Genomic DNA, 58,867 nt, shown 5'->3' on the forward strand with positions numbered 1-58,867 from the left:
GGATGAAAAATTTTGTCCTGCATTATTTTTTATTTGTTATCTCTGTCCTGCCTTTTTTTTTTTTTTTTTTATCCTGACTTTTTTTTTACATAAATTGTCATCCTGCCTTTTTTTTTGCAAAGTGTCTCATCCTGCCTTTTTTTTGCAAAGTGTCTCATCCTGCCTTTTTTTTTACTCAAAACTCCTGTCCTGCCTATTTTTTCAAATTTCATCCTAGCCCCCCATAAAAATCAAATGGTAGCTCCCTTAGCGTTAAACCCTCTCCTGAAAGCTCTGAATAGTTCTTTGATTTAACTATCTTTTAAAATTATTTCTGTAGTTCAGTTAATTGTTGTACGCTTTTTAGACATAAACATAGTACGTCAATACATTTCATATCGATTTTATCATGTAAATAACCCTTAATTAGAAACTGATGTGACGGGAACCTTTCGATCTAAAAGACGTAGTTCACGGGTGTCATTCGGTTTATCGAGAGAAATGATCGTGAAAGAATACCTAACGGTGGTCAAGTATTGCGATCGGATCGTGAAAACTCTTGTATATGATCGTGAATTCAATCTGATCGAGAAGACATATACATTTGTACAAGGTCAATTATCAGGGCCGTAACTAGGTCTCCAAAACAGACGAGGCAGGGGTATGGGGGCCGCCGACTGAGGCCCTCTAGGTAGTGGGGGCCCAGGGGGCAAAGCTCCCGGTCAAAACTTATAGTATTAGGGTTCGAAATATATCTTGTAACATCCATTTTTGTATCATATTTATCGTTTGTGTCTCATACTTACTGTATGAATAAATGCGTTAGGCAATCGGAGCCGGCTGATAGATACTTGCCTCGAATTTTGTTCCATCAAAACATATATCCATTTACAGTAGGGTACATGTTTAATAGTAGAAAAAGCGGGACAATTGTGTGTGTTGTTAACGCTGCAATAAAAATAAAACACATGTTGACAAAATTTAATAAAGACCAAAGAATGGAAGCCATCACGGGTAGTAACCTCGTCATATCGAGAAGCGTTTAGTACAGTGATTTTGTCATAGTTTTGTTAAGATGAACATGGTTGTGTTAAATGGTTTTGATGACAAACAGTGTCAAAATATAAACATTCGAATAGTTTGTTAAAGGAACTAATGACAACAAATTCAAGCTGGTAAGTATCTTTGTTTATAGCTAATATGTTAGTACATCAACATTTGTATCATATAGTTATTAATTTGACACAGAATAATGCGTGCGTATGTCAAAATTTAAAAGTTGTGATTCGTTTCTAATGCACAAAGAAAAGTGGTGTGCTTACTGTCTGCTACATCACATATTTTGTTATGATATAAAACTACCGTCAATTTTCCCGAAAAACAGCCCCTAGTGCACACAATTTGAGATTACAGAATATTCGGTGTCATGGTTTGGTTCATTCGTGTCATGGTTTATTTCATGTTGAACATGGTTCAGTTATGTGATTCTATTCGTGAATGAAGGAAGAGTAAAGATCAAAATAAACATACATTATATATATTGAAATACTCTTTTTTAAATAGTTTTATTTGGAATACAAAAGGACATATATACGCATATTCAATGTAGTATTGTATATATTAAGTACATGCGGTCTGATTGCCAATGAGATAACTATCCACCCGAGACCAAAATGACGTAGATGCAAGCAACTATATGTCGTCGTACGGCCTTCAACAATAAAACAAAATCCATACCTTTTAGCAAGCTTTAAAGGCTCCGACAAAATTTAATGTAAAAAAAAAAATTAAATGAGAAAACCAATGTATTATACAATATTACAAAAACATAATCATTTTTATTCGTTCGTTATATTAATTGATAAAAGTGGACATTAAATCGGCTTCATTCTAATTCGGAATTGTGATTTTTCATATATTTAAATTCTAAACTTTTGTGTATTTTTTTTTTTTCATTTTAATTTTACTAATAGTTTATAAAACAAATAAGTTTTAACTGTTAACTATTTGTTTCGGGGATGTTTGAAGACTTATTGTGTCCTCTTGATATCGTTTGGTTAGTTAAGTAGACGTTTTTACAAATTTTACAAGTGATGCCGCTCACGATATCATCGACAGAGTCAATCATGGACATACGGAGAAAATAATCTATGTGAAACAGAAGCAGCGCTTTTTGTTTTTGTAATTATTGTCTCGAAAGATAGTTTAAAAGAGCAGTGACTATTTAAATTATAAAAGCAAAATAGCAAAAATACGGGACTTCGAGGAAAATTCTAAACGGAAAGTCCCTAATCAAATGGCAAAATCAAAAACTGAAACACATCAAACGAATGGATAACAACTGTCATATTCCTGACTTGGTACAGATATTTTTTTCTGTAGAAAATGGTGGATTAAACCTGGTTTTATAGCCAGCTTAACCTCTCACATGTATGACAGTCGCATAAAATTCCATTATATTGACAACGATATGTGAACAAATCAAACAGACATAATAGGTAAAAATGACAAAAAATAAGGTTATAATCTTAGTCACTATAAAAACAAAACAAATATTTTAACAAAGAAAAACAAAAAGGCATATAGACAAAGCACATAAACAAAAACGAAAGACAAGAATACAAAAATTTACCATAGCACAATAACACAATGACGGGATGTATAAGTACCGAGCCACGTCAAATGGATTGGGCCAAAAATAGACTAAACAGTTAAAGTAATAATTTACAAAGACTAATAAAAGAGTACCATAACACGTCATTAAGGTGACAAACAACGTCAGTACTTAGAATCTATACTTAAAGATCATCGTTTATCATTTGTGAAGTTGAAAAGGAATATTTACCCACAAGGTCTTCCGATGAACTTTTTAGGGAAAAGGACGAGACGTTCTTTGACATACCACTGGTTCATCAACTTTCTGCTCAGACACTGGTGACGGTTTACAAAGTCTGAGTAGCATCTGTATAAGCTCTTGAATATCGAATGAGTTGGGAAATATATATCCCATATGCAGGAGAAGTTGGTATTTTGCTACTAAGGTTGGAGAAACTGATAATTTTAAAATTAAAATCGTCTCGTTTGTCATAGATTCTGGTACTAAGATGACCGCTCATGTCAAATTCGAGGTATAAGTCTAAAAATGAGGCAGAGGAAGCCGTGTCTGTTTTTCCTTTAATTTCTAGTTCTGGGGGATATATTAATGGAATTCAATCAGAAAAGTCTGGATTGTTAATGGAAAGAACAATATATATGAATGTGAAATTAAATGATCTGGCTTCTTTGATCTTCTTGTTTTTGACAAATGTCTGAAGGAACTCCGACTAATATGAAGATAAGAAGAGGTCGCTGCCGCACAGTTCGCTCCCACAGAAAAACCGACAATTTGGTGACAAAGTCTACCTCCAAATTCAACAAATATTTTGTCAATAAGAAACTCCAGCATACTGGTCACTTGTTCCTCTATGTAGCATGTTTAATTTTTTTGTTCACTATTAACAAAATATGCCGTATGGTATCCAAAAGTAATAAATGTATAGCGTGCGCTACATTTTTATGTTGAAAAGCATTGTAGGTTTAAATTATTTCTTTTAGACGATTTTTCAATTACACATAGGGAATTGTGGTACACAGGGTTGAAATTTTTAAACGTTTTGATAGAACTAATTTCAGATAAAGATCGAGATTTATATTTATTCAGAAGTTCTTTAAGAGTTTTTTAAAATCCATATATGGTTAATACCACTACGCGAGTAAACAGTTTCACGGTATTTCTGAAAACCCTCTTTCATTGCGGAAAGAATCTTTGCCAATCTAATGGACAATTCTTTCGTCGAACATGCAGATGAGCTGCTGTTTGTATGGAATTTTGTGAATCTTAGGTATCCAATACAAACAAGGTAAGTCCTCCGATTATCTGCTCAAAGTAATGTTCATTGAAGCTATTAAGGACTTATGAATCACCAAACTCTCATCCTTGTCAAATGATGTTTTTGTATGTGGGATAACATGAGTGTTCATTTATTCCTAATTCTTTTACAAGACACTCGTAGTAGTACGATTTGCATACAAAGACAAGTCACGAACAGTTAAATTGTTTAATATACGCTTTGCCAATTACAGCATCTAATTTTGGTTTAAAAGGCTTTTTTTCTTCGCAGACAGTTGGTAAATTGTGTAACTTCGTTTAATTACATGCGTTTTTAAACAAACTATCAATATTGAGCTGAAACACATATATATTAATTTGGATCTAAACCATGACAAACTTTATCAAAACCATGACGAATTTCTAGACACTTAACCGAACCATGTCATAACTTAACCAAACCATAGCAATTTCGATAGTTTGCTTATTCTGCGTTTGTTTCTTGAAAACAACAATTCCAATGTAGATCGTTTGACTGACAATGCAAATTAAAACATCTTATTTGCTTTTTATTCGCTCGTTTGAATAGAACTGAGGCAATCGTTAGAGAAAGTAGCTTAACACAACCATGTTCATCTTAACCAAACTATGACAAAATCACTGTACTAAACGCTTCTCGATATGACAAGGTTACTACCCGTGGTCATTGTCTGTGAACGCTAGTTCGACCTTTCTTGTGCCACTAAGATCCCATTGTTTGAGAACAGCTTCTGCGTTTACTTGCCCGACATTGTCCGTACGATGAACGTGAAACATGGTCAATCAGCATAATCTGTCCTCGGTCGAACTTGATCAGAATTTTTTCGCGGGAAATAAATAATTGTTGAACCAAATGCCGGTTTTCTGGCGATAGTCATCAGAAAGACAGTTCAATTAACGTAGTTGAAATAAAAGTACACAAGCTTAACGTCAACATTAATTTCTATTCAAAGTATGGATTACTTAATTGTTGATTGAAGTGAAAATGTAAGGTTGTTTTCTACCCCTGCATGCCCAACCTTTTTCCATATTTTTTTTTTCTCCTATTATTTTTTTTTGCTAAAAATTCATCAGTAGTTACGGCCCTGATTATTAATGTTGTTTAGTTAATTACACGGACAAATTTAGTATACAACAAAATAAAACTGTCTGTCAAAATGGTTCAACATTATGATCAGTATGTGAGAAAATCCAGGTTTAAAAGTACATCGTGTTTACAAAACTACAAAAGGCAGATTGCTCCTCAACATTTCAATGAGTTTAAAAATGTAAACAGACATGATTTTTTTCATAATTCGAATGACTAAACTACTTTTCTACAAAAAAGGTCATTTCATTTGAATGAATCAAATGGTTCTCAAAGTTAATTTGCGAAAGCATAATCAGAAAATTTGTAAAAAAAGAAATATTTACACAAAATTGATATTTCGGATCGTGAAAGATCACGTACCGCTTTTTGAAGATCGTGAAAAGGATTGTGAAAGATCTGATGCTACGAAGACGTTCAAATCATTCTTCAATTATATGATAATTTATATTTGTTATCGGTATAGAAAAAACTAGATTTGCATGACTAACCCGGGTCTCTTTTGTTGGTGAATAGGGCTATAATCGTGCAATGCCATTTGATCCAATTATCTTATAATACCACACAGACTAGGTGAATTATAGCAATATCATATATTATGTCCGACCTTCATAAGTTTTATTTTCTTATACAAATTCAATAATTTTCATTTCTCATTTTTATGCCCATTATATTTATAAAGCGAAGATCCTCAATAAATTTAAGCATTTCAAAGTATTAATATATTCAGACCTCGACTGTGCCTTATTTCAAAGATCAAGGTTTAGTTTTTTGGTCAATTCTGTATCGCGGATTCGTTTATCTATTATAGGGTAACTGTATTTGATGTAAGTTATGATTTTAAGGTGTACATTTTCGACCAGAAAGGTTTCAACTAACCTTGACCTCATTATCATGCATCACTGGGCAATGTTTATTTTGTGGGCTTTGGTCTTTTGATTATATACCTGCCTGTATGCTAAAATGCCAATGTATTTGGTGTATGGTGTACATGTCTGTCTGCATGTTTCATATATGACGTTGACCCCATTTTCATTGTTCATTGGTCTTTGTTAAGTTTTCATGGTTTTGTCAGTTTATCAGATACTAAAAGCAATAGTTCAATTGTATTTGATATATTGAATGATAGTAAGATGTCTATATCTGACTGTCGGTCAGGGTTCATATACTTTCGACCGTATGTTCCGAATTCATTGACCAAACATAACTTTTAGATTTGTCAGTTTTTAGGGTACTGTAAGCATCAGAACCACTATATTTGGTGTACGGGATGTTTGTACTGGTCTGTATGGCATTGTCCATCTTACCTTGGCCTCTTTTTTTTATTGATTATTGATAATTTTAAGCGTATATGACACTTCTAGTAAAACCCTTACTATAACAGAAGTTCAACATATATACTATCATAAGTAAAGCAGACGAGACGTTTCAGCATTTGCGCTCTGGTATTCTTTACTCTGTAAGTTATAGATATTTCATATCTTTTGAATAGTTTTGTGGTGTTTCGTAAATTATACCATAGCTTTTGTTGAAACCCCCGGCAATAACCTCACGAGACGAAGTCGAGTGAGGTTGCCGAGGGGTTTCAACAAAAAACTATGGTATAATTTACGAAAAACCACAAAACTAACCAAAATATATGAAATATCTGTTTTAACCTATTGAATATCTTGTTGTTTAAAAATGTGTATTTCATATATTTTTGTTTATTAACTTCAAAAATAATTTTGATAAGAATCGGTCAAATTACCCTTTTTGGACCTTACACATTAAGCTCCGCCTACTTTGTAAAATACGCACGGGCTTCTGAAACAGCGGGAAAATCAGTTGGACAGGATTTTTCGACAGCGATGGATGCACATCTACATTGGTGACGGGTAACGTTACAGACTAAAAACTGTTGAAGGAATTATATGTTCTGCATATGGACGCAAGATATAATTTGAAAGATTTCTGGAACCCAGATTTAAAGTTGTACTGCAAAAGGTTAGTTTTTTTTTTATTTTATCAAAATATTTGAAATGTATTTAAGTTTTTGGTATTAATTTATAATTCTGTGGAAATTTAATTCACAAGAATCTTTCTGAGAGTTTGGATGAATCATTCCATGTTTTAATTTGTACCAGAAGCCCAAGTTGTACATTTAATTTAATTTAATTAAAAAGGATTTCAAAATAATCATGATTAAATATCATTAAAAATCACATGTAGACTATAGATAATTTAAACAAAAAGTTCACCTTTATTTAGAGTAACCAGACGCTTTCTATTCTTAACGGCCCAACATTATAGTTATTACTTAAGCGAATCGTTAAATTAAGATGTGTATAAAATCGGATACGGATCCAGGATTTTGAAAAGGAGGGGGGTCATCCAACATTTGGAGTAATAATACGAAATATCTATGCATTTACCATATATAAAGCTTCTTGAAAGGGGCATGCCTTCCCCCTCCCTCCCCCTTAAAAAAGCCGCCACGGCAAATTTCAACCTTTACATGTAGCTATACAGTTGAGCCTAAGGGACTACAATCCAAGTATACATCTCAATAACCGAAAATCGAATTATATTTTCAAGTATAATATAATAATATATTTATATATAATTTTTTTTAAAACTATGTTCTTGAATCGAATTTTTGTTCATTTAAAAATATAGGACAACGGAGTTGGTGTATGTGGGTTCGATTCCCACCCTAGGCATTCATTTATATCGGCTGGTGCAAAGCGGGCAGTTTAGCTTAGTGGCCCCACACTGACTCTGTTGTTCCTATTTCAAAAAATTCAGGCGGCCTCGGATAGGCCTTGCTATCTTTCTTTTTTTCTTTTCGAATACCAAATACAACAAAACCATGGTATAATTGTGAAAATTATACCATAGATAGCTATGGTATAATTTTCGGTTATTGAGATTTATACTCTTGTTGCATTCCCATAGGTTACATTGTACAGCTATAGGTTAATATATTGTTATCTCATTGGCAATCATTTCACATCTGCTACGTTGTATATAAAGAGACATATATAGAACTTAAAAAAGTACTGTAACACAAAAGGTTGTATGGTTATCGTTCAATCTCATATTGTTAGTGAAAGATGCTGTTTTCGCTATTAGATATGGTAGATGGTTAAATTTTTGTGTTTAAAAGTTGCATATCAATATTATTGTCTACATAGTGGCGGTAAGTAGACAGGTGTGCCTGAATTGCACTTGACCGATTCTCAGAGCTAAATTTTTCACACGCGAATTGACAAATGTATGATGTCGCTAGACATGCCAGTGCAGATTCAGTAAAAGTTGTCACGATTGAGAACAGAACTTAATCGGTTAAACTACCGTTCAAGCTGGGCATCCCAGTCGAAATACGTTGAATGAAAATTTGCCCACTAAGTTGGTTACAATGACGTATAGCTATTGTGAAATGACTAAAACAAACAATTAATTAGAAATAACGTTATCTCTTTGTACTTTTTTAGTTTGTGTCGGCGCAGCCACGAAATAACAATATTGTCATACTATGTATGCACGAACGACAGTCCACTTAACTGAAAGTAACAATCCTTAAAAAAAATTGTGTACGCATGCACATATTTCCAAGGCGGATGTATTAAAAGATACATATATACCTTTACTTTTCGACAATTTATCCTCGTGGAGGTCCTTCTATTTTGGAAATCAACTTATCTAGACACGTTTTTAGTTATTTTTTTAACTTTCGAGGTAAAGTGTTGAATTTAAAAGAATAAAAAAATGAAAGCTTTAATGTTGGTTCTTCAAAAAAGTTACACGCTTCCATCAGCTGCAAGTATATCAATTGGTAAAAGACATATTGTTTTCTGATTATTAAGTCTGGTCACGCCTTATCTTCACGATCAAAATAATGCGTTGCCTAATCTTTCACGATCAAGTTTGATGAAAAATCAACAAAATTCAAGGTTTTCATAAACAAGTGAACGGTTTCAAGGGAAGAGCATACTTTTATTTTACTGTTCTATCGGAAAAACCAAAGATTAAGTTTCAAATATATCATGGTATATTGGAATGTGACCATTATAGGTACAAAAAACGTGTTTTTTTTAATGAATCCCATAGACATGTATTGCGCCTTTTGTGTTTTCTCATAAAGTACTGCATATTTTCTTTATCTTATTACACTGTATCGTTGAAAAAGTTGAATCATTTTGACAGACATATTTGTTTTTTTTCGGATTTGTTCCGCGTTTTGAAAATTCAGCGATTTTTTTCACAGATTTTCAAGTAGAATTTACATTTAATTACATTCACGATCCGATATCAGATCTTTCACGATCCAATCGCAATGCTTGACCACCGTTAGGTATTCTTTCACGATCATTTCTCTCGATAAACCGAATGACACCCGTGTAGTTAATGTTAATCAATTATACATTAGCCATACCCAGTGATTACAACAATAATGGTTTGTCAATAGGGACACTTATTGTACCAGAATGTGGTCGGACACTGATATCTATAAATGACATCCATCTTAATACAGTCTGAGGGTACTTAGGTTTTCCGATCAGATGCTCATCCACTTAAAACAACAATGTGTTAACTGGAACGGACGTTTTGTATTTATTATACGTGGTTAAATTGGTAAAAAGGTGACCATTAATTTTGACAGTATAAAAATAAAAATATGTAGTACTATTGCCAATCGGTATTTTCTCATTGTTGAAGGCCGTTAGGTGGCCTATAAATGCTTATATCTACTTCATTTGAACTCTGGCGTATAGTTTTCTCATTGGCAATCATACCACATCTCCTTACTTTTATATTAACCCCGCCACATTGTTTATAAACCTACTCATAGCCAAGAGCCCGTAGTTCAGTGGTTGTCGTTGGCTCATGTTTGTAAAATGGGTTTTTCGTAAACTGTATTGTTATGAATTATGCCTTTGGGTTTCTCGTTTGAGTTGTAACAAATTTCGTGCGGGGTCCCTTTATACTGACTAGACGGTATGGATTTATCACGTTGTTGAAAGTCGTACAATGACCTGTAAATGCTAATATCAACGTCATTTGGACCCTGGTGTATACCGTATAGTCGGCTATAAAAGGCAAACTGATGGTTAGCGCTTAACCCTCTCATAACCGTGGACAGTGGTGTAACAGCATAACATAGGTCTAAGGAACAAACTGTAAAAATCAGTTGCAAATGGCTGACTCAGTATAGATCGATCCGAAGCACAGAAAAACAATTTACATAAAAACAATAGACACAAAGCACCGATGTATGAGTACTCGCAGTTACTGAAAGCTAGTTTGAACCAATTACAACTATAAATAAATCATGTTCTTTTAGACTAAAGTATCAACCAGTACACGTTCAACGGATTTTATGTAAAAAAACGTCATAAAACATCTTAGAAACGGATGGCCTTGAATATGAATAAACAGTATCGACAGGATGTAAGATCATATGTACTCATTACTGTACATATATAGTAGTATATATTTAGCTACGTTTTAATTTTTCAAAAAAGAAAATCAATATAAAAACAACATTTAAAGATTTTACTGCATTGTTGAATTGATAACCTTTGCGTAGTTTATTCAAAGGATCAATGAGTTTACTGAATCGTATCTAAATTTACGGGCTCTATAAACAACATCACCGTAAAAATTAGGATTATGATATCCTGGTTTTAAGTCAAGTACATTCAAACTTCCTAACCAAATATTTGTATCTATAAAAGAATTTAGTAAAAGTTTATATCAACTTGTATGATACCTGATTACTAATTAACCAGTTAAACATAAACTACGTGCATTGAAATCTAAAATGCGACTAAAGACACGGCAAAGTTTTATATTCTTTCGGAAAAGAGGGGACAGGGGGTTCGGAAATGATTACTCTAGCTTGGTAATAACTGGGGAACAATGTTTTCCCCAAGACAGGATGTTAATGAATGTTGTGTCCAATGTTTTGTCCAAGAAACTGCAGGACAAAGCAGGAAATAGTGGACAGGAAGGAAAATAAAATAAGCCGTTCTATAAGCAACAGGTGAAAATTATTTATTTTATTCGCAAAATATCCTCCTTGCCCCTCAAATACACCAAAATCCAATGGAAATATCGTAATATCGTCTCGTGATGCTGGATAATCCGATTAAATAAAAACCTTATCGCTATTTGTCCGCCATTACTCGGGACATCACTAAGGTTACCGTAAAATTTTGACGTCAAAATAGAAAATATCTGAAGCCACAATGAAAAAGTGATTGTTGTATGACGTCAAAAGTTCAAGCGGCGCAGATTCTCGGGTCAACCGGCGCAGATTTCCAAATAGCGATAAGGTGTATGGTCGTCCACTAAATATCTTCTGCACCAACAGCGATCATGGCGAGAATTTTGTTCGACGATGTTAGTGAAAGCACAATTTCTTGGAATACCAAAGCCATTTTGGCCAAGTTTTAAAAAAAAATATTTTAAGAAATATTTCTTTCATGCCATGCTCTATGCTCATTTTAACATGGTAGGCATTATATACGCCAGTTCCAGGATACGGTAGTTAGTTCAATATGTCATGTGACTTCCATCACCACGTGACCAAAATGTAGGCATCGTCACTTCCAACACATTCCGAGCGAACGGGTGAAAAATTTTGTTCTTATACTGCACAAATTATTTGGGAAATTAAAATCTAATATAAAGTTGGTCCAGGGATAGTCTAGTATAGAATGTCCCTGGATGGTCACACTCCCTTCGGTCGTACAGGAATTAAGTTTACGTACAAGTCAGGGGCGTAGCTACCTTCTTAATGAAGTGGAATCACAAACTATAGGGCGAGGGGTCTGGGGGCCGCCTAAAGCCCCCAGTAGGTCCAGGGCAAAGCCCTGGTAGGGGGGCCAGGGGGGGGCGAAGCCCCCCGGAAGCTCCGCATATATAGCGTTTCAAAACAATCACAACCGAAATAAAACTTGGACATTTTTGTTGTGGTTTTTTGGTCAACTATTTGTTTAACTTCGAGTCGAATGAAGACCTACCATTGTCGCTTGCGTTTTTTTTTGTACGTGAAAGCTTTTAAAATCGCGGAGATTTGTTCCATATACTAGTATTTGTATTGAGCAAAGTAGATTTAAAAAAACAAACAATAAAATAAACACAATTCTATATGCGGAGTTTCTGTTAGAAAAACATCATGGATACCAAATACTTGGTGGACACATTCTCATATATTTTGCTTAACATATGTATTTAGATGTTTAAAAATTTTGTGGGTAAGAGAGAGATGGGAATTTTACGTAGTTAGGAATATTCGAAGTTGAAATTAATGAACTTTTTCAGAGTAAATGGTACTTTGATCACGATCTTTTTCATGATCTGCGTTTTTAATTAGCCAGCTAATTAACAAATGCATATGCATTCGACCAGTTGTATGGCAATATCTAGATGATAACAGTGAGGATACGTGTAATAAAAGTTTGGTGTATCTTTCGAACAAGAATCAGCAGTTTAGTGTCCTACTCGGACAGACAGTTCTTTTTTTTTAAATTGAATGACCTAATAGTCCAGTAAAACGAGTTAGAATTAACAATTTATTTAAATGGTTTTACAATCAACCATTCGTATAGCTGGCCCATATAGAAACGACCTTCGAATTATCGAATCTATATAAAAGATTTTTTTTGTAAAATTAATAAAAACGTTAAACATGTACTGGAAAATGTGTACTTTTTTTTTATAATAACAGCAGTTCCAACTTCTCATCCACTAGTATACGGAAACTATTGATTGATTAAATGGTTATTTAATGTCCGGTAGCAAATATTACATGCACACAGGACGAGATACGTTGACGTGATGTGAAAATGAACTATTCGTGTTGTCAAGACCTACATACTTAGTCAATATTGAACTAGTTCACAAGGTAACAGTCATTATTCCCGGATCGAAACGAGTTGAAGAGTCTTCATTCTAGTAAGATGTGTGCTTTGGGGCGAAACGGAAAATAATAATTTTCAAGTTTTTTTTGTTAACCCTAAAGGGATTATGTTTTTTGCACTCAAAGCGAGTATATATATATATACGGTATGGTTGTGGTACCAACAGCTATGTAGCTGGTATTTTCTAAACAATGCCCGTAATATAAAAAGTTCCTCTAAGTTTACACCAGTTGTATGTATCATTTATCGTACACATACATGTCTTACAGGATTAAAAATTCTGCTGCATGTGTATTCCTCTTGCTTTTATTTTTTGTGTAGTTTTTAAAATGCATACATAGAAAGACTAATTCCTGTATGTTAACTTTGTCCCTCACTCTCTCTCTTTTTTTTTCTTTTTTTTTTGTGAAAACGACGTGGATGCACGTGCTGCCGTGCCTCCGGGTAGCTACGCCCCTGCAAGTTTACGGAACATAAATTATTTCTAGGCTACCTTGCAGAATGACGATTCTGAAACATAGGTACTTGGGGACAGGACAATTTGTTTTTACCCTCCCCCTTTTTTACAAATAACTTGTATATATATGACTCATATATCAGTGACCGCTGTGGATAGTAAACTTGGAATTAATAGTAAACAGCAAATACAAGTTATGTGTAGTAAATTTATGTTCTTATAATACAGAAAAACGCAAAAATAATTGAAATTAATAGAAAACGAAAAAAAAAACGGATTTTGGAGAAAAAAAAAGGGGGAGGGTAAAAAAAATTGTCCTGTCGCCAAGTACCTATGTTCTGAAAGTGCTTGAAACTTTAATAAAGCAGGGATACAGGCGCACCTTCTATCTGGTAAATGACGTCATAAAGGAGTGTGAAATTGACGATCTTTTCCGGTGAAAGACATGATTCCAGAAATAGCCTATTCGTCAATATCTTTATACCGAGCGCAAGCGAGGTGTAAAATTTTGGCAAATATAATGCTTACCTATGTTAAAATGAGCATAGAGCATGGCATGACAGAATTATTTCGATTCTAATAGGAAAATTTAGAACTTTTGTACTTCGAAGCGGACCTATAATATACGTTCGAGAGTCAGCCATTTGATTTCATAAAGCCAAAACGATATAGAAAATTAACCGTTTCACGATAAAAAAAAATGAACAGATACATTAAATTTTTTTGCATTTACTTTTATTATGATTTAATTTAATATCTAAGCCAGCAACACCAACACAAATGTCCATTTGATCTCTGGCGTTGTTCAAAATATAACTCACGTTGTATTAAATTTCAATGTGACGTCAATCATGTGCAGCCCATGTTATATTTCAACATGGCTTTGCTTCCAAAGCGAAAGAAGAGCGTCATATTAGAATACATGAATTGTAATTTTTCCTTTGATTTTTTATCGAGTTATATAACTAGATAACTGTGGTAAACAGGACTGTTTTTATGCAGTTGAGCTGCCTTATGCGAGAACCCTAGATTTGTGTTCTACCCAATAAATGCTGAAATACGTGCCATTGTTATTATCTAGCGGGCTATTATGTTATTTATAACTAATTGGACATTTTTTTAATACTTCTGGAATACAAAAAATATGACAAGAATGATCGTCGAACTACCCAAAACTTTTGAAGTTGCACATAGGAAGTAGTGCTCAATAGAAATCCGTACGTAGTTTTTTATCCCCTGTGCTTTTAGCTACGATGTCAAAGAACAATTGTATGAAATATTTCATCGCCGAAAATCGGTAATTACAAGTCGTTTATATTTCCCAAATGGCAAAATGCGCAGGAATATTGTTCATGTACAACAAATCTCTATGATAAAGGAAATAAAGTTATATAAGTGGGCGGTATTTTTTAACTTATCTTGCCAAATAAGGTTGTTGTTATTTTATGAATGAAACGAGGTCATGAAACAGATGCGGAAATCGACGTTGATGGGATGTTTTAAGTAATGTGGACAACTCGTCCCCGAGACATGTCGGACCGAATCCACTCAAACCGTCTAATAAGACAACTTTGACCGTTTGTCAGATTTACTTAGGGTTTCATAAAATATTAGACTAACATGTCTAGCGGAGCCATTAATCTTTTGTTTGTGCATTGGGGTCTATTTAGGGGTATTTGGAGGGGCCTGAAGAAGGGAGGGGTTTACTATAGAACCCTATGGGATTTCATTTTTTTTAATTTTCAAATTACTATTTCTCGAAAACAGTAAGTGATAGACACATGCAGTCTTCAGTAATGAGAACAGGACAATAAAAAAAAATCAACCAAAATATAGTGTGAGTCCCTGGGGGGTCATCCCAACCCCTTCAATTTGAAAATGTACTTTTATCTTGTAAACCGTCGCGATCCCCACCCATAAACAATATATATACTTGTATGGAACAATAAAAGAAATCAAATGAAAATAATTTGGGGGAGTCCCCGGTGTCATCCCACCCCTCTTGTTTGAGAACTTGCAAATGGTCGAGATCCCCACCCCTAAATCATAAATATTTATGTATGGGACAATAAAACAAATCAAATGAAATATAGGGGGGGGGGTCCCTGGGGTAACCCCACCCCCTCATGTTTGAAAACTTGTAAACGGTCGAGATCCCCACCCCTAAACCATATATATTTTGTATGGGACAATAAAACAAATCAAATGAAATATAGGGGAAGTCCATGGGGGGTAACCCCCACCCCTTTCTTTTTGATAACTTGTAAACGGTCAAGATCCCCACCCGAAGCCATAAATATTCTTGTATGGGACAATAAAACAAATCAAATGAAATATAGGGGAAGTCCATGGGGGTAACCCCACCCCCTTCTTTTTGAAAACTTGTAAGCGGTCGAGATCTCCACCCCTTACCTATATATATTCTTGTATGGGACAATAAAACAAATCAAATGAAATATAGGGGAAGTCCAGGGGGGTCACCCCAACCCCTCTTCTTTTTGAAAACTTGTAAACGGTCAAGATCCCCACCCCGAAACCATATATATTCTTGTATGTGACAATAAAACAAATCAAATGAAATAAAAGGCGAGTCCCCTGGGGTCACCCCCACCCCCTCCTGTTTGAGATCTTGTAAACGGTTGAGATCCCCACCCCTAAACCATATATATACTTGTATGGAACAATAAAACAAATCAAATGAAATTTAGGGGAAATCCCCTGGGGTAACCCCCACCCCCCTTCTTTTTGAAAACTTGTAAACGGTCAAGATCCCCACCCCTAAACCATATATATTCTTGTATTGGACAATAAAACAAATCAAATGAAATAAAAGGTGAGTCCCAGGGGTAACCCCCCCCCTTATATTCTTACCACACCCCTTCAATTTGAGAATGTGCTTTTATCTTGTAAACGGTCGAGATCACCACCCCTAAACCATATCTATTCCTGTTCGTCATTTCAAGAAAATTTGAATGAAATACAGGGTTAATCCATAGGCGTCACTTATGCATATCACAAACCAATTTGTACTGGACTTTGCCCAATGTCAGGCGACCATGGGAATGACGAATTATTGGAGCTTTGTTTGGGAGACTTCGTAACAGCATCCTGTTACAATTATTTCTTGTCATGTATGGGACAATAAAACAAATCAAATAAAATATAGGGGGAGTCCATGGGGACACCCCACCCCCTCTTGTTTGAGAACTTGTAAACATTCAAGATCCCCACCCCTAAACCATATATATTCATGTATGGGACAATATAACAAATCAAATGAAATATTTGGGGAGTCCCTTGGGTCACCCCACCCCCTCCTGTTTGAGAACTTGGAAATGGTCGAGATCCCCACCCCTAAACCATATGTATTCATGTAATTCAAACATTCTCGGGCTTTACACTGCTTGAAAGATTTATATATTTTCTTTAAAATGATATAACAAATCAAATGAAATATAGGGGGAGTCCCTGGGGTCACCCCACCCCTCCTGTTTGAGAACTTGTAAACGGTCGAGATACCCACACCTAAACCATATTTATTCCTGTTCATGATTTCAAAAAGATTTGAATGACATACAGGGTCAATCTCCTAGGTGTCACATATGCATATCACTTCACTAGACCAAACCAATATGAGCTGGACTTTGTCCAATGTCAGGAGACCATGGAAATGACGAATTATGGGGGCTTTGTTTGGGAGACTTCGTAACGGCATCCTGTTACAATTATTTCTTGTTTATTATAAAATTTTATTGATGCAAAAAATGAGTCTAGGTTAATTGAATTTACTTTAATTATTTATTAAATTATTTCTGGGCCTATCATAATATTCATTTATGGCTCATTTTAAAGAAAACATATAAATCTTTCAAGCAGTGTAAAGCCCGAGAATGTTTGACCAACTGTTTTATAATCACCTGTCATTTTATTCCAAACTTGGTATGGAGTAACATCATGCATATGGGGGTGAAGATGGGGGTCAGTTACATTGATATATGAGTTGCTTTTGAAAACCTTGATGAAATATTAATTAATTTGCCTTAATAATCAATTCATTTAATGAACATCAGTGTACAATATACGAATGTTTAATGTTTGTTCTTTCAAATCTTTAAAAAAAATTGAAGCAACACTGCCACAGTTTTCATAATTACGTTTGCCTTGGTTTTTGGTTAACTGCCTACAGCGCTTACAGTGCTTTGATTTTTTTGGGTCGCCCCGCTATTCCGATACCACATTGGTCCGACACCCCATTGGTCCGACACCCCATTAGTCCGACACCCCAATAGTCTGACACCCCATCGGTCCGACATCCCAACAGTCCGACACAAGCTGTAATTGAAAATCTACTTCATACAAAGAAATGAAAAAGACAGCACTGGTAAATGTATGTACGAAATACCATTATCCTATAAATATAAGGCACTCTACAACCTTGCAGTATTTTGCTTTACAAATACAAAGTGTGACCTAGCTCGTTCATACAAAACACTACTCTAAAAAGGAATTTGATTGATTGATTGCTGTTTTTTTTTTACTTTCAGTGTTAAATAATTCATGCATGTTAAAGAATAAAACAAAATAATAATTAATACAAAAGGTATGTCCTGTAATAAGGAATCGACCGGGATTGAGGGCGGAAATTTTGGACTGCCACGGGAAAATAAGGGTATATTGGATAGGCATAGAAATTGGCCTGGCAACATACTGTCATGAAATAGACGTTCCTTTATAATATATGTCTTAAATATGGAATATTATTTTCACTTGAAAAAATATTACGTTACTTGTTCCTGACGAAATAAAAGGTATATATAATATTTGTTCCAAAAGAAACAGATATTATAGGATTGTTTATAATAAAGTTTCCAGGGGACCTACTGTTAGGAGGAACAAATATAGGTAAACAAGTGTGGGTGCCACCTACTACTAACCTACCATATTGTTGCAAGGTTGCCACTCTCTCTACACGAGACATCATTTTTGATGACCTTTTTCAGACCAACGTGTCTGCGTATTTATACATCCAGCACAACCAAAGGACGCCCCACTTGGTAAGGAGTTTACTTTGTCGAAAAAAAATCAAGTTTACATTTTTTTATACCCCAGTCATCCGGAGAATTTGGAAATTGAAGAACAGTGTCTCGTCGTAAAAAAAATGTCTAAGGTATAGTCGTTGATCGGGAAATCAATATACATACTTCTGGTATAAGAATCATTTAGGAAGGAAATGAATGCCTTTATAAGGTATACAGTCACATAGAAATATTTTTAATGAAGGGTAGGCTATTCGTAATGGCGACTTAGATCCATTTAGGGTTTTTTCAGTATACTGATGTTGATAGTAAACTGCATGCACATTGCTAAAAAACTACGAAATATTGATGCCTGATTAAAATAAATGGAGAATGTGTCCATGGGACACATATGAAGCCCCCGCTTGCATATAACGTTATAAAGGGATATAACTAGAGAACTGTAAAAGTGACGCCACCCTAATTCGAACTTGATCTGTGTTTTAAGGTAATATGCATTGGGTATATTAAGTTTCATAACATTTGGTTAAGGCAAACTAAAGTTAGAAAACGGAAACCAATTTTGGGACGGACGTTCGTTCTGACGGACGGACGGACGTACGGGTGCTTAATGCCCCCTTCGCCTAACGACGGGGGCATAAAAATGTTGATCTGCATACCGAGTCCCTGTGCGGCGAACGCGTCAAAAACTGAAGAGTATTATTTGGAAGAGAGATAATCATTGAACCAGCTTACCCACTATTTGAAAGACAGAGTGTTCTGTCCTAATTTCACTCTTTCTTAAATATTGGTGCCCATATATACAAACTAAAGTGGTGTTCTTCTTCAACTAATGGCATTAAACTGTTATATTTTAGCCCCCATTTTCCCAAAAAATATTAAATTAGAAGTTTTAGTTGAGTTAGAGCACCGTTATTACTTTTTGTAGCTAGAGTTATACCAGAGAAACGTTACCGTCTTATTCACTCATATAATCGTGTACGCAGCAAAGCTTCCTGGTTTCCTTTATTTTCTTACTCTTAGAAAAAGGAAAGAACGGGAGGAGCTTAGACCAGTGCATTCAATTCATTCAATTCTATCACAAAAGTTGTAATTGCACTGACTTGCTAGTCCTTGTAAAACATGTAAAAATAAAGCAAAATGTTATATCTATTGATGTAATGTTCCAAAACATTTGGATAAATGCAGACAAAACAAGTAAACAAAACATTAATTTTGGGGCTTTATTTACTTTATGGAATCCGAACAATATGGGGCTTATCCAAATTTACCATAACTCTAAAACTAGGACCTACCAATACCTAATCATAATACTAGTCAAACATCTAAATACCTAACCCTAAAATTTAAATTAAACCAAACTCTAACCTAAACCTGAAAATACAGGGTCCCCAACAGCAAATGGAGGGGGGGGCTACAAAAGGGAATAGCGTGTTTGATAATGAGTTACTGATAAAAAGGTCGAAGATACCTTAAAAACTGTTTACAGGAGACCAGATCCTCGGTTTTCTCCCTATTTTACCGACCCCTCTCAGTATATTTACATCATTTGGTCTCATTGGCACTTAAACCACATCTTGTTTCCATGCTTATGTTGTTGATGGCAGATCTTTGACTCGGTGTACAGCTTGACCAATAGTATAGTCATCAGTCTATTTTTCGTTATCGTATGATGACTCAAGATGTCTAGTTTTATTAATTGGCGTCGTTCGTTTGCTGTCTCAAACAATCGTACCTCACATTTCCTTTTATTCATGTTTGAATAACTATCGATCAGGCCAGGGTACTAAACCAAAAAAACTTGCCCACCCCGTATTACACAATAACATCCATGTTCAAAGAAACATTCTGTACCAGGTTAGGCGCCCGCAAACATTAACCCCGCCACATTCTGTATGTGCCAGTCCAAAGCCAGGAGCTTGTAATCCAGTGGTTGTCGTTTGTTGCTGTATATCATATGTGTTTTTCGTTAATTGTTTTGAACACAAAACAGGCCGTTAGTTTTGCCGTTTTAAATGTTTACATTTGTCATTTTGGGTCATTTATAGCTTGCTATGCAGTATTAGGTTTTCTTATTGTTGAAGGCCGTATGGTGACCTATAGTTGTTTTTTAAAACGTCTACGTCTTTTGGTCTCTGGTGGATATTTGGCAACAATACCACTTTTATATTCTAGCGGGAACAAGTGAAAAAAGCTGATACCTCAAGAAATCGATCCAAATTAACCCTAACTCTAAAACTATGTCCTACCAATACCTGATCATAGTCAAACATCTAACACATAACCCGAAAATACAGGGTCCCCAAAAGTAAATGAAGATCCGAGGGGGAGCTACAAAAAAGAATAGCATGGTCGATAAAAGAGACATTAGTAGTAAATTTCTTTATCAAATACTTTCAAGTTTCTAGAAATACCAAAATGGAGTAATTGATAAATTTAATAAGTCGCTGGTACCGTAAAAACTGTTTAAGGGAGACCAAATCTTCGTTTTTCTCCCTATTCTACCGACCCCTTTTTGTATATTTACATAATTTTGTCTCTGGTGGATACTTATCTCATTTGCAATTAAACCACATCCTGTTTCCATGCTTTAGTCGTTGATGGCAGATCTTTATGTCGACTCGGTATACAGCTTGACCAATAGTATAGACATCACTCTATTTTTCATGATCGTATGATGACTCAAAATGTCTTTTTTTATTTATTTTGCGTCTTTCGTTTACTTCCCCAAGATGTCTATTGCTTTTTAGTTTGCGTCGTTCGTTTACCGTCTCAAGACGTCTATTGTTTTTTTTTGTGTCGTTTGTTTGCTCTTTCAAGATGTCTGTAATTTTTTTTTTGTGTGTCGTTTGTTTGCTGTTTCAAGATGTCTTATTGTTTTTTTTTGTGTCGTTTGTTTTTCTTTATTTTTAGTGTCGTTCGTTTGCTGTCTCATGCTTTGAGTTTCTTGACGTCGTTTGTTTGCTGTTTTGCTCGTCCCGTTTTACACATCCATGTTCAAAGAAACATTCTGTCACAGGTAAGGGGATGGTTGGGCGCCCCGCACATGTTTCACCCCGCCACATTCTGTGTGCCTGTCGTAAGTCAGGAGCTTGTAATTCAGTTGTTGTCGTTTGTTTCTGTATATCATAGTTGTTTTCGTTTATTGTTTTATACATAAATCAGGCCATTAGTTGAATCGTTTGAATTGTTTTACATTTGCCATTTCGGGGCCTTTGATAGCTTGCTATGCGGTATAGGATTTGCTCATTGTTGAAGGTCATACGGTGACCTGTAGTGGTTAACTTCTATGTCATTTGGTCTCTGGTTGGCAACAATACCACATCTTATTTTTATATCCTAGTGGGGACAAACAACATCATAAAACTAAAAAGCAGACAAAATAGTGACAATAAAGGTAAGAGAAATAAAACTAGTGGAACTGTTTTCTTGGACTAAAATTAATGTACAGCCTTGTGAACTAAAACTAACGTATCGCCTTGTGGACTAAAATTAATGTACCGCCTTATGAACTAAAACTAACGTACCGCCTTGTGAACTAAAACTAATGAATCGCCTTGTAGAATAAAACTAATGTATCGTCTTGTGAATTTAAACTAATGTATCGCCTTGTAGACTAAAACTAATGTATCGCCTTGTAGACTAAAACTAATGAATCGCCTTGTAGACTAAAACTAATGAATCGCCTTGTATACTAAAACTAATGTATCGCCTTGTACACTAAAACTAATTTCTCGCCTTGAAGACTAAAACTAATTTCTCGCCTTGTAGACTAAAACTAATGTATCGCCTTGTAGACTAAAACTAATGCTTTCACCTCTAGAAGTCGGTCAAGTAAAGAAAAGGTCAATAAAACACAATTGCTGAAAAGGTATTGTCGTGGCAAATAAGAATATTATTTATGCTTAATGAATAGGAATTTTAAATGTTTTCAATATATTGAACACATAATGATATTTAGGTATGGGCAATGTCTCCCTTCCCCAACTAAGACAAAATTAATGGTGCACTTAAAAGGTCTTGTCATGACAATTAAGAATATGTATGGTTTAGGGTTTTTTAAAGATATTAAATAATGAGTGGTATTCAAGGGATTGGGCATAACACACAGAGACAAAACCTATATGAAAAAGTTAATATCAATGTAATTAAGACTATATATTATCTAAGTAAGGGTGAATAATCAATGATGTTCATGAGATTGGGCATGTCCCTCAGGGACGAAACCTTAGTTGAATTAAAAAATATTATCAAGGCAATTAAGACCAGACATCGTAAAAGGGTGGTCATCTGAACAATTTTTGAGATATTTAACGATTTATTACACGAAGGACTGGAGCATAACCACCCAGTGGCAAACCCTTAGTTGCATTGAACAGGTCTGGTCATGGCAAGCAAGAAAATATATGGTTATGGAGTGGACATATACAAATCAATAATTTTACCATTAAGGTCAAAGTTCAAGGTCAGTGTCAAATATCAAAACCCTATGTCAACGGATAAAAAAGTTGTTTTAGACACGAAAATTTCCTAAAATCAAGTATTTCAAAATTGAGGACCAAGGTCAAGGTCACACGATAGTCATTGTTATAAGCGACTCACCATCTTGACTCACCATCTTATCGTGATACAACTTCATACCTAATATCAAAAGCCAGTATCAAAAGACAAAAAAATTTGGCCCGGGCATGGTTGTATGAGAAGAATCAGAAGAAGAAATACTACTATAAAATAGTGTCGCCCTCCGTCGAAGAGGAGACATAATTTAATTCAGTACACAAATTGAAACTGATATATATTTATATCTTTTTAGCTAGTTTCCTTCATCATATACTAAGTACACATCAAGCATATCAATTTGTATTTTAGTTTCCGTCAAATTTATTTTAGAATAAAGGGAAAAGAGAAAATAAATAATTTTTTATCCTAATAAAACAATACTAAATGAAACCATATATGTTTAAATGATATCAACGAAAAGATTAATTTAATATCCAACAATTTTGTTGTGTTCCTCCGATATCTTTTTATCAATTCCTTTCATCTTTTTCATCACTGAGCTAAGTTGTTTATTGAACACGTTCACATCGTTTCCTTTGTTTGCACTTTTCAATTCTTTTTTCAATGCTTTTGACTCAAACGCGTCACCCATTTTCACCTTTGAATGCTCCATGTAGTCTAAAAGTTTTAAAAGGTCAACTTCAAGATGCATCAGACTTGAGTACATAGGAGAGTTTGCTCCATACAGACCGTCCATCGAGACCTCATTCTCCTTATTTTTTTGTGTAACTATATCGTCGACCTGATTCTTTTTTGTGTCAGCCATTTTTTCTATTTTTAACGCTAATTTTGGTGAAGCCCCTTTTTTCTTCGTATTCACCCTATATAACATCTTTTCAATTTTAGCTTTGATTATATTAGCTTCTTTCTTTACTTGAATTCCCTTTTCCAGTATAGATGCATTCCCTTTCTTTATAATGGCCTTTTCCGTGGTGTTTTTTGAAGTATTTTTGACACCTATTTCGGCAGGTTTCGTTGGATTAGGTGTTCCTAGAATATTAAGTGTATTGTTTTTATTTACGCTTTTTACTCCTGGTTTTGTTCCGTTTCCCTTGACAAGTGTCTTTACGGCTTTCATTGCCGCTTTCTGCATAGTTTTCTTCTTTTTAGAGCCAAGTAAATCTGCAAGTTTCTTTTGTTTCAGTGCTTTTCCTTTAACAATTTTTTTCACATCCTTCATAATTGTTTTATGTAATGGTCCCTTCTTTTTTGAGCCAAGTATTCTTGCAAGTTTCTTTTTTTTCAGTGCTTTTCCTTTAACAATTTTTTTCACATCCTTCATAATTGTTTTATGTATAGGTCTCTTCTTTTTTGAGCCAAGTTTTCCTGCGAGTTTGTTTTTTTTCAGTACTTTTCCTTTAACAATTTTTTTCAAATCCTTCATAATTGCTATATGTAAAGGTTTCTTCTTTTTTGAGCCAAGTATTCCTGCAAGTTTCTTTTGTTTCAGTGCTTTTCCTTTAACCATTTTTTTCACATCTTTCATGATTGCTTTTTGTAAAGGTTTCTTCTTCTTTGAGCCAAGTAGTCCTGCTAGTTTATTTTGTTTCAGTGCTTTTCGTTTAACCATTTTTTTCACATCCTTCATAATTTCTTTTTGTAAAGGTTTCTTCTTTTTAGTGTCAAGTATTCCTGCAAGTTTCTTTTGTTTCAGTGCTTTTCCTTTAACAATTTTTTTCACATCCTTCATAATTGCTTTATGTAAAGGTGACTTCTTTTTAGAGTCAAGTTTTCTTGAAAGTTTCTTTTGTTTCAGTGCTTTGCCTTTAACAATTTTTTTCACATTCTTCATAATTGTTTTACGTAAAGGTGTCTTCTTTTTGATAGATTTAAGTATGTCTGCAGTTGTTTTATTATCCAGTGCTTTCCCTTTAACAAGTTTTTTCACGTTAACAAGTTTTTTCACTTTCTTTATTATTGCTTTCGTTATTTGTTTTTTCTTACTAGGCTTTATCTTTTTTGCAAAAACATTCTGCTTCAGGACTTCTCCTTTTACGAGTTTCTTCAACAATTTTTCCACTGCTTTCTCTTTAGATTTTTTCGTTTTATTTCCAACTTTTATTGAAATACTTCCGTTAGTCTTTTCTGGTTCAAGTATTCCTTCTACAGCTTCTTTATTTAAAGCTTTACCTTTGACTAGTTTCGTCACAATATGAACCACTCCTTTTTTTGAAGGTTTCTTCTTCATTTCAGATTTATCTTTAAGGCTCGTTTTAGACTTGACAGCTACTGGTTTTAAGTCAATTTGTTTTTGCTTAACTTTCAACGTTGTAATCATTTTCATCATCTTATTTAATGCTTTCTTTTGTTGAACGTTGGTCTCATTTTTCGTTTGTTCAGTAGCTTGCTTTCTCTTTAGTTCGGCTTTGAGTGCCTTTTTGTTAGCCTTTTTTATTTTCTTCACCGCCACTTGGAGTTTCTTTTCGGTAGCCTTCTCTAATTTCTTCACCGCAACTTTGAGTTTCTTCATTTTTTCCTTTTCCAACTTCCTAAGCTTTGTTTTGAGTTTCTTTGTTTTTGCCTGTCCCATCTTCTTAATCTTAGCTTTGAGTTTCATTGTTTTTGTCTGTCCCAACTCTTTAATCTTAGCTTTGAGTAATTTTGTTTCTTTCTGTTTCATCTTTTTAAGGTCAGTCTTGAGTTTTTTAGTTTTAGTCTGTTTCATCTTCTCAAGTTTGGTTTCGATTTTTTTTGCTTTAACTTCTTTTATTTGATTAAGCTTAGCTTTGAGCTTCTTTGTTTTAACTTCTTGTTTCAATTTACTTAGCTCTTCTTTGATTTTCTCTGATTCTGGTTGTTTGATTTTCTCAATTTTTGTTGACAGTTTCATTTTTTGAATGAGTTTTGATGTCTTTGGTTTAATCTTTGGTTTAATTGATGTCTTTGTTTTTTCTTTAAGTATTGCCTGTATGTCTGATTTTAGATTCTTTGCTTTAGTATTAAGTTTCACTGATTTAGTTGGTTGGGACATCAAAGACTTTATCTTTCCTCCTGTAATAGCTGTACTAATAACAATAGGGTTACTTTTCGTTTTCTTCACCATTTTCTTTATTTTCTTTGTTTCAACCTGTTTTAGTTTATCTATATTAGCCTTGATTTTCTTTGTTGCAACTTTCTTCATCTTTACAATCTTATCTTTGACTTTCTTTGTTTCAACTTGCTTCAATTTCTTTAGTTTAGCCTTAAGTTCTTTTTTTTTAACTTCCTGCACTTTCTTAGGTTTTGCTTCGATTTTTTTTAATTCGACCTGTTTTACCTTCTCAAGTTTTTTATCGACTTTTTCCATGTTATCCTGTTTTATGATTTTAAGCTTAGCATTTAGTTTCTTTGTTTCAACCTGTTTTTCTTTCTTGATCTCAGTTTTGAGATTCTTTTTAGCCTGTTTTATTTTCTTAATTAATTTGACTTGCTTTTTTCCCGTAGCAGCTGTACTAATAACAGTTGGTTTACTTTTCATTTTCTTCAGCTTCTTCACGATTTTCTTTGTTCCAACCTGTTTTATGTTCGCTAGCTTAGCTTTGATTTTCTTTGTTTCAACTTTCTTCATCTTTATAATCTTATCCTTGACTTTCTTTGTTTCAACTCGTTTTAATTTCTCAACTTTAGCCTTGAGCTCTTTTCTTTTAACTGCCTGTACTTTCTTAGGTTTTGCTTTGATTTTTTTGGTTCCGACCTGTACTACCTTCTTAAGTTTTTCCTTGAGGTCTTTCATTTTATTCTTTTTTACGTCTTTAAGCTTAGCAGTTAGTTTCTTTGTTTCAACTTGTTTTGTTTTCTTAAGCTTAGTGTCGAGATTCTTTGCAGCCATCTTTATTTTCTTAAGCTTTGCATTGAGTTCATGTTTTTGGGCTTGTTTTATTTCATTAAGCTTAACACCTATTTTCTTTTTTTCCACCTGTTTTATTTCCTTAATCTTTGTATTAAGTTTCTTTATTTTAGTTTGTTGTTTGTCTTTTGGCTCTGTCTTGATATTGGTTTTTTCCGACTGTTTGATCTTATCAAGCTTGGCATTAAGAGACTGTGTTTTGACTTGTTTTATTTTCTTAAGTTGGGTATCGAGTTTCTTTATTTCTTCCTGTTTTATTTCCTTTAGCTTGGCTTTGATAAGCTTTGATTGAGTCTTCTCTATCTTCTTAGGTATAGCTTTGAGTTTCTCTTTTTTAGCCTGTTTTATTTTCTCTATCTTTGCACTGATTTTATTTGTTTTCACCTGTTTGATTTGTTTAAGTGCTGCATTTATTTTCTTTGTCCCAACCCGCTTTATTTTCGCCAACTTAGTGTTGAGTTTTTTTATTTTAGCCTGTTGTTTTTCCTTAGGTTTAGTTTTGATTTTTGATGTTTCAGCTTCTTTGATCTTCTCAATTTTTACCTTAAGATTCTCTGTTTTAGCCTGTTTTATGCTTTTAAGCTTGGTATTGAGTTTCTTTACTTCAGCTTTTTTCACTTGCTTCAGCACATTTTTGATATTCTTTGCTTCAGTCTTTTTGATCTTCTGACGATCAGCTTTGAGTTCCTTTGTTTTAAGTTGTTTTATTTTTTCGAGCTTAACATTGAGTTTGTTTGTTTCATCCTGTTTTATTTTCTTAAGCTTGTCAGTTAATTTCCCTTTTTCAACTTTTTTCATATTTTTAATCACAGTATTAAGCTTCTTTGTTTCAGCCTTTTGTATCTTCTTAGGCTCATCTTTTAGTTTCTTAGATTGTGTCTTTTTTATTTTCTGAAGCTTCAAATTGAGTTTACTGGTTGCAGCTACTTTCACTTTCTTAAGCTGATTAAGAAGTTTTTTTGTTGCAATCTTTTTAACTTTTTTCAGCTTAGCAATGAGCTTCTTTGTTGTTGGTTGTTTTAATTTTATGCTTATAGGTTTAACTTTGAGTTTCTTAGATTCAGTTTTGAGGTTTATCTTTATATCCACTTTCTTTTTCCTTGGGTCATTTTTGATTACTTTGTTAATATTCTTTGACTTAGTGTCAGCCTTTTTCTTTTTCTTTGACACATTTTTGAGTACTTTTTTTATAACCTTTGTTTTAACCTTCTTATTCCCTGACTTATTTTTAGTGACTTCCTTTATCTGCTTTGTCTTAGTTTTAAGTACTTTGTTCCTGTTCTTTGACTTAGCTTTAGTCGCCTTATTCTTATTTGACTTCTTTTTACCATCTTTCTTGGTCGTCTTTGACTTAGCTTTAGCCACTTTATTTTTGCTTGGCTTAAGTTTTCCGTTTTTAGGTTTGTTTATAATTTTCTTCGAATTCTTCACTTCTTTCTTCTTTATCTTGGTTGAATTTGACTTTGGATCCTTTGCTTTTTCTACTTTAGTTTGGGTTGCCTTTTGAGTGACAGAGGTTGATTTAGATTTCGGAGTTAACTTTTTTGGTAGCTTTTTAATCTCCTTTTGCATAGATTTCAGTGCTTTATTTTTCTTGCTTTTGCCTGTCCCGTCCTTCTTAGTTTTTACCTCCGTGCCCTTCACAGTCGAAAGTGTAGTTTTTGTGTTTCCTTTCTTGGTTTTAGATTTCTTTGGTTTCTTGAACTCTATAGGTTCGATTGCTTTTATCTCTGATTTTCCATTCGCCTTAGAGTTGAGCAGCTGTAAAACTTGCGATTTAATACTCCCATCTTTACTTGTCGTTGGCTTCTTTGGACCTGCCGAAGATATAACATTGGCTTTGCGGGTTTGTCGTTGAAAATTTTCAAGCGGACTGTTTCCTGGCAATCTGGAAGAAAGAAAATATAATTGATAAACTGGTAGAAGGAAGACCCTAGATAAAAACCGGATGTTACTAGTAAATCATGTCCACATATTGACAAGTTAGTTAATCGAAAAACAAGTTTATGAAATGTGAAGGAGTCAACAGAAGGATTGGTTTGAGTCGGTTGAATTTTATGTATGGACTTAACTTGTGGTGATTCAGATGAATAACTTGATTAATTGATTGCCTGATGCCTGCCGTCGCGCCCGGCACCTGTACTGCTTTGGTATATGTAGGTCAACTAAGGAGAACTTGGTAAACCTACTACAAGTCGAAGTGTTAGCGTAGTAGATTATATGGTATGTACTGCGAATATTTTATGTAAAGTGGATAATTGCGAAGTTTCTGATTTTTGTCAGATATACACTCTCCTTTGTGTTTGTCTTTTAACTATAAAGTAATACACAAGGTAAAAGCGAAGTAATTAATGACAGTACTGTACACGTTGGTAAATGGAAACACGAAAAGACAATTGAATAAAAAAACAACATTGATCACGGTGGGTAAGGTTGTCCTGCAAGAGAACGTTCTGTGCTGGTGATTCGGTTCTGACTGGTGCTGGTGATCATTAAAAATATGTAAACAAAGACGAAAATGACGAATTTTGACGTTTTCTCGCATAAAAATGGAAGGAAACAGTTGAGATGTTTAAATTTTGTTTCTTATGGGTTCATAGGCAAACAATTTTAAATGTGACCCTCTAAACTGTTTCAGTAAGCGTAACACAAAAGTGCTCATTTTTAGAAAATCTAGAACTGAAAAAATAAAACAAAAATGCTCCTGAAGTCCGCTTTCTATACCTAAATCCACACGACAAAATTATTTTGTGAAAAACCTGTGCAATTTATTAAAGTTGTGCATTTTCTCAGTTCAGATTCTGTGCTGGTGGGTACTGTCATTGTGCTGGTGGGTCCTGATACGGTGCTGGTGATTTTGGGTAAACAGTTGGTTATATTTGAAACAAACGTTACAGAATCAATAAAATTGGGCAGATAATTGTATTTCTCTAATTCTTCGTCAATTTATTCCTTTCTGCACCCATTTTATAAAAAAAATTTAATCAACGTGTGGTTCGTTTGATCTCAGTTCTTCATTGGTTAAAATCCGATTATGACGTCGAATTTTCTTGCTTTCCTCTGAATTTCCTATTGTGACGGCATGAAAAAAGGCGACCATGCCTGATGACGTCACATAGAAAGAACACATCTTTTTGCAGATCATTCGAAAAGAAGGAATAAATTTGCCTGCGTATTGTTTGAAAATCATTAGAGAAACAGATTCCACCACCAAATCTCGTGTAATACGATATTTATCCACTCTCGACAGTTAAATTTTAAATATTTAACTGTCTCGAGTGAATAAATATCGTATTACACTCGATGCAGTGGTAGAATCTATATTTAATCGGATTTGTGACTCCTATTTTTACTTTTGTGCATCCATTTGTCTGTTTAATGAGCGTTTTCAAATAATCGTAACTTATATTACATAAAAGGGCAACATCTTCCGTCCAATATCAGATGAAAATATATCTAGTAATTAGAATAGTTTTATTTAAGATACCAAATGCCCTTAAATTGATGATTCTCTAAATAATATGCTATATAAAACAGTTTTAAAAGGTTCTTAAGGTTAAGCGACATGTATATTATAACAACAAACGTTTGACTGGTTTATTTCAGTTAAATATACGAGGATAGATGATCTTACTACTGGTGCCTCTAATTTCTTCCTTAATATATACACTGTCTCCAATACATTTCGACTGGATTTTCATACATGGCTGATAAAAACTTACTAGAATGGAACAAGATGTAAACAATTGCAAGTCAAAGTATGACCTTCAACAACGAGCAAAAACCATAACGAATACTAGCTATAAAAATCACGGTAAACGATTAAATAATGAAGACATTCGGCCTGATTTAAAATACAACTTCGAACAAAAAACAAACATGACAGACAGCAAGCATCGACCACTGGTTTTGGGCACTCGTGACAGGGCTTAACATGTTTGTTTGCGCTCCACACCCCACCCAACCCCTCCTCCTTTCCTCCTTCATTGGTACAGTGGTGTAACAACACAACACTTAGCACACAAAATAATAACATAAAGACACAAATTATTGAACCATGCGTACTCGCAGCTACTGAAAGCTAGTTCAACTAATAGATAAACCATGTTCTCTTAGAATAAAATTTCAATCGGTACACATCAAACAAATTTCGCAAAACTTAAGTTTACATTTTATATATTAATTTTTGTTTTAGCAAAACTTTAAAACCGTGCAGTGAATCTTGTGCTCACAACAGTTATTGTCATAAATATGAATACATCAGACATTATAAAGGCATGTGGAAGATACTAAGTAGTATTTTACAGTCCAATTTATTGATCATAAAAGGATGGAGATTGCATGGAGGTTAACATAGGATAAGAAGAAATTGAAAGTATTTTTGGCGAAAGACTTTAAACCTTCTTTGCGTTAAATTCTGAAAGTTTTTTTGTTGCCGTAAATGGTAAAATCCTCAACAAAATCCCAATAATTTGTTGGAATGAATAAAGGTTTTAAATCAAATTTTCATGGACTTTGATCCACTTTTCAGCCCCACACTGACGAGCCATGTGAGCTGTCGGTATCCTGTTGCACATACAGCCCGTAAACTTTCACATTTCCATCTTTTTACCCAATTCATACGTTACAGTATTATTATCCTAGTAACCGGTGTTACCAATGTATCGAACATTTTAAGTTAAAAAATTCCACAATGCTATATTCATTTTGTGTGTCAATTTGTTTAGACAAAACAAAACTGCAAAAACTTCGAATACAAGAGAGTATTTTTTTAAATGTCATTATCATCTGTCGATTTCTAGATCTATGCATAATATTTATTTCAGATGACATGGATTTCACACCCTGATGACCCTGCTTCCCTCCATATATTCATATTTATTGTCCTTCCCTACGCCTATATCACCCTGCTCAGTCGCTCTGTAATTCTCGTATCACGGCTTTGAGACGATAGCAGGCATTATCAGCGACGTCACAATGTCTGAGGAAAGGTTATCAGCGACGTCACAATGTGAGAGGAGACTTTATCAAGCTTGCTTTCGTCAAGCGTAAAACTGTCTTAAGGAGGGAGAAAAGACCAGTTATAGAACGATAAACAGATAATCGGGTTTTCTTCGTATAGATATCGTAAAATATCTGCCGCTCGACACGTTACAATGTGAAGCCTTTTCTCTTGTCCGCTTCGCTCACTCGCCAAAAAGGTTCACATTGTGGCTCGCGGTTGATATTTTACGATATCAATGTGTAGAAAACCCGATAATCTATACACATATATAAATAAACATACTAAAGGCTGCAACTGGTATTTTTGCATTTAAAATGATTCATTGCAACAAGAATATTTGTATTGAATAGAAACTGTGTGGGTCAAAATCTTGTATTGCTGATAAATGTTGCTGGACCAAGTTTCGGCATCTGATCTGAGTTTTCTGAAAAGTGCTATATAAATAGACATTGGTCTGTTGAATATTTTTACTCGGTAAGTTTTGCTCTAACCATGCTAACTGCTTGAACTTTTGCGATATAAACTAAAAACTCGAATATATTTTAACAAACAGTGGTCATGTTTGTTGATGAATATTGTTTTTCCTAGATTCACTCAGGAAAATTCATTTGGTAACATTTGGTCAAGCAATTTCAGAGAAGATTTTTTTTAATTACGGACGCCAAGTCAATAGCTCACACGGCCCCTTGATACAGGTGAGCTTAGAGCAAAACGGGTTGATAACCAGTTGAAATTAAACCAAGTTTTGTAAAGTTTGTATATTTGGATTGTTTAAAACTGTTTTTATGGCTTTTAAAAGTTAAATGTAGGTGTATAATTTAAGATTTTTTGCATCTTATATACTTGTTTATACTCAATTGGTAGTATGAAGCTACGAGATATTGTAATTTTTGCACATTTAACAAAACAGCTGATTTTAGTAGGTGCAAATACTTCTGGGTTTTTAAGATGCATAAGCATAAATTCAACTGAAAAAAAAACATGCACGAAAAGATAAAATATTGATCTTATAAAACATTAATTTGCATCTCTGCACCCGGCAACAGTATTTTTTATTGGGAGGGGGGGGGTTTAAAAATGGGCAATTATCTTATCGTAAAGAGACAGTCGAGTACACATTTTACGTTCAAGGCGCGTTTGAGTTTTTTTTCCTGAAAACGTATAAAATAAAAATAAAATGTTTGATATATCTGGCTTTAGATTCGATTTTTCTTTATATTAAGGCTACATGTTAATACAATAATACTGAGAATTCACAGTATCAAAATATAAAATAAATGGATGAAGTGAAATACCTTTGTAACGAGTCATTACTACAGAGAAGGTGTGTTTGAAACACAAAAATTAAAAGCTTCGTGCTATTACAAATATTTAACTAAAAGTGTATTTCTTAGTCTGGTATTTTTTTTTTCGATCGCTCATTTTCAATTAAAATTTAGGCATATTTTATTTTTATTCAGGAAATATATTTCAAAATAGAAAATTAGGGCACATCGTTCACTTACTCCCCCTTAATTCTTTATCAAAAATCCTTGACAACAGACTTTACTTTTGGATCTTTAAAATGCATAACTTAAAAAAATCTTATTTTTGTGTGTATTATCTAGGTTATCTAGTCTTCATTTTCTGACAAATTCTAGTCTGCCCTTCCATGAAATATATAAATATTTTTTTTAATGTTTTAATGAACCTTCGAAATTCCCCCTGACAACCGATCAGACAATAATTTTATTGTTGACCAGAGGCTTAAAGGTACAGCAAGGGGATACTTAACAGCTGATAGATACATTTTTCGGGAACCCCAGTCTTCCCCTCTTGGAAAATGTTTTTATGGTAAAATTATCAACTGCAGTAATAAAATCATTCTTGATCATCAGCATCAAATTATTTTTTATCAACAATTCTAGAATTTCAAAACTATTCCAAGCTTTATAACTTTCACCGTGACCTCCCTCTTCCTTATTCCAAAAAAAAAAACCGCAATATTATTGTCATCCTTTTAGTAAACAGTAAATTGTTACAAAGAAATCTGATTTTATCTGCTGAGGACACATGATTCTTACGCGCAGAAACAAGGCTGAGATTCATTTGGTTGAATAAAAAGAAAATTATCTACAGTATCGTACACATTTGTCAGAGAAACAGTATCCAGGATGCTTAGGCTACACTGAATGTATTATCTAAACTCATCTAAGAAATGTTCAGACTCACCTGATAGTTTGCCGTGATCAACTTAGGTTGTGCTTGATTTTCATATGATGAAGACATAATCTTTCAATCAGTTTAATTGAGGTGTGGAGCTGGCATGGGAGTAACTGTTTGAGGTCCCTTGTTAATTTATGTATCATTGTCATTTTGCTTAGTTTCTTTAGTTACCTATTCTGATACGGACTCGGACTTCTTTTAAACTGAGTTTTACTGTGCGTATTGCTGTGTGTTTGTTTATTTTACATTGGCTACAGGTATAGGGGGAGGGTTGAGATTTCACAAACCATGTTTAACCCCGCGGCATTTTTCCGCCTGTACCAAGTCAGGAGCCTCTTGCCTTTGTTAGTCTTGTATGTTTTTTAATTTTAGTTCATTTCTATGCTATGGAGTTTAGTGTGACGTCCATTTTCATTGAAGTGGTACACATTTTATTTAGAGACCAGCTGAAGCCCGCCTCCGGGTGCGGGATTTTCTCGCTGTGTTGAAGACCCATTGGTGTCCGTCGGCTGTTTTCTGCTCTTTGGTCGGGTTGTTGTCTCTGACACATTCCCCGTTTCCATTCTCAATTTTATTAGAAAAAAAATTCGTAAGGGTTCCGCGGAACCAGTGTCTCGCCTACTTTTGCTGCTAGTCGCAAGCTCAACAAAAATGGGGAAATAATTATTAAACATTTTCCTCTAGATACTATCTTATGAATGTAAGAAGCTTCTGTTCAAGTTTGGTAAGAATCCAGGATGGTTTATGAATCTAATAAATGTTTTTAAAACTTTAACTGCAGACTGTATGTAATGTTAACTGGAAGAAAAACTAAGTCCATTTATAAGTAATATACGGAAAAACAAGAATTTTTTTTTTTACAAAATTTCCTTCTAGATACTAGCTTTTGATCATAAACAAGCTTCTGTCCAAGTTTTGTACAAATCCAGAAAACTGTAACCACAGAGTGAATGTAATGTTAACTAGCAGAAAAATTAAGTCCATTTATAAGTAAAATACGGATAAACAGGATTTTTTTTTAACAAAATTTACTTTTGAATACTATCTTATGATCATAAACAAGCTTCTGTCCAAGTATGGTACAAATCCAGGATAGTTTAAGAAAGTTATTAAAATTTGAAAAACTTTAATCACAGAATGAATATTTGTGGACGCCGCCGCCGACGACGACGACAACGACGACGACGACGGAATGTAGGATCGCTATGTCTCGCTTTTGCGATAAAAGTCGCAGGCTCGACAAAAAGTCCTTTATTCTATATTTATGCTCTCCATTTTATGCAAAACCAAGTTCACAACAATGTCAATTTTAAGAAAACAGATAACAGCTAATTAGTCAATAACAGTAACAGCACATATATCTTCAAAATAACAGTAAACAAAAGTTTAAAAATTCCAAAACACCTCAACAGAAAGATCTTGCACCCCCTCTCAAAAATCAAATAAAAAAAGACAGACTCAACTTGGCTCATATGAAATATCCACCAAATATATGCTAGGTATATTTTCTATCAATTATACAAATTTTCTGCATTAATGATCTTGAATATTTGCCACTTTTAACTAAAATATAAAGGCACAGAACCAGGACATAGGTGCACAGAACCAGGACCGTTTTTCTAATCACCAGCACATCGCCAGGACAATTTCGTTTGGCGAATTTGCACGACTTTTTCAGTAAAAAATCGTTGTAACATTCCTCGCATGGTACTAAGGAAGTATCAGAGAAAAAATAAGCAACAGAACGGTTGTTTTATTGCCGTTCTGGTACAATGTAAACAAACCCACCAGCACAGAATCAGGACCCACCAGCACCAGTCAGGACCAAATCACCAGCACAGAACGTTCTCTCGCAGGACAACCTTACCCGCCGTGTTGATGTTGATAAAGTAAACGAATTATTGTTGAATGTAATGTCTAAATATTAGGATATTATTTTAGTTGATCAAGGTACCGTAGATGATATTGTAAGTAATATTACGACTGTACTATTGAGTGCTGCAAAAGACACATTTGGGGTATTTACTAAAAATTCTAATGGCGAGAAAGGGAACTTTTCGAACAAAGATTTGTTTAATAAAGAATTTAAAAAAGTTAGACAAGAATTTTGAAAAAGCTGAAGACTTTATAAACACTATGGAGTCTTCACGCTTAACCTTTGAGTCTACAAGCCAGAAGCTCAATTTTTTGAAAATTTTAGTTGGATTCTGTTGGCTTGTAGAGAAGAATTTTACAAGCCCGAAATCAATTTTACAAGCCAATGCCGTAGGACTTGTGGTTAAGCGTGAAGACTGACTATGGATCTAATTCATTTAAAGAAAGACTTCGACAGTCGGAAAAACATTACAAACAAGAGGATCTGAGTCAAGAGCCTGAATCGCTCACCTGTAATTTTTTGCTTAAATCTTTCATCAGTGATTATTTTTTGCTTTTCAATATATATTAATGAGTGGCTTAAAATGCTATTAAAATGTTCTTTGTATCTGTCATATTTTCTTCAAAAGCAACAAAATGCATTTTACCCCTATGTTCCATTTTAGCCATAGTGCATAGTTTTCTGGCGGATTGGCTCTTGTTATATTTCAACATGGCTTTGCTTCCAAAGCGAAAGAAGAGCGTCATATTAGAATACATGAATTATAATTTTTCCTTTGATTTTTTATCGAGTTATATAACTAGATAACTGTGGTAAACAGGACTGTTTTTATGCAGCTGAGATGCCTTATGCGAGAACCCTAGATTTGTGTTCTACCCAATAAATGCTGAAATACGTGCCATTGTTATTATCTAGCGGGCTATTATGTTATTTATAACTAATTGGACATTTTTTTAATACTTCTGGAATACAAAAAATATGACCAGAATGATCGTCGAACTACCCAAAACTTTTGAAGTTGCACATAGGAAGTAGTGCTCAATAGAAATCCGTACGTAGTTTTTTATCCCCTGTGCTTTTAGCTACGATGTCAAAGAACAATTGTATGAAATATTTCATCGCCGAAAATCGGTAATTACAAGTCGTTTATATTTCCCAAATGGCAAAATGCGCAGGAATATTGTTCATGTACAACAAATCTCTATGATAAAGGAAATAAAGTTATATAAGTGGGCGGTATTTTTTAACTTATCTTGCCAAATAAGGTTGTTGTTATTTTATGAATGAAACGAGGTCATGAAACAGATGCGGAAATCGACGTTGATGGGATGTTTTAAGTAATGTGGACAACTCGTCCCCGGGACATGTCGGACCGAATCCACTCAAACCGTCTAATAAGACAACTTTGACCGTTTGTCAGATTTACTTAGGGTTTCATAAAATATTAGACTAACATGTCTAGCGGAGCCATTAATCTTTTGTTTGTGCATTGGGGTCTATTTAGGGGTATTTGGAGGGGCATGAAGAAGGGAGGGGTTTACTATAGAACCCTATGGGATTTTATTTTTTTTAATTTTCAAATTACTATTTCTCGAAAACAGTAAGTGATAGACACATGCAGTCTTCAGTAATGAGAACAGGACAATAAAAAAAAATCAACCAAAATATAGTGTGAGTCCCTGGGGGGTCATCCCAACCCCTTTCAATTTGAAAATGTACTTTTATCTTGTAAACCGTCGCGATCCCCACCCCTAAACAATATATATACTTGTATGGGACATAAAAGAAATCAAATGAAAATAATTTGGGGGAGTCCCCGGTGTCATCCCACCCCTCTTGTTTGAGAACTTGCAAATGGTCGAGATCCCCGACCTTAAATCATAAATATTTATGTATGGGACAATAAAACAAATCAAATGAAATATAGGGGGGGGTCCCTGGGGTAACCCCACCCCCTCATGTTTGAAAACTTGTAAACGGTCGAGATCCCCACCCCTAAACCATATATATTTTGTATGGGACAATAAAACAAATCAAATGAAATATAGGGGAAGTCCAGGGGGGTAACCCCCACCCCTTTCTTTTTGATAACTTGTAAACGGTCAAGATCCCTACCCGAAACCATAAATATTCTTGTATGGGACAATAAAACAAATCAAATGAAATATAGGGGAAGTCCATGGGGGTAACCCCACCCCCTTCTTTTTGAAAACTTGTAAGCGGTCGAGATCCCCACCCCTTAACCATATATATTCTTGTATGGGACAATAAAACAAATCAAATGAAATATAGGGGAAGTCCAGGGGGGTCACCCCAACCCCTCTTCTGTTTGAAAACTTGTAAACGGTCAAGATACCCACCCCGAAACCATATATATTCTTGTATGTGACAATAAAACAAATCAAATGAAATAAAAGGCGAGTCCCCTGGGGTCACCCCACCCCCTCCTGTTTGAGAACTTGTAAACGGTTGAGATCCCCACCCCTAAACCATATATATTCTTGTATGGGACAATAAAACAAATCAAATGAAATATAGGGGAAGTCCACGGGGGTAACCCCATCCCCCTTCTTTTTTGAAAACTTGTAAGCGGTCGAGATCCCCACCCCTAAACCATATATATACTTGTATGGGACAATAAAACTAATCAAATGAAATTTAGGGGAAATCCCCTGGGGTAACCCCCACCCCCCTTCTTTTTGAAAACTTGTAAACGGTAAAGATCCCCACCCCTAAACCATATAATATTCTTGTATTGGACAATAAAACAAATCAAATGAAATAAAAGGTGTGTCCCCTGGGGTAACCCCCCCCCCCCCCCCTTATATTCTTACCCCACCCCTTCAATTTGAGAATGTGCTTTTATCTTGTAAACGGTCGAGATCACCACCCCTAAACCATATATATTCCTGTTCGTCATTTCAAGAAGATTTGAATAAAATACAGGGTTAATCCATAGGCGTCACTTATGCATATCACAAACCAATTTGTACTGGACTTTGCCCAATGTCAGGCGACCATGGGAATGACGAATTATTGGAGCTTTGTTTGGGAGACTTCGTAACAGCATCCTGTTACAATTATTTCTTGTCATGTATGGGACAATAAAACAAATCAAATAAAATATAGGGGGAGTCCATGGGGACACCCCACCCCCTCTTGTTTGAGAACTTGTAAACATTCAAGATCCCCACCCCTAAACCATATATATTCATGTATGGGACAATATAACAAATCAAATGAAATATTTGGGGAGTCCCTTGGGTCACCCCACCCCCTCCTGTTTGAGAACTTGGAAATGGTCGAGATCCCCACCCCTAAACCATATGTATTCATGTAATTCAAACATTCTCGGGCTTTACACTGCTTGAAAGATTTATATATTTTCTTTAAAATTATATAACAAATCAAATGAAATATAGGGGGAGTCCCTGGGGTCACCCCACCCCTCCTGTTTGAGAACTTGTAAACGGTCGAGATACCCACACCTAAACCATATTTATTCCTGTTCATGATTTCAAAAAGATTTGAATGACATACAGGGTCAATCTCCTAGGTGTCACATATGCATATCACTTTACTTGACCAAACCAATATGAGCTGGACTTTGTCCAATGTCAGGAGACCATGGGAATGACGAATTATGGGGGCTTTGTTTGGGAGACTTCGTAACGGCATCCTGTTACAATTATTTCTTGTTTATTATAAAATTTTATTGATGCAAAAAATGAGTCTAGGTTAATTGAATTTACTTTAATTATTTATTAAATTATTTCTGGGCCTATCATAATATTCATTTATGGCTCATTTTAAAGAAAACATATAAATCTTTCAAGCAGTGTAAAGCCCGAGAATGTTTGACCAACTGTTTTATAATCACCTGTCATTTTATTCCAAACTTGGTATGGAGTAACATCATGCATATGGGGGTGAAGATGGGGGTCATTTACATTGATATATGAGTTGCTTTTGAAAACCTTGATGAAATATTAATTAATTTGCCTTAATAATCAATTCATTTAATGAACATCAGTGTACAAAATACGAATGTTTAATGTTTGTTCTTTCAAATCTTTAAAAAAAATTGAAGCAACACTGCCACAGTTTTCATAATTACGTTTGCCTTGGTTTTTGGTTAACTGCCTACAGCGCTTACAGTGCTTTGATTTTTTTGGGTCGCCCCGCTATTCCGATACCACATTGGTCCGACACCCCATTGGTCCGACACCCCATTAGTCCGACACCCCAATAGTCTGACACCCCATCGGTCCGACATCCCAACAGTCCGACACAAGCTGTAATTGAAAATCTACTTCATACAAAGAAATGAAAAAGACAGAACTGGTAAATGTATGTACGAAATACCATTATCCTATAAATATAAGGCACTCTACAACCTTGCAGTATTTTGCTTTACAAATACAAAGTGTGACCTAGCTCGTTCATACAAAACACTACTCTAAAAAGGAATTTGATTGATTGATTGCTGTTTTTTTTACTTTCAGTGTTAAATAATTCATGCATGTTAAAGAATAAAACAAAATAATAATTAATACAAAAGGTATGTCCTGTAATAAGGAATCGACCGGGATTGAGGGCGGAAATTTTGGACTGCCACGGGAAAATAAGGGTATATTGGATAGGCATAGAAATTTGGCCTGGCAACATACTGTCATGAAATAGACGTTCCTTTATAATATATGTCTTAAATATGGAATATTATTTTCACTTGAAAAAATATTACGTTACTTGTTCCTGACGAAATAAAAGGTATATATAATATTTGTTCCAAAAGAAACAGATATTATAGGATTGTTTATAATAAAGTTTCCAGGGGACCTTCTGTTAGGAGGAACAAATATAGGTAAACAAGTGTGGGTGCCACCTACTACTAACCTACCATATTGTTGCAAGGTTGCCACTCTCTCTACACGAGACATCGGTTTTGATGACATTTTTCAGACCAACGTGTCTGCGTATTTATACATCCAGCACAACCAAAGGACGCCCCACTTGGTAAGGAGTTTACTTTGTCGAAAAAAAATCAAGTTTACATTTTTTTATACCCCAGTCATCCGGAGAATTTGGAAATTGAAGAACAGTGTCTCGTCGTTAAAAAAATGTCTAAGGTATAGTCGTTGATCGGGAAATCAATATACATACTTCTGGTATAAGAATCATTTAGGAAGGAAATGAATGCCTTTATAAGGTATACAGTCACATAGAAATATTTTTAATGAAGGGTAGGCTATTCGTAATGGCGACTTAGATCCATTTAGGGTTTTTTCAGTATACTGATGTTGATAGTAAACTGCATGCACATTGCTAAAAAACTACGAAATATTGATGCCTGATTAAAATAAATGGAGAATGTGTCCATGGGACACATATGAAGCCCCCGCTTGCATATAACGTTATAAAGGGATATAACTAGAGAACTGTAAAAGTGACGCCACCCTCATTCGAACTTGATCTGTGTTTTAAGGTAATATGCATTGGGTATATTAAGTTTCATAACATTTGGTTAAGGCAAACTAAAGTTAGAAAACGGAAACCAATTTTGGGACGGACGTTCGTTCTGACGGACGGACGGACGTACGGGTGCTTAATGCCCCCTTCGCCTAACGACGGGGGCATAAAAATGTTGATCTGCATACCGAGTCCCTGTGCGGCGAACGCGTCAAAAACTGAAGAGTATTATTTGGAAGAGAGATAATCATTGAACCAGCTTACCCACTATTTGAAAGACAGAGTGTTCTGTCCTAATTTCACTCTTTCTTAAATATTGGTGCCCATATATACAAACTAAAGTGGTGTTCTTCTTCAACTAATGGCATTAAACTGTTATATTTTAGCCCCCATTTTCCCAAAAAATATTAAATTAGAAGTTTTAGTTGAGTTAGAGCACCGTTATTACTTTTTGTAGCTAGAGTTATACCAGAGAAACGTTACCGTCTTATTCACTCATATAATCGTGTACGCAGCAAAGCTTCCTGGTTTCCTTTATTTTCTTACTCTTAGAAAAAGGAAAGAACGGGAGGAGCTTAGACCAGTGCATTCAATTCATTCAATTCTATCACAAAAGTTGTAATTGCACTGACTTGCTAGTCCTTGTAAAACATGTAAAAATAAAGCAAAATGTTATATCTATAATTGATGTAATGTTCCAAAACATTTGGATAAATGCAGACAAAACAAGTAAACAAAACATTAATTTTGGGGCTTTATTTACTTTATGGAATCCGAACAATATGGGGCTTATCCAAATTTACCATAACTCTAAAACTAGGTCCTACCAATACCTAATCATAATACTAGTCAAACATCTAAATACCTAACCCTAAAATTTAAATTAAACCAAACTCTAACCTAAACCTGAAAATACAGGGTCCCCAACAGCAAATGGAGGGGGAGCTACAAAAGGGAATAGCGTGTTTGATAATGAGTTACTGATAAAAAGGTCGAAGATACCTTAAAAACTGTTTACAGGAGACCAGATCCTCGGTTTTCTCCCTATTTTACCGACCCCTCTCAGTATATTTACATCATTTGGTCTCATTGGCACTTAAACCACATCTTGTTTCCATGCTTATGTTGTTGATGGCAGATCTTTGACTCGGTGTACAGCTTGACCAATAGTATAGTCATCAGTCTATTTTTCGTTATCGTATGATGACTCAAGATGTCTAGTTTTATTAATTGGCGTCGTTCGTTTGCTGTCTCAAACAATCGTACCTCACATTTCCTTTTATTCATGTTTGAATAACTATCGATCAGGCCAGGGTACTAAACCAAAAAAACTTGCCCACCCCGTATTACACAATAACATCCATGTTCAAAGAAACATTCTGTACCAGGTTAGGCGCCCGCAAACATTAACCCCGCCACATTCTGTATGTGCCAGTCCAAAGCCAGGAGCTTGTAATCCAGTGGTTGTCGTTTGTTGCTGTATATCATATGTGTTTTTCGTTAATTGTTTTGAACACAAAACAGGCCGTTAGTTTTGCCGTTTTAAATGTTTACATTTGTCATTTTGGGTCATTTATAGCTTGCTATGCAGTATTAGGTTTTCTTATTGTTGAAGGCCGTATGGTGACCTATAGTTGTTTTTTAAAACGTCTACGTCTTTTGGTCTCTGGTGGATATTTGGCAACAATACCACTTTTATATTCTAGCGGGAACAAGTGAAAAAAGCTGATACCTCAAGAAATCGATCCAAATTAACCCTAACTCTAAAACTATGTCCTACCAATACCTGATCATAGTCAAACATCTAACACATAACCCGAAAATACAGGGTCCCCAAAAGTAAATGAAGATCCGAGGGGGAGCTACAAAAAAGAATAGCATGGTCGATAAAAGAGACATTAGTAGTAAATTTCTTTATCAAATACTTTCAAGTTTCTAGAAATACCAAAATGGAGTAATTGATAAATTTAATAAGTCGCTGGTACCGTAAAAACTGTTTAAGGGAGACCAAATCTTCGTTTTTCTCCCTATTCTACCGACCCCTTTTTGTATATTTACATAATTTTGTCTCTGGTGGATACTTATCTCATTTGCAATTAAACCACATCCTGTTTCCATGCTTTAGTCGTTGATGGCAGATCTTTATGTCGACTCGGTATACAGCTTGACCAATAGTATAGACATCACTCTATTTTTCATGATCGTATGATGACTCAAAATGTCTTTTTTTATTTATTTTGCGTCTTTCGTTTACTTCCCCAAGATGTCTATTGCTTTTTAGTTTGCGTCGTTCGTTTACCGTCTCAAGACGTCTATTGTTTTTTTTTGTGTCGTTTGTTTGCTCTTTCAAGATGTCTGTAATTTTTTTTTTGTGTGTCGTTTGTTTGCTGTTTCAAGATGTCTTATTGTTTTTTTTTGTGTCGTTTGTTTTTCTTTATTTTTAGTGTCGTTCGTTTGCTGTCTCATGCTTTGAGTTTCTTGACGTCGTTTGTTTGCTGTTTCAAAATGTCTATTGTTTTTTTAGTGTCGCTCGTTTGCTGTCTCATACATTCATAACTCACATTTCCTATTCATGTTTGAATAACCATCGATCAGGGTACTAAACCAACAAAACCTGCTCGTCCCGTTTTACACATCCATGTTCAAAGAAACATTCTGTCACAGGTAAGGGGATGGTTGGGCGCCCCGCACATGTTTCACCCCGCCACATTCTGTGTGCCTGTCGTAAGTCAGGAGCTTGTAATTCAGTTGTTGTCGTTTGTTTCTGTATATCATAGTTGTTTTCGTTTATTGTTTTATACATAAATCAGGCCATTAGTTGAATCGTTTGAATTGTTTTACATTTGCCATTTCGGGGCCTTTGATAGCTTGCTATGCGGTATAGGATTTGCTCATTGTTGAAGGTCATACGGTGACCTGTAGTGGTTAACTTCTATGTCATTTGGTCTCTGGTTGGCAACAATACCACATCTTATTTTTATATCCTAGTGGGGACAAACAACATCATAAAACTAAAAAGCAGACAAAATAGTGACAATAAAGGTAAGAGAAATAAAACTAGTGGAACTGTTTTCTTGGACTAAAATTAATGTACAGCCTTGTGAACTAAAACTAACGTATCGCCTTGTGGACTAAAATTAATGTACCGCCTTATGAACTAAAACTAACGTACCGCCTTGTGAACTAAAACTAATGAATCGCCTTGTAGAATAAAACTAATGTATCGTCTTGTGAATTTAAACTAATGTATCGCCTTGTAGACTAAAACTAATGTATCGCCTTGTAGACTAAAACTAATGAATCGCCTTGTAGACTAAAACTTAATGAATCGCCTTGTAGACTAAAACTAATGTATCGCCTTGTACACTAAAACTAATTTCTCGCCTTGAAGACTAAAACTAATTTCTCGCCTTGTAGACTAAAACTAATGTATCGCCTTGTAGACTAAAACTAATGCTTTCACCTCTAGAAGTCGGTCAAGTAAAGAAAAGGTCAATAAAACACAATTGCTGAAAAGGTATTGTCGTGGCAAATAAGAATATTATTTATGCTTAATGAATAGGAATTTTAAATGTTTTCAATATATTGAACACATAATGATATTTAGGTATGGGCAATGTCTCCCTTCCCCAACTAAGACAAAATTAATGGTGCACTTAAAAGGTCTTGTCATGACAATTAAGAATATGTATGGTTTAGGGTTTTTTAAAGATATTAAATAATGAGTGGTATTCAAGGGATTGGGCATAACACACAGAGACAAAACCTATATGAAAAAGTTAATATCAATGTAATTAAGACTATATATTATCTAAGTAAGGGTGGATAATCAATGATGTTCATGAGATTGGGCATGTCCCTCAGGGACGAAACCTTAGTTGAATTAAAAAATATTATCAAGGCAATTAAGACCAGACATCGTAAAAGGGTGGTCATCTGAACAATTTTTGAGATATTTAACGATTTATTACACGAAGGACTGGAGCATAACCACCCAGTGGCAAACCCTTAGTTGCATTGAACAGGTCTGGTCATGGCAAGCAAGAAAATATATGGTTATGGAGTGGACATATACAAATCAATAATTTTACCATTAAGGTCAAAGTTCAAGGTCAGTGTCAAATATCAAAACCCTATGTCAACGGATAAAAAAGTTGTTTTAGACACGAAAATTTCCTAAAATCAAGTATTTCAAAATTGAGGACCAAGGTCAAGGTCACACGATAGTCATTGTTATAAGCGACTCACCATCTTGACTCACCATCTTATCGTGATACAACTTCATACCTAATATCAAAAGCCAGTATCAAAAGACAAAAAAATTTGGCCCGGGCATGGTTGTATGAGAAGAATCAGAAGAAGAAATACTACTATAAAATAGTGTCGCCCTCCGTCGAAGAGGAGACATAATTTAATTCAGTACACAAATTGAAACTGATATATATTTATATCTTTTTAGCTAGTTTCCTTCATCATATACTAAGTACACATCAAGCATATCAATTTGTATTTTAGTTTCCGTCAAATTTATTTTAGAATAAAGGGAAAAGAGAAAATAAATAATTTTTTATCCTAATAAAACAATACTAAATGAAACCATATATGTTTAAATGATATCAACGAAAAGATTAATTTAATATCCAACAATTTTGTTGTGTTCCTCCGATATCTTTTTATCAATTCCTTTCATCTTTTTCATCACTGAGCTAAGTTGTTTATTGAACACGTTCACATCGTTTCCTTTGTTTGCACTTTTCAATTCTTTTTTCAATGCTTTTGACTCAAACGCGTCACCCATTTTCACCTTTGAATGCTCCATGTAGTCTAAAAGTTTTAAAAGGTCAACTTCAAGATGCATCAGACTTGAGTACATAGGAGAGTTTGCTCCATACAGACCGTCCATCGAGACCTCATTCTCCTTATTTTTTTGTGTAACTATATCGTCGACCTGATTCTTTTTTGTGTCAGCCATTTTTTCTATTTTTAACGCTAATTTTGGTGAAGCCCCTTTTTTCTTCGTATTCACCCTATATAACATCTTTTCAATTTTAGCTTTGATTATATTAGCTTCTTTCTTTACTTGAATTCCCTTTTCCAGTATAGATGCATTCCCTTTCTTTATAATGGCCTTTTCCGTGGTGTTTTTTGAAGTATTTTTGACACCTATTTCGGCAGGTTTCGTTGGATTAGGTGTTCCTAGAATATTAAGTGTATTGTTTTTATTTACGCTTTTTACTCCTGGTTTTTTTCCGTTTCCCTTGACAAGTGTCTTTACGGCTTTCATTGCCGCTTTCTGCATAGTTTTCTTCTTTTTAGAGCCAAGTAAATCTGCAAGTTTCTTTTGTTTCAGTGCTTTTCCTTTAACAATTTTTTTCACATCCTTCATAATTGTTTTATGTAATGGTCCCTTCTTTTTTGAGCCAAGTATTCTTGCAAGTTTCTTTTTTTTCAGTGCTTTTCCTTTAACAATTTTTTTCACATCCTTCATAATTGTTTTATGTATAGGTCTCTTCTTTTTTGAGCCAAGTTTTCCTGCGAGTTTGTTTTTTTTCAGTGCTTTTCCTTTAACAATTTTTTTCAAATCCTTCATAATTGCTATATGTAAAGGTTTCTTCTTTTTTGAGCCAAGTATTCCTGCAAGTTTCTTTTGTTTCAGTGCTTTTCCTTTAACCATTTTTTTCACATCCTTCATAATTGCTTTTTGTAAAGGTTTCTTCTTCTTTGAGCCAAGTAGTCCTGCAAGTTTATTTTGTTTCAGTGCTTTTCCTTTAACCATTTTTTTCACATCCTTCATAATTTCTTTTTGTAAAGGTTTCTTCTTTTTAGTGTCAAGTATTCCTGCAAGTTTCTTTTGTTTCAGTGCTTTTCCTTTAACAATTTTTTTCACATTCTTCATAATTGCTTTACGTAAAGGTGTCTTCTTTTTGATAGATTTAAGTATGTCTGCAGTTGTTTTATTATCCAGTGCTTTCCCTTTAACAAGTTTTTTCACGTTAACAAGTTTTTTCACTTTCTTTATTATTGCTTTCGTTATTTGTTTTTTCTTACTAGGCTTTATCTTTTTTGCAAAAACATTCTGCTTCAGGACTTCTCCTTTTACGAGTTTCTTCAACAATTTTTCCACTGCTTTCTCTTTAGATTTTTTCGTTTTATTTCCAACTTTTATTGAAATACTTCCGTTAGTCTTTTCTGGTTCAAGTATTCCTTCTACAGCTTCTTTATTTAAAGCTTTACCTTTGACTAGTTTCGTCACAATATGAACCACTCCTTTTTTTGAAGGTTTCTTCTTCATTTCAGATTTATCTTTAAGGCTCGTTTTAGACTTGACAGCTACTGGTTTTAAGTCAATTTGTTTTTGCTTAACTTTCAACGTTGTAATCATTTTCATCATCTTATTTAATGCTTTCTTTTGCTGAACGTTGGTCTCATTTTTCGTTTGTTCAGTAGCTTGCTTTCTCTTTAGTTCGGCTTTGAGTGCCTTTTTGTTAGCCTTTTTTATTTTCTTCACCGCCACTTGGAGTTTCTTTTCGGTAGCCTTCTCTAATTTCTTCACCGCAACTTTGAGTTTCTTCATTTTTTCCTTTTCCAACTTCCTAAGCTTTGTTTTGAGTTTCTTTGTTTTTGCCTGTCCCATCTTCTTAATCTTAGCTTTGAGTTTCATTGTTTTTGTCTGTCCCAACTCTTTAATCTTAGCTTTGAGTAATTTTGTTTCTTTCTGTTTCATCTTTTTAAGGTCAGTCTTGAGTTTTTTAGTTTTAATCTGTTTCATCTTCTCAAGTTTGGTTTCGATTTTTTTTGCTTTAACTTCTTTTATTTGATTAAGCTTAGCTTTGAGCTTCTTTGTTTTAACTTCTTGTTTCAATTTACTTAGCTCTTCTTTGATTTTCTCTGATTCTGGTTGTTTGATTTTCTCAATTTTTGTTGACAGTTTCATTTTTTTAATGAGTTTTGATGTCTTTGGTTTAATCTTTGGTTTAATTGATGTCTTTGTTTTTTCTTTAAGTATTGCCTGTATGTCTGATTTTAGATTCTTTGCTTTAGTGTTAAGTTTCACTGATTTAGTTGGTTGAGACATCAAAGACTTTATCTTTCCTCCTGTAATAGCTGTACTAATAACAATAGGGTTACTTTTCGTTTTCTTCACCATTTTCTTTATTTTCTTTGTTTCAACCTGTTTTAGTTTATCTATATTAGCCTTGATTTTCTTTGTTGCAACTTTCTTCATCTTTACAATCTTATCTTTGACTTTCTTTGTTTCAACTTGCTTCAATTTCTTTAGTTTAGCCTTAAGTTCTTTTTTTTTAACTTCCTGCACTTTCTTAGGTTTTGCTTCGATTTTTTTTAATTCGACCTGTTTTACCTTCTCAAGTTTTTTATCGACTTTTTCCATGTTATCCTGTTTTATGATTTTAAGCTTAGCATTTAGTTTCTTTGTTTCAACCTGTTTTTCTTTCTTGATCTCAGTTTTGAGATTCTTTTTAGCCTGTTTTATTTTCTTAATTAATTTGACTTGCTTTTTTCCCGTAGCAACTGTACTAATAACAGTTGGTTTACTTTTCATTTTCTTCAGCTTCTTCACGATTTTCTTTGTTCCAACCTGTTTTATGTTCGCTAGCTTAGCTTTGATTTTCTTTGTTTCAACTTTCTTCATCTTTATAATCTTATCCTTGACTTTCTTTGTTTCAACTCGTTTTAATTTCTCAACTTTAGCCTTGAGCTCTTTTCTTTTAACTGCCTGTACTTTCTTAGGTTTTGCTTTGATTTTTTTGGTTCCGACCTGTACTACCTTCTTAAGTTTTTCCTTGAGGTCTTTCATTTTATTCTTTTTTACGTCTTTAAGCTTAGCAGTTAGTTTCTTTGTTTCAACTTGTTTTGTTTTCTTAAGCTTAGTGTCGAGATTCTTTGCAGCCATCTTTATTTTCTTAAGCTTTGCATTGAGTTCATGTTTTTGGGCTTGTTTTATTTCATTAAGCTTAACACCTATTTTCTTTTTTTCCACCTGTTTTATTTCCTTAATCTTTGTATTAAGTTTCTTTATTTTAGTTTGTTGTTTGTCTTTTGGCTCTGTCTTGATATTGGTTTTTTCCGACTGTTTGATCTTATCAAGCTTGGCATTAAGGGACTGTGTTTTGACTTGTTTTATTTTCTTAAGTTTGGTATCGAGTTTCTTTATTTCTTCCTGTTTTATTTCCTTTAGCTTGGCTTTGATAAGCTTTGATTGAGTCTTCTCTATCTTCTTAGGTATAGCTTTGAGTTTCTCTTTTTTAGCCTGTTTTATTTTCTCTATCTTTGCACTGATTTTATTTGTTTTCACCTGTTTGATTTGTTTAAGTGCTGCATTTATTTTCTTTGTCCCAACCCGCTTTATTTTCGCCAACTTAGTGTTGAGTTTTTTTATTTTAGCCTGTTGTTTTTCCTTAGGTTTAGTTTTGATTTTTGATGTTTCAGCTTCTTTGATCTTCTCAATTTTTACCTTAAGATTCTCTGTTTTAGCCTGTTTTATGCTTTTAAGCTTGGTATTGAGTTTCTTTACTTCAGCTTTTTTCACTTGCTTCAGCACATTTTTGATATTCTTTGCTTCAGTCTTTTTGATCTTCTGACGATCAGCTTTGAGTTCCTTTGTTTTAAGTTGTTTTATTTTTTCGAGCTTAACATTGAGTTTGTTTGTTTCATCCTGTTTTATTTTCTTAAGCTTGTCAGTTAATTTCCCTTTTTCAACTTTTTTCATATTTTTAATCACAGTATTAAGCTTCTTTGTTTCAGCCTTTTGTATCTTCTTAGGCTCATCTTTTAGTTTCTTAGATTGTGTCTTTTTTATTTTCTGAAGCTTCAAATTGAGTTTACTGGTTGCAGCTACTTTCACTTTCTTAAGCTGATTAAGAAGTTTTTTTGTTGCAATCTTTTTAACTTTTTTCAGCTTAGCAATGAGCTTCTTTGTTGTTGGTTGTTTTAATTTTATGCTTATAGGTTTAACTTTGAGTTTCTTAGATTCAGTTTTGAGATTTATCTTTATATCCACTTTCTTTTTCTTTGGGTCATTTTTGATTACTTTGTTAATCTTCTTTGACTTAGTGTCAGCCTTTTTCTTTTTCTTTGACACATTTTTGAGTACTTTTTTTATAACCTTTGTTTTAACCTTCTTATTCCCTGACTTATTTTTAGTGACTTCCTTTATCTGCTTTGTCTTAGTTTTAAGTACTTTGTTCCTGTTCTTTGACTTAGCTTTAGTCGCCTTATTCTTATTTGACTTCTTTTTACCATCTTTCTTGGTCGTCTTTAACTTAGCTTTAGCCACTTTATTTTTGCTTGGCTTAAGTTTTCCGTTTTTAGGTTTGTTTATAATTTTCTTCGAATTCTTCACTTCTTTCTTCTTTATCTTGGTTGAATTTGACTTTGGATCCTTTGCTTTTTTTACTTTAGTTTGGGTTGCCTTTTGAGTGACAGAGGTTGATTTAGATTTCGGAGTTAACTTTTTTTGTAGCTTTTTAATCTCCTTTTGCATAGATTTCAGTGCTTTATTTTTCTTGCTTTTGCCTGTCCCGTCCTTCTTAGTTTTTACCTCCGTGCCCTTCACAGTCGAAAGTGTAGTTTTTGTGTTTCCTTTCTTGATTTTAGATTTCTTTGGTTTCTTGAACTCTATAGGTTCGATTGCTTTTATCTCTGATTTTCCATTCGCCTTAGAGTTGAGCAGCTGTAAAACTTGCGATTTAATACTCCCATCTTTACTTGTCGTTGGCTTCTTTGGACCTGCCGAAGATATAACATTGGCTTTGCGGGTTTGTCGTTGAAAATTTTCAAGCGGACTGTTTCCTGGCAATCTGGAAGAAAGAAAATATAATTGATAAACTGGTAGAAGGAAGACCCTAGATAAAAACCGGATGTTACTAGTAAATCATGTCCACATATTGACAAGTTAGTTAATCGAAAAACAAGTTTATGAAATGTGAAGGAGTCAACAGAAGGATTGGTTTGAGTCGGTTGAATTTTATGTATGGACTTAACTTGTGGTGATTCAGATGAATAACTTGATTAATTGATTGCCTGATGCCTGCCGTCGCGCCCGGCACCTGTACTGCTTTGGTATATGTAGGTCAACTAAGGAGAACTTGGTAAACCTACTACAAGTCGAAGTGTTAGCGTAGTAGATTATATGGTATGTACTGCGAATATTTTATGTAAAGTGGATAATTGCGAAGTTTCTGATTTTTGTCAGATATACACTCTCCTTTGTGTTTGTCTTTTAACTATAAAGTAATACACAAGGTAAAAGCGAAGTAATTAATGACAGTACTGTACACGTTGGTAAATGGAAACACGAAAAGACAATTGAATAAAAAAACAACATTGATCACGGTGGGTAAGGTTGTCCTGCGAGAGAACGTTCTGTGCTGGTGATTCGGTTCTGACTGGTGCTGGTGATCATTAAAAATATGTAAACAAAGACGAAAATGACGAATTTTGACGTTTTCTCGCATAAAAATGGAAGGAAACAGTTGAGATGTTTAAATTTTGTTTCTTATGGGTTCATAGGCAAACAATTTTAAATGTGACCCTCTAAACTGTTTCAGTAAGCGTAACACAAAAGTGCTCATTTTTAGAAAATCTAGAACTGAAAAAATAAAACAAAAATGCTCCTGAAGTCCGCTTTCTATACCTAAATCCACACGACAAAATTATTTTGTGAAAAACTTGTGCAATTTATTAAAGTTGTGCATTTTCTCAGTTCAGATTCTGTGCTGGTGGGTACTGTCATTGTGCTGGTGGGTCCTGATACGGTGCTGGTGATTTTGGGTAAACGGTTGGTTATATTTGAAACAAACGTTACAGAATCAATAAAATTGGGCAGATAATTGTATTTCTCTAATTCTTCGTCAATTTATTCCTTTCTGCACCCATTTTATAAAAAAAATTTAATCAACGTGTGGTTCGTTTGATCTCAGTTCTTCATTGGTTAAAATCCGATTATGACGTCGAATTTTCTTGCTTTCCTCTGAATTTCCTATTGTGACGGCATGAAAAAAGGCGACCATGCCTGATGACGTCACATAGAAAGAACACATCTTTTTGCAGATCATTCGAAAAGAAGGAATAAATTTGCCTGCGTATTGTTTGAAAATCATTAGAGAAACAGATTCCACCACCAAATCTCGTGTAATACGATATTTATCCACTCTCGACAGTTAAATTTTAAATATTTAAAACGCTCGGCGAGCCTCGCGTTTTAAATTTGAAAATTTAACTGTCTCGAGTGAATAAATATCGTATCACACTCGATGCAGTGGTAGAATCTATATTTAATCGGATTTGTGACTCCTATTTTTACTTTTGTGCATCCATTTGTCTGTTTAATGAGCGTTTTCAAATAATCGTAACTTATATTACATAAAAGGGCAACATCTTCCGTCCAATATCAGATGAAAATATATCTATTAATTAGAATAGTTTTATTTAAGATACCAAATGCCCTTAAATTGATGATTCTCTAAATAATATGCTAACTAAAACAGTTTTAAAAGGTTCTTAAGGTTAAGCGACATGTATATTATAACAACAAACGTTTGACTGGTTTATTTCAGTTAAATATACGAGGTTAGATGATCTTACTACTGGTGCCTCTAATTTCTTCCTTAATATATACACTGTCTCCAATACATTTCGACTGGATTTTCATACATGGCTGATAAAAACTTACTAGAATGGAACAAGATGTAAACAATTGCAAGTCAAAGTATGACCTTCAACAACGAGCAAAAACCATAACGAATACTAGCTATAAAAATCACGGTAAACGATTAAATAATGAAGACATTCGGCCTGATTTAAAATACAACTTCGAACAAAAAACAAACATGACAGATAGCAAGCATCGACCACTGGTTTTGGGCACTCGTGACAGGGCTTAACATGTTTGTTTGCGCTCCACACCCCACCCAACCCCTCCTCCTTTCCTCCTTCATTGGTACAGTGGTGTAACAACACAACACTTAGCACACAAAATCATAACATAAAGACACAAATTATTGAACCATGAGTACTCGCAGCTACTGAAAGCTAGTTCAACTAATAGATAAACCATGTTCTCTTAGATTAAAATTTCAATCGGTACACATCAAACAAATTTCGCAAAACTTAAGTTTACATTTTATATATTAATTTTTGTTTTAGCAAAACTTTAAAACCGTGCAGTGAATCTTGTGCTCACAACAGTTATTGTCATAAATATGAATACATCAGACATTATAAAGGCATGTGGAAGATACTAAGTAGTATTTTACAGTCCAATTTATTGATCATAAAAGGATGGAGATTGCATGGAGGTTAACATAGGATAAGAAGAAATTGAAAGTATTTTTGGCGAAAGACTTTAAACCTTCTTTGCGTTAAATTCTGAAAGTTTTTTTGTTGCCGTAAATGGTAAAATCCTCAACAAAATCCCAATAATTTGTTGGAATGAATAAAGGTTTTAAATCAAATTTTCATGGACTTTGATCCACTTTTCAGCCCCACACTGACGAGCCATGTGAGCTGTCGGTATCCTGTTGCACATACAGCCCGTAAACTTTCACATTTCCATCTTTTTACCCAATTCATACGTTACAGTATTATTATCCTAGTAACCGGTGTTACCAATGTATCGAACATTTTAAGTTAAAAAATTCCACAATGCTATATTCATTTTGTGTGTCAATTTGTTTAGACAAAACAAAACTGCAAAAACTTCGAATACAAGAGAGTATTTTTTTAAATGTCATTATCATCTGTCGATTTCTAGATCTATGCATAATATTTATTTCAGATGACATGGATTTCACACCCTGATGACCCTGCTTCCCTCCATATATTCATATTTATTGTCCTTCCCTACGCCTATATCACCCTGCTCAGTCGCTCTGTAATTCTCGTATCACGGCTTTGAGACGATAGCAGGCATTATCAGCGACGTCACAATGTCTGAGGAAAGGTTATCAGCGACGTCACAATGTGAGAGGAGACTTTATCAAGCTTGCTTTCGTCAAGCGTAAAACTGTCTTAAGGAGGGAGAAAAGACCAGTTATAGAACGATAAACAGATAATCGGGTTTTCTTCGTATAGATATCGTAAAATATCTGCCGCTCGACACGTTACAATGTGAAGCCTTTTCTCTTGTCCGCTTCGCTCACTCGCCAAAAAGGTTCACATTGTGGCTCGCGGTTGATATTTTACGATATCAATGTGTAGAAAACCCGATAATCTATACACATATATAAATAAACAAACTAAAGGCTGCAACTGGTATTTTTGCATTTAAAATGATTCATTGCAACAAGAATATTTGTATTGAATAGAAACTGTGTGGGTCAAAATCTTGTATTGCTGATAAATGTTGCTGGACCAAGTTTCGGCATCTGATCTGAGTTTTCTGAAAAGTGCTATATAAATAGACATTGGCCTGTTGAATATTTTTACTCGGTAAGTTTTGCTCTAACCATGCTAACTGCTTGAACTTTTGCGATATAAACTAAAAACTCGAATATATTTTAACAAACAGTGGTCATGTTTGTTGATGAATATTGTTTTTCCTAGATTCACTCAGGAAAATTCATTTGGTAACATTTGGTCAAGCAATTTCAGAGAAGATTTTTTTTTAATTACGGACGCCAAGTCAATAGCTCACACGGCCCCTTGATACAGGTGAGCTTAGAGCAAAACGGGTTGATAACCAGTTGAAATTAAACCAAGTTTTGTAAAGTTTGTATATTTGGATTGTTTAAAACTGTTTTTATGGCTTTTAAAAGTTAAATGTAGGTGTATAATTTAAGATTTTTTGCATCTTATATACTTGTTTATACTCAATTGGTAGTATGAAGCTACGAGATATTGTAATTTTTGCACATTTAACAAAACAGCTGATTTTAGTAGGTGCAAATACTTCTGGGTTTTTAAGATGCATAAGCATAAATTCAACTGAAAAAAAAACATGCACGAAAAGATAAAATATTGATCTTATAAAACATTAATTTGCATCTCTGCCCCCGGCAACAGTATTTTTTATTGGGGGGGGGGGGGGGGGGGGGGGGGGGGGTTAAAAATGGGCAATTATCTTATCGTAAAGAGACAGTCGAGTACACATTTTACGTTCAAGGCGCGTTTGAGTTTTTTTTCCTGAAAACGTATAAAATAAAAATAAAATGTTTGATATATCTGGCTTTAGATTCGATTTTTCTTTATATTAAGGCTACATGTTAATACAATAATACTGAGAATTCACAGTATCAAAATATGAAATAAATGGATGAAGTGAAATACCTTTGTAACGAGTCATTACTACAGAGAAGGTGTGTTTGAAACACAAAAATTAAAAGCTTCGTGCTATTACAAATATTTAACTGAAAGTGTATTTCTTAGTCTGGTATTTTTTTTTTTCGATCGCTCATTTTCAATTAAAATTTAGGCATATTTTATTTTTATTCAGGAAATATATTTCAAAATAGAAAATTAGGACACATCGTTCACTTACTCCCCCTTAATTCTTTATCAAAAATCCTTGACAACAGACTTTACTTTTGGATCTTTAAAATGCATAACTTAAAAAAATCTTATTTTTGTGTGTATTATCTAGGTTATCTAGTCTTCATTTTCTGACAAATTCTAGTCTGCCCTTCCATGAAATATATAAATATTTTTTTAAAGTTTTATTGAACCTTCGAAATTCCCCCTGACAACCGATCAGACAATAATTTTATTGTTGACCAGAGGCTTAAAGGTACAGCAAGGGGATACTTAACAGCTGATAGATACATTTTTCTTTTAAAGTACAACTTTTCAATCTTTCGGGAACCCCAGTCTTCCCCTCTTGGAAAATGTTTTTATAATTATCAACTGCAGTAATAAAATCATTCTTGATCATCAGCATCAAATTATTTTTTATCAACAATTCTAGAATTTCAAAACTATTCCAAGCTTTATAACTTTCACCGTGACCTCCCTCTTCCTTATTCCAAAAAAAAAACCGCAATATTATTGTCATCCTTTTAGTAAACAGTAAATTGTTACAAAGAAATCTGATTTTATCTGCTGAGGACACATGATTCTTACGCGCAGAAACAAGGCTGAGATTCATTTGGTTGAATAAAAAGAAAATTATCTACAGTATCGTACACATTTGTCAGAGAAACAGTATCCAGGATGCTTAGGCTACACTGAATGTATTATCTAAACTCATCTAAGAAATGTTCAGACTCACCTGATAGTTTGCCGTGATCAACTTAGGTTGTGCTTGATTTTCATATGATGAAGACATAATCTTTCAATCAGTTTAATTGAGGTGTGGAGCTGGCATGGGAGTAACTGTTTGAGGTCCCTTGTTAATTTATGTATCATTGTCATTTTGCTTAGTTTCTTTAGTTACCTATTCTGATACGGACTCGGACTTCTTTTAAACTGAGTTTTACTGTGCGTATTTCTGTGTGTTTGTTTATTTTACATTGGCTACAGGTATAGGGGGAGGGTTGAGATCTCACAAACCATGTTTAACCCCGCCGCATTTTTCCGCCTGTACCAAGTCAGGAGCCTCTTGCCTTTGTTAGTCTTGTATGTTTTTTAATTTTAGTTCATTTCTATGCTATGGAGTTTAGTGTGACGTCCATTTTCATTGAAGTGGTACACATTTTATTTAGGGACCAGCTGAAGCCCGCCTCCGGGTGCGGGATTTTCTCGCTGTGTTGAAGACCCATTGGTGTCCGTCGGCTGTTTTCTGCTCTTTGGTCGGGTTGTTGTCTCTGACACCTTCCCCGTTTCCATTCTCAATTTTATTAGAAAAAAAATTCGTAAGGGTTCCGCGGAACCCAGTGTCTCGCCTACTTTTGCTGCTAGTCGCAAGCTCAACAAAAATGGGGAAATAATTATTAAACATTTTCCTCTAGATACTATCTTATGAATGTAAGAAGCTTCTGTTCAAGTTTGGTAAGAATCCAGGATGGTTTATGAATCTAATAAATGTTTTTAAAACTTTAACTGCAGACTGTATGTAATGTTAACTGGAAGAAAAACTAGGTCCATTTATAAGTAATATACGGAAAAACAAGAATTTTTTTTTTTACAAAATTTCCTTCTAGATACTAGCTTTTGATCATAAACAAGCTTCTGTCCAAGTTTTGTACAAATCCAGAAAACTTTAACCACAGAGTGAATGTAATGTTAACTAGCAGAAAAATTAAGTCCATTTATAAGTAAAATACGGATAAACAGGATTTTTTTTTAACAAAATTTACTTTTGAATACTATCTTATGATCATAAACAAGCTTCTGTCCAAGTATGGTACAAATCCAGGATAGTTTAAGAAAGTTATTAAAATTTGAAAAACTTTAATCACAGAATGAATATTTGTGGACGCCGCCGCCGACGACGACGACGACGGAATGTAGGATCGCTATGTCTCGCTTTTGCAATAAAAGTCGCAGGCTCGACAAAAAGTCCTTTATTCTATATTTATGCTCTCCATTTTATGCAAAACCAAGTTCACAACAATGTCAATTTTAAGAAAACAGATAACAGCTAATTAGTCAATAACAGTAACAGCACATATATCTTCAAAATAACAGTAAACAAAAGTTTAAAAATTCCAAAACACCTCAACAGAAAGATCTTGCACCCCCTCTCAAAAATCAAATAAAAAAAAGACAGACTCAACTTGGCTCATATGAAATATCCACCAAATATATGCTAGGTATATTTTCTATCAATTATACAAATTTTCTGCATTAATGATCTTGAATATTTGCCACTTTTAACTAAAATATAAAGGCACAGAACCAGGACATAGGTGCACAGAACCAGGACCGTTTTTCTAATCACCAGCACATCGCCAGGACAATTTCGTTTGGCGAATTTGCACGACTTTTTCAGTAAAAAATCGTTGTAACATTCCTCGCATGGTACTAAGGAAGTATCAGAGAAAAAATAAGCAACAGAACGGTTGTTTTATTGCCGTTCTGGTACAATGTAAACAAACCCACCAGCACAGAATCAGGACCCACCAGCACCAGTCAGGACCAAATCACCAGCACAGAACGTTCTCTCGCAGGACAACCTTACCCGCCGTGTTGATGTTGATAAAGTAAACGAATTATTGTTGAATGTAATGTCTAAATATGAGGATATTATTTTAGTTGATCAAGGTACCGTAGATGATATTGTAAGTAATATTACGACTGTACTATTGAGTGCTGCAAAAGACACATTTGGGGTATTTACTAAAAATTCTAATGGCGAGAAAGGGAACTTTTCGAACAAAGATTTGTTTAATAAAGAATTTAAAAAAGTTAGACAAAAATTTTGAAAAAGCTGAAGACTTTATAAACACTATGCAGTCTTCACGCTTAACCTTTGAGTCTACAAGCCAGAAGCTCAATTTTTTGAAAATTTTAGTTGGATTCTGTTGGCTTGTAGAGAAGAATTTTACAAGCCCGAAATCAATTTTACAAGCCAATGCCGTAGGACTTGTGGTTAAGCGTGAAGACTGACTATGGATCTAATTCATTTAAAGAAAGACTTCGACAGTCGGAAAAACA

At 34.3% G+C, this 58,867-nt stretch overlaps 3 protein-coding genes across 3 annotated transcripts; all 3 read right to left on the reverse strand.

The window, feature by feature from the left end:
- Window positions 1-23,341: 23,341 nt before the first annotated feature.
- Window positions 23,342-24,288, reverse strand: LOC127734642 (uncharacterized). Its single transcript, XM_052244629.1, has one exon. It carries the CDS (start codon window positions 24,216-24,218, stop codon window positions 23,364-23,366), a length of 855 nt encoding a protein of 284 aa, XP_052100589.1. The 5' UTR covers window positions 24,219-24,288; the 3' UTR covers window positions 23,342-23,363.
- Window positions 24,289-24,586: 298 nt separating this feature from the next.
- On the reverse strand, window positions 24,587-28,334 carry LOC127733484 (CAP-Gly domain-containing linker protein 1-like). Its single transcript, XM_052242839.1, has 2 exons — window positions 24,933-28,334; window positions 24,587-24,598 (listed from the first exon to the last, which is right to left on the reverse strand). The coding sequence occupies exons 1-2, from the start codon at window positions 28,332-28,334 to the stop codon at window positions 24,587-24,589; spliced, it is 3,414 nt and encodes a 1,137-aa protein (XP_052098799.1).
- Window positions 28,335-45,928: 17,594 nt separating this feature from the next.
- On the reverse strand, window positions 45,929-48,836 carry LOC127733485 (uncharacterized). The gene has a single exon (XM_052242840.1). It carries the CDS (start codon window positions 48,705-48,707, stop codon window positions 45,951-45,953), a length of 2,757 nt encoding a protein of 918 aa, XP_052098800.1. The 5' UTR covers window positions 48,708-48,836; the 3' UTR covers window positions 45,929-45,950.
- Window positions 48,837-58,867: the final 10,031 nt, after the last annotated feature.

The sequence above is a fragment of the Mytilus californianus genome, unplaced genomic scaffold (genome assembly GCF_021869535.1).
Source record: "Mytilus californianus isolate M0D057914Y unplaced genomic scaffold, xbMytCali1.0.p SCAF_3, whole genome shotgun sequence".
Taxonomy (NCBI): Eukaryota; Metazoa; Mollusca; class Bivalvia; order Mytilida; family Mytilidae; genus Mytilus; species Mytilus californianus.

What these genes read in the sequence shown, in the direction of transcription:
- LOC127733484 (XM_052242839.1), bottom strand. Translation starts at nt 28,334, where the DNA reads ATGCAAAAGGAGATTAAAAAGCTACCAAAAAAGTTAACTCCGAAATCT.
- LOC127733485 (XM_052242840.1), bottom strand. Translation starts at nt 48,707, where the DNA reads ATGGAAAAAGTCGATAAAAAACTTGAGAAGGTAAAACAGGTCGAATTA.
- LOC127734642 (XM_052244629.1), bottom strand. Translation starts at nt 24,218, where the DNA reads ATGAAGGATGTGAAAAAAATTGTTAAAGGAAAAGCACTGAAAAAAAAG.